A 72,089-nucleotide genomic window follows, 5' to 3' on the forward strand; every position below is an offset into this window, starting at 1 on the left:
TGAAAAAAATATATATTGCATAATATACTAATCAATGATGTATCATTACAATAATGTATGACAACCATGGAGAAAACCTCGGCTCCGCCTTTATCCCTTATGGAAAGAACCTTGCGTCCAACCTCCTCCACCATGAAGAGAACCTTGGCTCCGCCTTCCTCCCTTGGGGAGATAATCTTGCGTCCAACCTCCTCCACCTTCCTCCCTTGGGAAGATAACCTTGGGAAGATAACCTTCTCCACCATAGAGAGAACCTCGGATCTGCCCTCCTCCTGTGTGGAGAGAACATGTTCACGTCTTTTTGCTATCTTAAAATGGCTTGCTCCGACAACCAATGAAATGAAAAACCTTTTTCTAACGTCACAAAATCTTTTGATAGTTACTAATATTAAAATTCCCATTGTATTCGTAGAAGTGTCTTTGACACACCATGATGTAGCCTCTGTCTCTGTAACGCCTCAACCGCTACCTTGCTTAGTGAGCCCATGTCCACTCTCAGTCCATGGACCCACCTTCCTGAGTAGGCCTTACATCTATTCCCGGCCCGTGGACCAACCCATATTCGATGGTCGGTTTATTACGTCTGACAGGCTTTAAAAACTTGTTTATTGATCCTACAAATCAACAAATGATCTTTGCCTGCGTTTTGTCCTCACTCTCACAGTTCCGACAATCACTTCTAGGAAGATCACCCATCATGAAGTTCTCTCAGGACTCTTGACCAAAAAATAAGTGCATTTTGGTGACATATGTGGCCAAATCCATTCTTTTAAACCTTTCCGCAAACGTAGGTGTTACAGTCTTTAAGCTCCTATGGATCTACCAACAATGATTTATGTTTTTCCAATATATCTATCTATGTTTGTTGTAAACTTGTATTTGATTAGCCTATTTTATTCATCTATTAGGTTGATGAGCTTCTACTCGTTATCTCCCTTTGGGATTGAATGAATAACGGTAACAATTATGTTTCAAAAAAAAAGTAGGATTTATGACTAACCAATCAAAGTTGATAAATTAGAAGATAATTAATTTGACATAATTAAAAAAACAATAAAAAATTATAAGCACGGTAATATATGAATCTCAAATAATTCAAAGATTAAAATATAAAATAAATAAAATAATCTAAAAATACTACAATATTTTTAAAATTTTAGTATTAGGAAAAGAAGACGCATATATTAATCCTTTTTTGGGGCAACATATTATTCTTACATATTCCTAACTGAAAAAAAAAAAAAAGTAGCAGAAAAATTTGGTTTTTAAAAATAAGAAAAATTTACATTCCCATTAAAAAATATTTCTCAATTAAACAAAATTGGAAGCAATGTTTATGAATAAATTATTTAAATATGAAACAATCTATTTTTATATAGAAGTGAGTATTTACAAAATTTAGAATTAATAATTAACTCTATATTTTCCTTAATTTATTTTTCTATTTTTTTGTATAATTAATACCTTAAAATTAAAAATAAGTAAATTATATTATAATTTCGAATTTTATGAATATATATATATATATATATAATTTCCTTATAATTATTTAAAAAACTTTGTATTTTTAAAATTCTCTAATTTTTTATAATTATCCTTTTATATTATTATTATTTTATTAAACAAAATATTTTGTTTTTGTTGTAATAAAAAATTCCTCTTATTGAATATTAACTTGACACATGTCAAAATCTCATATTGATAACTTGACACATGTCAAAATCTTGTTAATGGCTAACTTTCAAAACCCAACTTTATATAATAAGATATCATGGTTGTTAGGTGTTTTTAGTCATGATATATATTTTATTTATAGTCTTTTTGGCGTTTTAGAGTCTTTTTGAGTCTTTGCAGTTTTAAGTACATCTTGGACTTATATGTAGATTTTGGAGTACTTTGGAGTATGTAGAGAAGTTAAGCCCGAGGAAACAAATTCGGAGAGCAAAATTGGTGTAGTGCATCGATCAATGCAGACCATGTGTCGAGCGTCACGTAATTCTAACGATAAATGAAAATTCCATCTTTTTGAAGTTAAGAAGATTTCCAAATTCGGCCCAAAAGTTTTCCTTATTTTCAATTAAGGTCCAAGACGTATTTTACACTATATATAGGATTTTTAGGTCATTGTTTAGATCTAGGTTTTATTTTTTCTCTGCAATTTTTGAGAGAGAGATTTTTAGAAAGCTTTTGGAGAATAGAATTATAAACTCCTTTAGAGAAGATTCAGAACTCCTTCTATTAATTTCTTAATGATATCTATTTTATTCATGATGTTTGTTTCATTCACCATGTCTGACTAGATCTCTTAGGTTTAGAGTTTTCAAAAGAATTCATGAATTGTTAGGATAATATCTATAGATTTCTTCATCTAGATTGGTTATTGTTTATTTTAGAGTAGCGAGAGCAACCTAGAATCTGATCTTAGGTTAATTGATAGACATGAGAGTGTTATTGATTTTCTGAAATAATCTTAGATGAGAAAAATACCTATTCACAAAGAGATTTGGTTTAGGGATTTTGTGAACTTATCAAACCTGAATTTAATGCTTGTTTAATCTTTAGGATTTGCAAAGAGATTTGGAATTCTAGTTTTTAGACTTAGATAATTTTCGCAGCGAGAACTGGTTAATTTGACCTTTGTGATTTGAGTTCAAGAATGGTTCTTAATAAATCCTGACAATTATTTTTTATGCAATTCTGAATTTTTTTGAGAATTTTCCTGAGCCTATCTTATGTCTTATTAAATTCACACTTGTTTTAAATGCTTTTCTTGCTTTTTATTTTAATACAATTTATTTGGTTTAGCTTAATTCGCTAAATAATCTATTGTGTAAACGAGAGTTCTTGTAGAATTCGACCCCTAAATACTACAATAATCTCTTAATTTGAGAAAGTAGCTCTAGGGTAAATTTGAGTATATCAAATATAAGACAATTTTTGTAATTACTACTATATCTACACCAAGTCATATAAGATAACTAGAGATGAAACCCGTGCGTTGCGCGGGATTCTTTGTTATTCTATTGACCATTCTATTTTATTTTTGAGAAAATATCAATAAAAGCATGAAGTTAGCAAAAATATTAATTAAATTGTCAATTACTCGGAGCTTTGAGTACTATTACCATTACAAATCAAATCTTTTTTTCTAAAGTACATCATGAGATTAAGCTTCTTTTGTACTGATTTGTAATGGTAATAGTATGGTTTTAGAGTAAAAGCATGGTTTTAGTGGTTGGAATTATTTTTTAACGTTAAATCGCAAACTTTTGTTAATTTTGCCAAATAAAACACATAGTTAAGTCAACTGACGGATATATTTTATAGGGTTAAGTCAACGTCGGTAAGATCCGTTAAACAGTAAAATGACGTCGATTTGTAATATTAAAAGAAAAAACATGATATGGTGATTCGAACCTGCCACCTGTTGGATGAGTTAATCAATACTTAACCAAACACATATATATATATATTTTTTGGTAATCTCTTATTTGGACTTTCTTGAAACAACCCGACCCCCCTTTTTTTTTTAACAATTAAATACAATGTATAATTAAGCATCCCATACTACTTAATTAACCAACCCAAACCACAACTCAACATTAAACCAGCAATAACATTAAGCACAGCGGAAACATACCAATAATACAAAACCAACAACATCATCAATACAATAACACTTCTATCCACTCTATCCAACAACCTAACATATCTCTATCCAAGGTTCCATCCTAAACAATATAACAAAGACCAACAACACACAAACGAGACCCTAGTTCATCCTCCTCCTCATCGCCATGATTCCACGTCACATACCTGCACACCACAAACAACAATTGAGATGCGTAAGTATTATCATAAATACTTAGTGAGGCAATCCTCCCATCTACTGGGCTATACACACAAGCAACTGAGATTCCAATGCTTAACAAATGACAACCAAACACAACAAACCAGGAAAAATCACGAAAACAAGTAACTTGGTGTCGACCGACACCAGAGAGGTGTCGATTGACACTGACCAAACACGGTGTCGACCGACACCTAACTGGTGTCGATCGACACTCCCTTCGCAGACGCGAACTGCACGAATCCAAACGACGAACCTCCGTTTCCAATCATCTCCAATCCATTCCAACCTCACCCAAAACCTTCAGGAACCTATAAGAACCATAACACAACCACCACAAGCAAGAACAACACCACTAACACAACCAATCAAGCAAGAACAACACCACAAAGCACCACCAATCAAGCAAGAACAACAAAGGATTCTCAGGCTTAGATAAGCCATGGTCATGCACTCACCTTATCAACTGATTATAACAACCAATACAACCAGTTGAGACCCTCCTAACGTCTGAAACAGCCCAGAAACGCCCTACAACAAGTCACACAACCAAAAACGACTTATAACAAAACTGGACAGAAACATCAGAAAAGAACAGTCTCAAAGACGAAACCCTAAAATAAAAACCAACCGTTAACTATGAAATCGCTCCGGTGAAAAGCCACCCCTAGACGTCACGAAGCGTCCCACAAAATTTCAGCACGATCAGGCACCACACGAGACCACGATCTCAGTTACAATCTCCGATGGTCCCAACTCGCGTCTGAGAAAACGTGTCTCACAAAACTGCCAATAACTCATCGAGTTTAAATCCAAATCTACTTCTGTAAAAAGGCGAAAGACGATGAAAGACTTGGGAATAAACCTACCAAATTTCATTACCTTTGAGAACGATTTGATATGCCGAAACTGTTTCCTCCCAAACCCTAACGATTCTGATCTTTCTCCTTTAATCTCCTTCACACCACAATAGGCTCTCTCCTCTCTCTCTATCTCTGAAAACGGCGACAAGACACCCTAAAACCCTTAAATTTGTCGCTTCTCTACTTATAACACGATTTAGGGATTTTTCCTTGAACCAAACCGAACCAAACAGCAATTAAAACGAACCGGACCAAACCAGAAAACACGGTGTCGATCGATAAACCAAGGGTGTCGATCGACACCCACACCAAAACCTTAAAAAATTGGTTCGCGGATGTTACAATTCTCCCCCACCAACAAGGATTCGTCCTCGAATCCCGCACAACCGTATAACTGTCAAGGACCTCCGTGCCACCGTCAACATGGCCCGTACGTCCCCGACCGGACTAAATACCGTCAGCCAAGGTTTCCCGTGCACTGTCGCAAATGCCCGCACACCTCCGACTGAACCATGAGGTCTCCCTCTAGCCAATATACTCACATCAAAAGACACTATTTGCTCACAACTCAGTGCTTCCCCCGTCCGTGGTCGCAACCAAAGAATCATGCCGGCTCGCTATCAGGCCAACCGCCTTAAGCTACGGCATCCAGGAAGTCACTCACATACACACTCCCCCCGCTCTCAGGTCGCAACCTTCGAGTCATACCGGCTCACTGCCAGGCCACAGCCTACAGCTACGGTATCCAGGGAGTCTCAATATCCCGCAAAACCGTCCAATGGTCAAGGACCTCCGTGCCACCGTCAACACGGCCCGCACGTCCCCGACCGGACTAAATACCATCAGCCAAGGTTTCCCGTGCACTGTCGCAACAGCCCGCACACCTCCGACTGAACCATGAGGTCTCCCTCTAGCCAATATACTCACATCAAAGACACTATTTGCTCACAACTCAGTGTTTCCCCCGTCCGTGGTCGCAACCAACGAATCATGCCGGCTCGCTATCAGGCCAACCGCCTTAAGCTACGGCATCCAGGAAGTCACTCACACACACACTCCCCCCGCTCTCAGGTCGCAACCTTCGAGTCATACCGGCTCACTGCCGAGCCACGGCTCACAGCTACGGTATCCAGGGAGTCTCACATGCCCACTCCCCCCGCTCTCGGGTCGCAACCCTCGAGGTATACCGGCTCACTGCCGAGCCACGGCTCACAGCTACGGTATCCAGGGAGTCTCAAAATCCCGCTCTAAGGTCGTCACCCTAAAGCGCGCTCACGGATCGTCATCCGAAGCAAACATACCACTCCCACTCTCTGGCCACAAAGTCCATTGAGCTATCGGTATCACATGATTTGGGCTCACACTATCCTGAGCAAATAAGTCCGATGTCAACGAGTATCTCCCGACTAGATCTACCTCAACACTTTCCATTTCCGGAAACTTCTATTTTTAGAAACTTTCCATTTATAGCAATCTTCTATTTATGGAAACTTTCCATTTATAGCAATCTTCTATTTATGGAAACTTTCCATTTATAGACTCCCGTGCTATTTCCTTTCCAGTGATTTTTCACAAGTCCCAAAACCAAATAACTCCAACTTTTATTAGAACCTCAAATGCAATAATCGTTTACAACTCCAAATGAAAATACATAATGAAAGAAAGAATACATAAGCTAAAACTAAGCGCCGGAATGGACACCTGGTCCTCCCTTCGGCTGCGCTGCAACCTCCATCATCTGCCTCCTCTTAGGACAGAAAGGCCTGATATGCCCTTCCTCCCCGCAATGATAACACACTCGACGGTACTCCTGCGAATCACCTCCCCTGGCCCCGCTTGCCGACACGTGATCCATGCTCCCGCTCCCATAACCTCTCTGGCCACCTTGGTTCGCCACTGTCGTCTCTTCCCGCTTCCTTTTACGCCTTTGCTCTAACTGCCTATCCTTGTTTGGAATGCTCTGCTCCAATGTCTCCTCTGAACGAACCGCTGGACTGACCACCACTAACTGTGACCTCAAGTCATCCTCTATCCCAGCTGCAACCTCAACCAGCTCCGCCCTCGTGGCATAGCTCCTCACTCTGCACCGTGTCCTCAAATCATCTCGCAAAGCCAGCAAGAACCTCCGCACCTGAGCCGACTCTGGCTCCCAAGCCCGGCCTGCATACCCCACAAGCCGACTGAACTCTGCATCCAGTTCCCGCACTGTACGGTCCCCCTGAGTCAAACCCAAGAACCGTGCCTCCATACGATCAAGAGCCTCTTGAGGAAAATACTTGGAGTTAAACTCCCCCACAAAATCTCCCCAAGACATACCCCGCTGCACCCTCCGTGCTGTCACCGACCTCCACCACACACGAGCATCTCCTGACAAGTAAAACACTGCCAGATCCACCCTGTACCGGTCAGGACACCTAAGCGAAAGGAAAATATCCTCCATCCGCTCTCTCCACTCATCCGCTACACTCGGATCGGTACTTCCTGAGAAATACCCGGCTCCCACATGCCGCAGCTGCTGCATCATCCGCACATACTGTGCATCCACTACCTCGGCCCCCGGCTGCACACCTGCCTGCAAACCCGCCATAGGTTGCACCACTGGACCCTGCCCACCACCCACTGGCGGCACTACTGGACCCTGCCCACCAACCACTGGCGGCACTACTGGATCCTGCCCACCAATCACTGGCAGCACAACTGCTGGAAGTCGCTGCAAAACCTGAGCTAGCAAGTCCATCAAGACATCCTCCCGCCCTGGAGCACCTCCCGCTGCAACCCCCACACCCGGGGCAACACCGTGACCGACACCGGGCCCATCCGCCCTGCCGTCACCCAAACCAGCCTGGTCTCCAGACACACTAGGATGAACCTGTGACTCCGCCACCTCCTCACTGGCCATGCTCTGGGCTACACTCACCCTGGCCTCAGGAACCTGACCTCGTCCCCGACCATGACCACGCCCACGACCACGACCACGACCGCGACCAACAGCACCCTCTCTAGCCATCTGCACTACCCAGAACAGAAGGCTAAGCACACAATTCAAAAACCGCACATAGAGTACACATCTTACCGTGGAATCTCATTGAAGGCTCGAAGAGGATGATACTAGGACTCCATACCGCAAACAAATTGACTAACTACTCATAATCAATTCCATCCCACAACATCATGCATCAAGCAAAAAGGAAAATAATTCACCCAATTAAATTTCTAACCGCTCTAACCATCCATTTAAGCATCCTAGAACCGTAAAGGCTCTGATACCAAAATGAAACAACCCGACCCCCTTTTTTTTTTTAACAATTAAATACAATGTATAATTAAGCATCCCATACTACTTAATTAACCAACCCAAACCACAACTCAACATTAAACCAGCAATAACATTAAGCACAGCGGAAACATACCAATAATACAAAACCAACAACATCATCAATACAATAACACTTCTATCCACTCTATCCAACAACCTAACATATCTCTATCCAAGGTTCCATCCTAAACAATATAACAAAGACCAACAACACACAAACGAGACCCTAGTTCATCCTCCTCCTCATCGCCATGATTCCACGTCACATACCTGCACACCACAAACAACAATTGAGATGCGTAAGTATTATCATAAATACTTAGTGAGGCAATCCTCCCATCTACTGGGCTATACACACAAGCAACTGAGATTCCAATGCTTAACAAATGACAACCAAACACAACAAACCAGGAAAAATCACGAAAACAAGCAACTTGGTGTCGACCGACACCAGAGAGGTGTCGATTGACACTGACCAAATACGGTGTCGACCGACACCTAACTGGTGTCGATCGACACTCCCTTCGCAGACGCGAACTGCACGAATCCAAACGACGAACCTCCGTTTCCAATCATCTCCAATCCGTTCCAACCTCACCCAAAACCTTCAGGAACCTATAAGAACCATAACACAACCACCACAAGCAAGAACAACACCACTAACACAACCAATCAAGCAAGAACAACACCACAAAGCACCACCAATCAAGCAAGAACAACAAAGGATTCTCAGGCTTAGATAAGCCATGGTCATGCACTCACCTTATCAACTGATTATAACAACCAATACAACCAGTTGAGACCCTCCTAACGTCTGAAACAGCCCAGAAACGCCCTACAACAAGCCACACAACCAAAAACGACTTATAACAAAACTGGACAGAAACATCAGAAAAGAACAGTCTCAAAGACGAATCCCTAAAATGAAAACCAACCGTTAACTATGAAATCGCTCCGGTGAAAAGCTACCCCTAGACGTCACGATGCGTCCCACAAACTTTCAGCACGATCAGGCACCACACGAGACCACGATCTCAGTTACAATCTCCGATGGTCCCAACTCGCGTCTGAGAAAATGTGTCTCACGAAACTGCCAATAACTCATCGAGTTTAAATCCAAATCTACTTCTGTAAAAAGGCGAAAGACGATGAAAGACTTGGGAATAAACCTACCAAATTTCATTACCTTTGAAAACGATTTGATATGCCGAAACTGTTTCCTCCCAAACCCTAACAATTCTGATCTTTCTCCTTTAATCTCCTTCACACCACAATAGGCTCTCTCCTCTCTCTCTATCTCTGAAAACGGCGACAAGACACCCTAAAACCCTTGAATTTGTCGCTTCTCTACTTATAACACGATTTAGGGATTTTTCCTTGAACCAAACCGAACCAAACAGCAATTAAAACGAACCGGACCAAACCAGAAAACATGGTGTCGATCGATACACCAAGGGTGTCGATCAACACCCACACCAAAACCTTAAAAAATTGGTTCGCGGATGTTACATTTCTCCTTCTCACGATCGATAGAACCGCGTACTTATCAGTAAAATTTTCTTTCTTCCTCATTTAAGCGTTTCCATTGACCAATTCCAATATGATTTTTTTTTCTATTTCTCCATTACGATTTATCAAATTTTAATTCTATCTCACTTTCTAGATTTCGTGGCGGAGATCACCATCTCCTCGCTGAGACATTCCCAGGGATGGCGGTGGAGTTCAGATGACGATTCCCACGGAATCCATTAGCGGCTTAAATCTGAATTTGAGAAAAAGCTAAGGTTCAAATTCTTCGACAATATATATATTTTTTGTTATATAAAATTGTCAATATACGCAGCGGCTCTGTTATTTTATTTTTAATTGACAAACGACGTCGTTTCACTGTTTAACAGAAGTTATCAACGTTGACTTACATTGTAAAATTCATCTGTTAATTGACTTAACTATGTGTCTAATTTGGTAAAGTCAATAAACATTTGTGATTTAACTGAAAAAATAATAAAAGTTGACAATTTAATTCACCATAAGCAAAGTTGAGCCTTTTTAAAAACGTTTTTACTATATAACTTCATGCTTTTAATGACATTTTTCTCTTTTATTTTTATACACATTTTATTTATTTTTCCTTTCCTATGTGTTTGTGTATGGTGTAAGCTGTTATTCTCTTTCATATATATCTATATTGTATTATTAAGGCCTCAATATATATGTGGCCAAAATGGGCCATTTTACTTGGCGATTATCCAAAGATTATTTATTACCTTGTTGGGCAGTTCTTGTTTTATTATAGGATTTTACCGTATTTTTGTGTTAATTTTCTGGTGGCTTTGTTCTAAAATGAGAGTGTCCGTACTTAATTATCTTCTTCATCCAGTCATTCTTCGTGACTATTTTTGTCCTTTTCCTTTGAATTCGATTGTTCATCATTCACGTATGCATTTTTCTTTCAATTTAGGAGAGTGGTTGATTGTTTGATTGGTGATGCTTCTGGTAAGTCATGGGAAGACTGTTCATTGAGTCTATTTTGGTTTCGCTTGCTGGTGGAAGCTAAGTAGGTTGTTTAGTAGATTATATTGTTGTTATTTTTATTTTGATGCTCGTTGATAGTGTATTATTCTATGTGTTGTTGTGAAGAGTTTCGTTTCTTTTTGTTTGGTTTATCTAGTTATTAAGTTGATTTCTATGAATCTAAAAGATTAAACTGTGTTGGTCCAACCTCCATTTTGTTTTAATTTTGTTTTCTATGAATCTAAAATATACATAGAAATACCATTTTGTTTTCTTTTCCTGTATATTTCGAAATTTTTTTATTGGTTTTGATGTTTTGGGCTGATGGTTTATCTTAGAATCATGTCGATTAAAAATGTCTTGATAGTGATATTTCTACGTTTTTAATATTTTGTCATCAAAATACTTATGTTCTGGAAAATTAAATAAAAAAGAGTAGGCTTATAAAACTGGATAAAGCCCACATAATTTCAAATTAGAGATAAAGTCCACAAAATTTATAAAAAATTATGCTGAGGTGGAGCTCTCTAATGAGAGAAAACTCTGCTATTATATATATGATTACTACTATATCTACATCGAGTCATACTCTTGCGTCATCATGTGATTATGGAGATATAAGGCTCATTTTTCATCCATACTGGTCCTGATTGGTGAAGACTTTTAAGACTTTAAAATCATTTAAAAGTCTTAAAAGCATTTTATTTACCAATCAAGCTTTAATGACTTTTTTTTAATTTTTTAAAGTTTCTACAGCCACTTTAATTTTTTTCTTCTTCATTTTTTTTTTTTTTAAACTTCAAAATGACGCTGTAAAACCAACAAGTTTCAAAAACTTTTTTTTCTTTCCCTATCATAATTAAAAACTCTATATAATTTTATATATATTTTTATACAAACCTTTTTTTATAGATTACTTATCAGTATTTTTTTCTCTTTCTTTTGATATCCACTTCTCTTCACAAATTTATTATTTTTATCATCACCTTTGTATTTTCTTATAATTTTGTTTTTAATAAAATTACAGTCACAGTTTTAAAAGTTTGTTTTTTAACAATCAGATTTTAACAGTTAAAGTATCTACAGTCAAAGTCTCTACAGCTAAATTTTTACAGTCAAACTATCTACAGCCACAAATAACAGTCGTTACCAATCGGGGCCACTATCAACTGAAACAAGTATGTGTACCATGTATACCAAATTTTTGAAATTGAACATGAGATACCAATATAAAACATTAAACTAAAGGAAAAAAAAAAAAGGAAACGACAGTAAAAACATTAAACACCACTAGTTTCATGAAAAAATGGATTATTCTTAGGTTCATGAGAAAATATATCCTTCTTCTTCTTGTCTAAGGTGATCCGAAGAACACGTTGAAACTGACCACTTTCTTCATCAACCTTGATAACATGGATTTTTCCGCTGATAAAGGACATAAAGTAAATATTGCCAGCAAAGTGGGGTGGATATTACTAGATACCGGGAGCACACATAATTTCATCAAAACCATTTTTCGCAAACCTCCATTGTTTCCATTCAACAACTTGAAATTATTTTCTCTGATGTTTAATTGGATGTCTCCTATTTTGTCTGTCGACTACTTTAAGTACTATCTTGTACTAGTTTATCACCACACATGATATGATATAATTGGGTTAAATATGAGCATCCAACTCAAAACTAATTGGTAGTTAGTGGATTGAACCTAACCCTTTATATATTATTTAGAGTTTTCTAACAATTCTACCACATTCTAAAACTAAACTCATCAGCTCTACCACATTTGCTAATTCCTTTTAAGAAATACCATAAGCATAACAAGAAATACTAAAATAGTCTTCATCATTTACTTCCTTTTATCAAAACAAAAATAAAGTTTTTTTTCATTTTGTTTTGCTGTTTTGTTTTTTCAACTTTCACATCTCTTTTTTCTTTCATTAATTGTCTCCACATCTCTAACGAAAACTTATCTCATTCTTCCTTATTTTTTCTTCATCTCTTTCTTCTTCCATTGATTATCTCACATCTCTCCAATTTCACAAAATCAAAACTCAAAAAACTTCTTTTTGTGTCTAATGTTTCCAACTTTTCTTTCTCAAAAATCTATCTTTGTTTCTCTTTTTTCTCTTCGTCGACTCTTTCAGAAGCTCACCTATGTTTTTTCCCTTGGCATTCACTATTGCCACACACCAGGTTGTCTACTATTAATCTTGTGATGGACAAGTTAATTTACAAAACAATAATTTATATATTCGATAGACTAGTTTTACACTTCTCCAAAACCTCCACTTGTCCACTATTAATCATGTCATATACTACATGATTTACGAAAAAACTCGTAGACAACATACTTGTTAAATGGACAAGTACTTTAAGCTAATCGGCAAGTTTGTACTCCTCAACTTGTCTTTGGGACAAACTTTGTCCACTTAATTAATTTTGTCCACAGACTTATGCTACTCCACCCACCAGATCTCTAAACCAAAAAAACGGTGCAAAAAACTCTACGTAGCCATCAGATAAATTAAATTTAATCTACAAAGTCTCTACTATGGGTCCCACTTGTCTGTCTAGTGGAAACAATTAATGCATATCCATGTTGCCAAAAAATCAAATATGTATATTAAATGAGATAATTGATTGACAAAAGAAACATCAAATCACAGCTCACAACTTCGAGGGCATTATTGTCCTCTTAAGTAGCCCTTATGGTATGGGAGAAAATGAGTTTAAACATGTGGTAGAATTGAAAATTTTGTTAGCAAATGTGGTATTTTTGGCTAAATACCCTATTATTTATGTCTCATCACATTTTTCAATGTGAGATTTTTCTTTACACGCCTCCTCGTAATAATGGCTCTTCTAGCCATTAATCTCGACAGAATCCATCACGCTCCCTCCTCGAGGTAATGCTCTTTTATTATAGGTATCTCGATGGAATTGAGCCTTTCTTTAGACCTTTAATTAATGGGGTGATCGGACCTCTTCCTTGGCCGGATTAATTAATGGGCCAGCGTGTGTAGGTTCTGATGCCATGTTAAATTTGGGTTTAATATGGGCTTCCAACTCAAAACCATTTGACAATGAGTGGATTGATCCTAACCTTTTATATATTATTTAAGTCACATCACATCTTTCAATGTGAGATTTTTCTCCACGTGATACATTTGGCTTTATCCTCTCAAAACCATGTCCCAAGTATGTGACACTTTTATCACATTCAAAGCTCTTGTTGAGAATCACCTTCAACAAAAGAATTGGAACATTATATTATGACAACGATAGAGAGTTTGTTGCGCGTAAACCATTTATGTCTAGTGTTAGCATCTTTCATCCCATTTCTCCACCACACGTCGGAGCACAATGAAATCATAATTGAAGCTCTGCCACATCGTCAAAACATGAATATCCCTCTGATCCTCACACATGTCAGAATTGTGAGAATTACAAAAGAACAAGAGAGAGAGATCGAGAGAGAGAGTGAAAGAGATTGGACAAAGAATGAGAGAGAGGTGGCGAGATTTAGAATAGAGGAGAATGAGCAATTCTCATTCCTTGAATAAAGTTAACCTAGGTACAAGGTATTTATAAGGATACAATTAGGTTAACAAAAATAAATAAAGTTAAGATAGGTACAAGGTATTTATAAGGATACAACTAGGTTAACAAAAATAAAACAAAGTTAACCTAGGTACAAGGTATTTATAAGGAAACAACTTAAGGCTTATAAAGCTTAAAAAAATAATAATATGTGTGTTCATTCTCACACTCCCCCTCAAGCTTAACCGTTTGGAAGATTGGCTAAGCTTGGAACAAATAAGAGAAACCCCTCACTAATGCAATATGAGTCTTTCACTTGCTGAAACCTTCTCTTACTCTCAAGGTCGTCACCGTTCAAAACCATACTAAGAGAAAAAGATTATGGAGTTCATAGTTTAGGGTATTGTTTCATCGCCTAGTCATGTCCATGAGTCCAAGTTTGGAGTGTATGTACTCGTAAACCTTGGGATTAGTTGCTTTGGTAAAAATGTCTGCCAATTGTTCAGAGCTCTCGGTGTAGCATGGTAAGATGACTCCTAGTTGGACTTGTTCTCTGACTTTGTGGTAATCCACTTCTAAATATTTTGTCCTCTCATGAAATACTGAGTTTGATGCAATATGAATGTTACAATGCATTGTGATCGGCTTTGGAGTTTCAATGCCAAGATCCTTTAAGAGAGCCTTGAGCCACATTAGCTCAGTTATGAGATTTCTCATTGACATGTACTCGGACTCAGCACGTGAGAGAGAGAGAGACCACCTTCTTTTTTTGACTCTTCCAAGTGACAAGGTTGCCTCCACTAAATGTACAATAGCCAGTGGTTGAGCGTCTCTCTCCATGATCTCCAGCATAATCCGCATCACAATATCCTACCAGCTCCACATTACCATTACATCCCATCCAAATGTCTTGTCATGGTGCTCTTTTGAAATATTTGGGTACTTTGCTCACCATTTCCCAATGATGTACCCTCGGATTTTGCAAATGTTGGCTTACCTAGTTCACAGCAAGCATATATCAGGTTGAATTATGGTAAGATAAATAAGCTTACCTACCAACCGTCGATATTGTTTTACATCTTCGAATGGAACATCCTTAAGCTCCCCCTTACGGCTAGTCTGGTAGTCTTCTTCCAGTTGTGTTGAAACTGGTTTTTGATCCTAGCTTACCTACTTCATTCAAAATATCAAGTGAGTACTTTCTTTGCGATAAAAAGAGTCGTTCCTTAGAACGGCAAACTTCTATCCCAAGAAAGTAATTTTGTTCTCCAAGATCTTTAATATCAAAAAAAGATTTAAGATAAGTTTTGGTATCTTGAATACCTACCTTATCATTCCCGAAGATGATAATATCATCAGCATATATGAGAATGACTACAATACCTCTTTGGCTTGGATAAGTGAATAGCGTGTGATCAGCTTCCGATATCCTAAGCCCTTTCTCCATTAACGTTGAGCTGAGTTTATGATACCAAGCTCTTTGTGATTGTTTCAACCTGTAGATTGCTTCCATAAGCTTAAACACCTTTTTGGGTCCAATAGTGTCTTCAAGTCCCGGTGGTGGCCTCATATAGACCTCATCTTCTAGTTCTCCTTGTAGAAATGAATTATTAACATCCATCTAACACAATTCCCAAGAAAGATTAGTAGCCAATGAAAGAACTATCTTTACCATGTGAAGCTTTCAACCGGTGCAAATGTGTCAAGGTAGTCTTCTCCATAGGTCTGAGTGAATCGTCTTACTACTAGCCAGGCTTTATAGCATTCTATCCCCCCATCACTCATGTACTATATAGTGATTATCCACCGAGATGTCATGATTTTCTTTCCTTTAGGGAGATCAGCTTCGTCCCATGTGAGATTATGTACAATTGCATTAGTCTCGTCCCCAACTGCAACTCGCCAAACTTTATGTTCCCTAGCTTCATCATAGTTTTTTGGAATCCAATGTTGATCAATTTGAGTAAGAAAGACTTGATGCTCCATGGGAAAATGTGCAAGAGTGCATACGACTTGTATGGGGTGAGAAACCGCCTGACTGTTGTAGTGGACCCGAGTCTTTTTCTCAGTTGGGCACCGTAATACGTGGACATCAACTATTTCTATTTTAGTCACCGGATAATTTATTTGACACTGGGGATTAAAAGTATTTGATGGATCAATTTGATATTGGCCAAAAGAGTTATTTACATATTTAAATAAAGAAGCTTCTGTGATACGTTTTTGAGGAAATACGTTTACATCTCCTAATGGAATTAGTCCTTCAATGAGAAATGGTCATTTTCCAGTTATTGACTTTCAGAATTGTTAGAGTTAATAATTTGAACTATCAAAGCGTTAATATTGAAGGTACGAAAATAAGACGTTATACCGATTTGTACCAGTGTTATAGAATATCGTATTGGGAATATGCTAAAAACACTGGAGCAGCTTTCACTTTTGGAGGACCAGGTGAAAGTTGTGGTATTTGAAGATTTATGAGTCTAATATATGTATCGATCAAAACTATATAAAAAATAAAAATAGATTAAACTATAAATTTATTGTGTTTGAAAAATATTTTAGATATTCAAAAATATATATTTAAGGACGAATGTAACAAAAAAATTTAAGTTGTAATATCAAAACACAAAAAGATTCAACCAAATTACATTATAAAAATTGATGTTACCAATCGAAAAATCATTCAACAAAGCTTAAATTAATAATCTACATGAGAATGTGGTCCTTAATCCAAAATGTAAAACAATTACATGATAAAAATATATTTATATAGAACGGAAAATGCATTTGTATTTCATGATGTAAGAGCATTTGCAGTGGTGAGAGACTCTTACAGTCCCTCAAATATAATATTAGTTATTTATTAAAAATTTAAAAGAAAAATAAAATCTTAAACCAATAATATATTGTCATGTGTATAGGTAGTCTCTCGTGAGGTTCTCAAAAGTTCTTATTTAAGAATCGATTCTGACTTCTTTCCTACCATTTTTTTTTTTAATTGGTGAGAATTCTTTTGAGAACCTACCAGCCCTAATCACCTCTTATGTGGAAAATGGACAATATCAGTTATTGCCTTCAAATGTTTTAATGCATGTGAAAGTTATGATTCAAACAATTATTAAGTTCAGTTATGCTTTCATAACAAAGAAAATATGCTGCCTAACTCATGTTTTTATGCACGTCTTGAAAGGATCTTCAAAAAGAAATAATATGCTGCTTGTTATTACCTTAAGGTTGATTGCTTTCGACAAGAAAAACATACAGTATAATCTCTATAAATAATGTTGGGACCAAGGTATTTTATTAATTTTATAGTGTAAATTAATAATTATTAATTTATAGATATATTTTTAATAATTTAAATTTTTAAAAATTTGAATTAAGACAATTTTAGCAAAATAATATTAGACTTTCGGATTTGTAATATATAGAAAACATTATTAACAATAAATTACAAATACAATAGACAAATTCACTTATACATATAATACACATAAATTCAAATTTATGAATAATAATATCAATTGTTGTATTTTAATAGTCAATCAAACAACAAAAATGTAAATGATGGATATCTAGAAATTTAAAACTTTTAAAAAAAATTAGCTGTTTTTGTGACATGTTACAGAATATTTTATATCATTATAGCTTGAAAATACAACTTAACAATTGTTTTATAGATATGAGCTTTAAGAGAAACATATATTATTATATCAGTATATATATATATATATATATATATATATATATATATATGTATATTTACATGGACTTTTGCGGTCACTGGTTCTAGCCCAGAAATTACTTCCCTCCTAGCTAGTGTTTGGAGGGTTTGTTGCCCTCCTAAAATTCAACATTTTATGTGGCAGGTTTTCTCTTTATGTATTTCGGTTTCGGCAAATTTGGGACGACGTGGTATTGCTTGTGATTTAGGATGTGTACAGTGTGGTGCTGATGAGGAAACAATAAATCATGCAATTTTTGTTTGTCCTCCAGCCCGTCAGGTTTGGGCTCTAGTACACATGCCGGTGGGGCCAATTTCCTTCCCGACAGATTCAGTGTATGCAAATGTTGATCACTTTTTAGGGCAGCAGAATCCTGGGGCTCATGTTGCGGCTTTCCCTTAGCTTATGTAGTATATTTGGAAAGCAAGGAATGCACGCGTTTTTGAAAATATTGTGGAGCGGCCGGAGGATATTGTTATGGTAGCAGAGGGTGAAGCATCAGCGTGGCAGCAGGCTCAAGCAGAGGTCGATTTGGAGACCTATCCCACTATCCCCGTAGTTTCAGGACTACCGGTTAGGGTTGCTACTGCCTCCCTCCCTACGGTTTTTTCGGGATATCGTTGCTTTATAGATGACTCTTGGAAAGCAGGTGACACGTTTGCAGGCACTGGATGGTGTTGTACCTCGTTCCAGACTGCGTTGCCAATTATGGGAGCCATGAATTTCCGGTGAAGTCTATCTCCATTATATGATGAAGCTGAAGTGTTCCTTTGGGCGATGCGCCGCATGATCAGCCATGATTTCAGAGATGTGGCTTTCTATACAGACTGTTCAGATTTGGTGAAGATGGTGTCTTCTCCTTCAGACTGGCCAGCGTTCTCGGCGTACCTTGCCGACATCAAGATTGATAGGGAGAAATTTTCATCTTTCTCTTTATCTTTAGTTTCTAGAACTGCTAATGTAAGTGCAGATTCTTTGGCACGCTAAGCGCGTGCCTCTCCGCATAATGTTTTGTTTATAAACAATTTCTCACCCAATTGGTTCATTTGAGCTGATTTTTTTGTTGACAAAAAAAAATACATGATTATTAATTTATGATATTATTGGGACCATATTTTATATGGAAATTTCAAACAATTTATTATCTTATTATCTTATCGTATTTTGTTATCTTTTATACTGGTCCGACTTGAGACTAACAAAATTTATTAATTTACAGTATTTATTAATTTATAGAGGTTTTACTGTACTTCCAATCTTATAGGTGGAGAAACTTGTATAACATGCTCGATCAAATGAAACAAGTGTAATGGATTCAGGGCATTCAATTATAGTTTTAAAATGATCATTGGATTCCATGCTTAGTCCTGAGAGTCCTATTATTAAGTAACCAAAATTTTTTATGGAAGCGCTACTATGTGTCATCTCTATCATATTGTCTCACCAAATTGAATGTCACGTATTTCAAATAGATTGTTCAGAATTAAGTTTGATGGTTCAAAAGTTAATTCATTATTAAATCTACTAAATAAATCTATTTTATTTTCAGATAAATTTGTTTTGTTCCCCTATTCCCTTCATTGCACATCAGTTTATTGTTTGGCTACATTGCTAAAGTTCAAAATTTTTCCAAACAAAATGTTCCTCCGATTATCATCTAAATTTGGGTTTGATATATTTTTGTGCTTCACAAAAAAAAGTTTAGGTTTATACGTTTTTCTTTCTTACATTCAAAATTATATAAATTACTCCAGAAAATATATGAATATATAAAGTTGTGTTTTTAAGTTTATATTCGTCACAAAATTCTTAGAAATGATTCATATTAATAATAGAGGGGGGGGGGATTCGTATATATTTTAGAGGTATATAAGTATATAATAAAATTAAAACCTAAAAACTAAAATTACCCATCTTTCTTTTTCTTCTACATATAAATGAATATATTCGCCTTTGTCTTTCTCGTTTACGATTAGCGGATTAGGAGAATATAAATTGACAAATCAACCATTTTGACTAAGCAACTCTAAATCCACATGGTCATAACCTTTTACTGGAACTAGATTCTCTCCATGACATCTTACTGAATTTTAGATGAAAGATATTTTTTAAGGAACAAATTACTAAATTATATCATCAAAATCAAAGAAAATAAAAAAATGAAGAAATTAAAATTAAATGCATAGAAATGCCACTAACCATCCACTTCTATGGCTATTTCCGCGAATCAATGCAAAGTCATTCATTTATTCCCAACTTGCCCCATATGTTTTTTCTTTTTCTTAATGACAGATTCTTCTCTTTTTTTTTTTATTTTAATCCAAAACCAAAAAACCAAAAACAAAAAAAAAATTAACCTTTAGATTTCTCTCATTTCTTCATCTTCCTCACCACAAAAACCCATTTTAATGGCGGACGTTAAAAACCCTAAAAATCATAATCATCATCATCTTCATGCTCTCCTGATCCCATATCCGTTTCAAGGACATGTAAACCCGTTTGTACAGTTAGCCATCAAGCTAGCGTCACAAGGGATCACCGTCACATTCGTCAACACTCATTACATCCACCACCAGATCACAAACGGCTCCGATGGAGATATTTTCGCCGGAGTTAGGTCCGAGTCTGGCCTTGACATAAGGTACGCGACGGTTTCCGATGGTTTACCGGTGGGGTTTGACCGGTCCTTGAACCATGACACGTACCAGTCGTCTCTGTTGCACGTATTCTACGCGCATGTGGAAGAGCTTGTGGCGAGTCTTGTCGGAGGAGACGGCGGTGTGAATGTGATGATCGCCGACACGTTCTTTGTGTGGCCGTCGGTGGTTGCGAGGAAGTTTGGTTTGGTTTGTGTCTCGTTTTGGACCGAAGCTGCTTTAGTTTTCTCGCTTTATTACCATTTGGATCTGCTTCGGATTCATGGCCATTTTGGTGCTCAAGGTAATTTACTAGTAATTATCATCTTCTTTGATATTAGATTTTTTTTTGTTTACCTCATTTAATTGTTACCTATTCTGTTTCATTGATAGTAACGGTAGATCTTTCAAATTTCACGAAAACATGTTTTTTTTGGGTCTTGGTCAACGTCTATAGTTAAATTGAAATGCAAGATAGATTTTGAAAAAAAAAAAAATTATAATTGGTGAGCATTTCTTTGCATGTTTACCGATCTAGTGACTATTCGAATATTCTATTATTATTGGTGATTACTTTATCATTTAGACAGCTTGTAACTTTTTCTTTCTTTTTTTGGTTTATGATTCTTCTTACTATAGGTTTTCTAAAACATTTTAGTGTTTTAACCCCAAAAAAATTTTTTTTATAAAAAAAGTTATTTTGTTGACTAAAAAAAAACTATGAAAGATAATTTATACACATTAATTACAACCTGACAATGACATTTTTTATCAGTTAGGTCAATGAATTTTTTTTTTTTCACGTAAATAATTTTATGCTTGATTAAAATCTAACCCTCAACTCAAATGACACCACACTATTGTACCAAATATTTCATGAAACTATATATTAATCGCTTTGATACCAAAAAAAAGTAAATTAAACCTTCTCTTTTTCAAACAATTTTACTACCATAATCATTTAAATTTTTTCCAAAAATCCAATGAAGTTATTTATTTAGAATACTCCTTTTTTTGGTGAATTATTTAAAATACTCCTGATAAAAAGCGTTACGATTTGCCGACCAAAAAGGAAAATCAAAAACAAACAAAAATCAGTAATCCTAACGATATAAATATGGTGAAAATAATAAAAGCCAGTAGGGACTTAACATAAAGCGTAGGGACTTTACTTTTGTCATGTAATGATGCATGTGAATTAATGTCAGGGGGTCCATATTATTAATTTACCACCTTTGATTTATTCCTTTTTCAAATTTACCAAACTCGTCCTATATTTTCTTAATTATCTAAATCTACCCCGTAACTATTTTTCCTGACCCAGAAACCCGCGACGATCTGATAAACTACATTCCCGGAGTCGCCGCGATAAACCCAAAAGACACGGCGTCGTATCTTCAAGAAACAGATACTTCTTCAGTAGTTCATCAAATCATCTTCAAAGCATTCGAAGACGTGAAAAAAGTCGACTTTGTACTCTGTAACACGATACAACAATTCGAAGACAAAACAATCAAAGCACTCAACTCAAAGATCCCATTTTACGCAGTCGGACCAATCATCCCGTTCAATCTTCAGTCCGGTTCTTCAGTCACAACATCACTCTGGTCTGAATCAGACTGTACACAATGGCTCAACACTAAACCAAAAAGCTCAGTCCTTTACGTCTCATTCGGTAGCTACGCCCACGTAACTAAGAAGGATCTCGTCGAGATAGCTCACGGGATATTACAGAGCAAAGTCAATTTCGTTTGGGTGGTTCGACCAGACATTGTTAGTTCAGACGAGACAAACCCATTACCGGAAGGTTTCGAGACAGAAGCTGGAGACCGTGGGATTGTGATACCATGGTGTTGTCAGATGACGGTTCTGTCACATGAGAGTGTTGGTGGGTTTTTAACACATTGTGGTTGGAACTCGATACTGGAGACGATTTGGTGTGAGGTTCCTGTGTTGTGTTTCCCGTTGTTGACTGATCAGGTTACGAATAGGAAGCTTGTGGTTGATGATTGGGAGATTGGGATCAATCTTTGTGAAGATCGGAGTGATTTTGGGAGAGATGAAGTTGGGAGGAATATTAACCGTTTGATGTGTGGAGTTTCTAAGGACAAGATCGGACGGGTGAAAATGAGTTTGGAAGGTGCGGTGAGAAACAGTGGATCATCGTCTGAGATGAACTTGGGTTTGTTTATTGATGGTCTTATGGCTAAGGTTGGTTTATCTAATGGGAAAGCTTAATTTCTTTTTTTTTTTTATGGAACTTTGTCAAATTTTGTTTCGATCTTATAATACGCTTTATAATATTCACTTGTGGTCAAAAAATCTACTCTGAAAAAAATGTTAATCCAAACAAATTATTTGGTTTTAGTATTTGTAAATGTAGTATGATATTAGAATTGTTCATTGTGAATATAAAAAAAAGAAAAAAAGCATAAATACGAAAACATAAATACAATAAAGAGTGATAAGTATTATGCCCTGTTTTAGAAATTGCTAGGTGCTAGTCAGACGGTCGGGGTGGAACTAGCACCTAGCGAGAAAATCGGAGATTAAACAGGGATTGATCGGATATTAGTTTTAAGGTTATTTTATTAAATTAATAACAAAATAAAAATATATAGTATTAAATATATGTATAATTCTGTTTATGTTAAAACAAAAATATCAAATAAAGTAAAAACTATAGTATTGTCTTTAAAATTACGATAAACACATAAAACGTAATTTTAAAAGAAAATTTATGATTTTCACTAAAAAATTGTACATTAGTTATTGTAAAATATCATAAACTCTTAATTTAACATCTAAATAACAAAAAAATACATATTTGATTTATATTTGGCTCTAAAAATAATTATTATATACAAAATTAAACAGTAAATAATCGGATTAGACGAATTATAATCAAAATAGATAGATATAATTGGATAGTCGATGCTAGGCGTGGATTAGTGTCGTGCCTAGACTTATGGAGGCTTACGGCAGATTTTTATCTATGTAAAAAAAAATTAGTACTAGTTTATTTTATTTTATTTAAGCATGTTTCTTATTTTATATTATATAATTATCATTAGAAATTTTATTACATTTCTTTTTAAAAATAGACTAAAATTTTTTTTATTATATTTCTTTGTGTCTGGAACATTAATTTCAGACAACATCCTTATAGCACACGAGATGGTGCATGCTCTTCGGACTCATGTTAAGTTCAACACTGAGTATGTTGCTATTAAGACAGATATGTCCAAGGCATATGACAGAGTAGATGAGACTTTCTCGAGCAACTCCTTCTTCGTATGAGATTCCATAGTCAGTGAGTACAATGGATAATGTTGTGTGTAAGATATGTGAGTTACTCGGTGCTAATCAATGGTAGTGCTTTTGGATTTGTTAAACCGGAGAAGGGGATCAGACAAGGGGATCCATTATCGCCCTTCTTGTTTATACTCTGCGCAGAGGCTCTGATTCATGTAATGGAACAGAGGAAGGCACAAGGGAAATTAACTGGTTTCAGATTTAATGAAGTATGCCCGAATATCCAGTATTTATTATTTGCTGATGATAGCCTGCTCATCTGTAGAGCAACAAAGGAAGAATGTGAGGAGATTCTGACTTGTTTACACCTGTATGGTAAGGCATCTGGCCAGAAGATTAATTTTGAAAAGTCTGCAATTACTTTCGGTAGCAAGACACCAGACACAGTGAAAGTATTAGTCAAACAGACCTTGGGGATCTCAGCGGAGGGTGGAGCGGGTTCTTATCTGGGCTTGCCAGAGTGTTTTAGTGGTTCAAAGCAAGCCTTCTTAGCTTTTATTGGAGATAAACTCAAGAAGAGATTACATGGATGGTATACTAAATCTTTGTCCTTAGGTGGTAAAGAGGTATTACTATGTCTATTGTCATGGTGTTGCCGGTCTATACTATGTCATGCTTTAGGTTAAGCAAACATTTATGTTGGAAGATCACAAGTGCCATGTGTGAGTTTTGGTGGAGTAAGTGTCAGGGGAAGAGAAAGATAGCTTGAGTTGCTTGGTCTAACATGTGTATGTCCAAGGCTGAGGGCGGTATGGGTTTTAAGAATTTGGGAGATTTCAACCAGGCTTTGCTTGCTAAACAGGCGTGGCGAATCCTGAATAATCCGGAGTCTTTGGTGTCTCGTTTCTATAAGAGTAGATACTTCCGGAGATCGTCAAATTTGGAGTGTGGTTTGGGGTCGAGACCGTCCTATGCATGGAGGAGCATTTTACATGGCCGAAACTTATTGAAGCAGGGATTAATGAAGACAATTGGGAATGGTCTGGACACTTATGTTTGGAAAGAGAAGTGGTTGTTTGAGAAACATCCTAGAGCTCCCTATTGGCTACAAACCTTCTTTGACATGAATTTGCGGGTTGCTGATTTGAGAGCCTCAGTTGATGGTCAGTGGGATACAGAAAAGATCCATGCTTTGTTTCCACCGGATGATGCTAAACAGATTCTAGCAATGGACATTGCGGAGACAAAGTTGGATCAGTACATATGGCCTTATACGCCATCTAGAGCTTATACGGTTAAGAGTGGCTATTGGTTGCTCAGAACATTGCCTACATTATATGAACCTCGTTCAGAGGATTGGGTAAAGACAACCGCGTTGAAAGCGAAGGTTTGGTCTGTGAAGACAGTGCCAAAAATTAAATCATTTTTTTGGAGGATTTTATATGGGGCTATTGCTGTATCTGAGAGGCTTGCCTCGAGAGGAATAATGCTGGATACAAGGTGTATGGTGTGTGGACATAATGAGGAGACTATCTGTCACATGATGTTTAGCTGTCTTGTAGCTCGTCAAGTTTATGCGGTTTCGAATGTTCCCCTGCCATCTGCTGGGTTCTCGGAGCATGATGTGGTGAAAAACTGGGAATTTTTGTTGAGTTTGATTCAGGACGAGGGACATCTGGAGGAGATTCGCAGGACAATTCCATGGCTGCTATGGGGTATATGGAAATGGCGAAATAATTTTGTCTTCCAAGGCAAGCAAATGGATATTCAAGAGCTGGTGAATATAGCTTATCAGGAATCATCACAATGAGTAGTAGCTCAAGCTATTGTTGGCTCTTGCGATAAATATTGGGAAGCAAACAAAACGATTATTGAGGTGAAGTGGAGAAGTCCAATGGTAGGGGTTGTTAAATGTAACATTGCTGCATCATGGAGAGATAACTTAACAGTGGTTGGTTGGGCGTAGATTGTCAGAGATAGTCAAAGTCAAGTATTGTATCATGCTAGGAGTGCGGTACAGGCTGCTGAAACGGGGATATTAGCGAACCTGCGGTGTTCCTTGTAGACTTTGGAGGCATTGCAGGTCTTAAATGTGACACGGGTGGAAGTGGATTGGATAATGCAGCAGCGGTTTCTGCAATTAGCAACCCGCGTGAGTGGCCGAGGTAAGCTTTCATACTGCAAGATATTCACACTGTTTTCTCGAGCTTTACCTACTGGGAATGTCACCAAGTGGCTGGATCAGCGAATCAGGTGGCAGTAGCTATTGCTAAAAGTGTCACAAGAGATGGCAGATTCCAATCATATTTTATCACTTGGAGGTCCATCTTGGTTGCATAATCAAGTGCGGTTTGATATGGGTCATTAGGATGTTTGGGTTTTGGCTCAATTCTATATGTTTCACTTGGAGAGACAGATTGACTTCAGTATCAAGTGTGGTTTGTTGTACTTTTGTTTCTTGGTTTCTCTATACTTTTATTGTTACTTAGTTTTCATCAGACGACAAAAAAATAATTAAGAAACATAATTAACAAACAAAACATTATATAATTCATCCCCACGTAGCGGGGGTAATACCTAGTTATTTATAATTGTTTGTCCACACTCCTATCCACGCCTGCACACTGCAGAGTGCAGCTGCTTTAGAAAATAAGCATTCTTGTTTTTTATTGCACTATTATTTACTTTTTATTTTATTTTTCTAGCAAGAGCAAGGAACTTAAATTTACAGAGAGTTCTTCAAAATTAATCAAATCTACCAATACGAGATATCTATTTTAAAATTTTTGAAGTATATTTTTGTATAATTTTTATGAATAGGATCAAAATTGAAATATATAAACTGATTCAATAATTCATATCCTTAATTATAATAATTTTTCTATATGATTATTCATCGATATCCTTTCTAATTTCTATCATTAACAATAAATATGATAATTAATAAAAATTTTAATATTCATCGAAATTCTGTTTATTTAATCCAAAATTATAATTTAAAACTAAAATTATTTAAAATCAAAATTACATGATATATATTAAAATTTAATAAAATTATTTATTCAATGTAATATTAGCATGTTCAAGAAAGCGCTAGACGATATCTGCGCGGTCAACCTAGACCACTTTCTTGAACACTTATATATACTTAGAATTCTTTCAAAGTCAATACTTAATTATTTAATAATTGATACTGTAAATCTTTGCAAATACAATAAAATAAAAAACAAAAAAATATCAATTATCTTACAATTGTATATAAAAATATATAAAATATTATCTCTTGGTCTACTACAGGTCAATACTCGTCTAATGTAAAAAATGAGCAAATTATCAAAAATATAATAATATTTCATTAATTTTGTTTGTGTTTTAACTTATTAATTATGACACCCAAGGGTGTTATTGTTGTGATCTGGAGGTGATATCATCAAGCCATTCTGATATAGTTGGACACACTCTTCTTCTTGAAGTAAAGCCTAAAGATGAACAACAATATCAGCAGCTGATGTCTTCTTCTGATGAAGCAATGTCATTTGATGGGTCGTCTATTCTCGATACACTCGAACGATATGATTGTTCTCGATTTTCAAGAAAGTGAAATTCGATATCTGAACTTGAAGGAGACTGTTTCTAAAGATTTGATGCACTTTCGCAAACGCCTCAGTGTTAGCTAAACGTTTCATCTATGACACTGTAATTGTCATGTAACTTCATACTATCTTTCCTTCTTCATGGAACTTGGGATTGGGGTTATTGCTTACAGTCCTCTAAGACAAGTTTTCTTCGCATCTGAACCCAAGCTTGTTGAGAACCTAGACAAGAATGACTTAGAAAGGCAAGTATATAGGCCTTGTTTGACTTGTTTGTTGTTGAGTCTTAGCTCAGCTGTGGAAACATAATCTATGTAGAGAACGAACATAGATAAGAGTAAGCTATATACCCTCGATGTTCTAAGATTTTCTATTTTCTTAAGACAATTATATTTTGCCTCTTATTAAAATTTCAGTTATCATTTTGTATATATTTTTTTACAATTAATTTAATTAAAGAAAAAAACAAAAACAATTGTACAAATGGTAATCAGACAGGTTGCGTTGTTTTGCAGACAATGTTAAAAACAAAAGAAAAAGTGACGCTATAATTTTTGATGTGAATTAAAGCGTCGATTTTCTAAATGTCGCAAAGAAATTTTACATCGTCCCATAATACGTCAATTATTAAAACGACTTCATACTATTATTAGAGTAAGTTTATTAATGATGTTAACCAAAACCTTGTTTTCAATTTGAAGTACGAGTAAAATATCGTTGGCGGACGTTACAAAAACTTTAAATGGTATTAAATTTTAACCCCAAATATTGCAAAGACAATCTTTACCAACTGTTTTCTTTGTTATAGTATTGTGTGTAGTTTTGCCAAAAACAAACGTTAGTCAAAATAACGACAAAAATCTACAAAAACATTGGTAAAGTCTACTAAAACTATTGTAAAATTTGAGCTAAGTTCTGCCCCAATAAAACAAAAAATCTCAATTTTTTTTTTTTTGTGTGAAGCAGAGGACTATTAATTAATATTTACAACCATCAGAAATTTTTGCGTATGCTGAATAGTTAAGCTAAAAGAATCAATATTAAGGTAATTTATAGAACCATCAATACTGGTCAAGTAATAATAATTAGAGAACTTTTTCAATACTGGTCAAGTAATATTTTTAAAGCATATTTAGTTAAGCCTATAATATTGGAAAACCTTAAGTCAATATGCTGAAAAATACATATTTAATTATGTATAAAATAATTAATATTACTTGACCAGTATTGAAGCATAATAAGCTAAGAAAATAATTTTTAATACATCTATAGGGAAATAAATTAAAAGATCATATTATTTTGCATCTTTGACTGGGAAAAAAACATGAAACATATTTTGCATATTATATATATAATCAGTCTAGGTGAAGAACAACTCATTAAAAAAAAGTTGAGAGAACATCACTAAAATAATAGCTATCACTATGAAAACTTTGGTGGCATTTTGTTTTACTATCATCTTCATCGTATCTTTTGTTCATTCTCTTCCTACAACTGCTGAAAGTCCAGGTAATTGGTTACTGTTATTCATACCTTCATCTGGTTACTGTTATTCATACCTTCAGTTTGTAATTATCATCATGATGCTTTCACTCTTTGTTAATGGGTATGATTATTGTTAATAATGTATATAGGTTATCGACCTAGCCGAATAGTGCGTCCATTTCTCAAATGTTTTGGGCATAACGTGTGTCCCACGGGAGGACGAGAACTCTGCAATCATATTTGTACTGCAAGACTAAGATATGTTCGTGGCTTTTGTGTTAATACACAAAAATGTTGTTGTGCTGATATTTAATACAAGAAATAACTAATACGTGTCTAAGATTAAATTATATAATCAAATGTATTGGTATCTGCTTAAAAAAATAAATCTATAATTTTCACATGTTTTTGAATATACAGGGAAGAACTAGAGCGGAGTACATAAACTTTACCAAATCAAAGTTAGATTGATTTTCAAGCCATACATTTTCTAGAAGTTAAATAAAAGCTAATATAAGTTAAGGAATAATAAAATGTAAGAAATGAAAAATAAAATCAGCCAATACATCTTCGCGTGAATAGATTTGGTAAATGTGTTACATATATTGACTCTATTATTGTGAATCTTATACTCCCTCCATTTCATAATAAATAATGTCTTCAAAATTATTTTCTTTCATATTTTTTGATGTTATCATAATAACTTTAAATGTTATGTAGAATCTATTGTTATTCAATCAAGATTTTGTTAAACTCTATTAAAGTTTGGTCTTATTAGTTTCTGATTTGTAAAAAGTCACTTAAAATTTTAATAAATTTGAGGTTATTGGATTCAGAATTTTATAAAGTGAACAAAAATTTTGTGTTATTCAATTAAAACAAAAGAATCTAGGATTGTCAATGAATTCAATTATTATGTTATTGATTTATGATTTTATACACTTTTCAGAAAACAAAGTCATAGAATGTATCATTGAAGTAGAGAAATTGTTTGGGAGACTTTACAAGATTATATAAAAACTAATCAATAAAATTATTGAAAACTCTCTAGCAGTCCTTTAAATTCTTTCACTTATTCATTTTCTATGATTTTACTGAAGTCATCAAAATTCTTTAGAAAAAAGAATCAAATAACACCCTTAAGTTAAGCTAAAAGAATTAATATTAAGGTAATATATACAACCATCAATATTGGTCAAGTAATAATATTTAGAGAACCTTTTCAATATTGGTCAAGTAATATTTACAACCATAAGATTTTAAGCATATTTAGTTAAGCATATAATATTTTGAAACCTTAACTAAATATGCTGAAAATACATATTTAATTATGTAAAATATAATTATATTACTTGATCAGTATTGAAACAGAATAAGCTAAGAAAATAATTTTCAGTTCATCTCCAGGAAAACCAATCAAAAAGATAATATTATTTTACATATTTGACCAGGAAAAAAGAACATGAATCATATTGTGTGCTATTACAATATATATATATATATATATATATATATATATATATATAATTTGTCTATGTTAAGAACAACTCATTAAAAGGAAAATTAAGAGAATAATATTTAAAAAATAATTATTACTATGAAAATTTTAGTGGCATTTTGTTTTATTATCATCTTCATAGTATCTTTTGTTCATTGTTGTAATATGAAACGATCGACCTTTTTTTTTATTTTTAATAATAAATAATAAATAATAATATATATAAATAAACTACAACTAGTGGTCCCATATCCACTAGCGACCTAACCACAATCACAATCAACATCGGAATAATAATACCAATAACAATATCCAATAATATCCAATAACATTCCAATATCATAGCATAAGTAATATCCAAATACCAAACAACAAGAAACATGAAACCGGCAACCTAGCAATGTTTCTAATGACTCGACTCTAGCAACCTAGCAATGCCAGAAAACATCCAATCGAGTCCCTAGAACATCCTCCTCTTCATTGCCTTGATTCCACGATCACACTTTGCCTTTACCTGCACACCACAAACAACAATTGAGATGCGTAAGTATTATCACAAATACTTAGTGAGGCAATCCTCCTATCTACTGGGCTATACACACAAGCAACATTGATTCCAAAGTTCCAAAACAAGCAACAAACAAACACACAAACCAGGAAATCAAACATCGTCTCGCTGGAAGGGAGGTGTCGACCGACACCAGCCTAGTGTCGATCGACACTGGCTCAATGGTGTCGACCGACACTACCCCAGAGTGTCGATCGATGCCTGACTTGTTGGTGTCGACCGACACCAAGTGGTGTCGATCGACACTCACTCTGCAACTGCGATCCGCGCGAAGTCGAGAGTCGAATCTTGCTCCCAATCTCCTCCAAATCGTCCAATACTCAAAACCCAAGCCTTAAACCTCCATAGGAACCTGTATCAACCAATCCCAGCAAGAAAAACACACAAACAAGCAACAACAAGCAAGAACAAGGGAATCAAAGGCTTAGATTAGCCATGGTCATGCACTCACCTCTTGCAAGAAGATTCTGACCAACAACCTAGCAAGCTTCCAACACGTTCCTAGCCTTGGATCTTCAATCCCACAGCAAGATCTCACCAAAAACGCCTTGAAATCTCACAAACTCTCTCAAGAACCTTAGGAACTGTTTTTCTCCTTCCTTTTTCTCTCAAACGGCGCAAGACAACCAAAAACACGACCCTAGGTCGTTTTCTTTCTTTTAAACCTCGGTCCAATGGTTTCCTTAAACCAAACCAAACCAAATTGATCAAAAATCCAATCTGGTCGAACTGGAAATAAGTGGTGTTGACGGACACCACCTTGGTGTCCATCGACACCCATCCCCAAAAACCAATTTTTAGTTCGCGGATGTTACAATTCTCCCCCACCAATCTAGATTTGTCCTCGAATCTCGAACGACCATCAGCCAAGGACTCCTGTGCAGCCGTCTCCACGGCCCGCACTCCTCCGACCGATCTACATAAGGTCACCTCTAGGCGATAGACTCACGCTCCAGGCGTCATTTGCTCTCGACTTTTGGACTTTCCTTTACCCATAGGCCTAAACCTTGAGTTTTTATTGGCTCCTCATCAGACCTAAGTCTGCATGCCATAATGTTGGCTCCTCATCGGGTCTAGACCCGCATGCCATAATATATAAGGAAAATCCAACTCGTCTCTCGGGTTGCCACCCTACAGCGCGCCCCCGGATCGTCATCCGAAGTCGATATACCAACCATATTCCCAAATCACAAAGTCTCTGAATATGGGAGTACTAGGAGAACCTAAGTCCTCCAAGAGTCGCGAGCAAACGATTCTGAACACGTCTGAGTCCTATATATCCCTATATAGGTTTCCTTCCCGTGGCTCGCGTAAAACATCTCAATGTCCTACCAACCACATATCCCCTCACTGGAATACCACATGACCACACAAGGATCATATACCTGCCACAAGGGCCGCCACTAAGGCCAAACAAATGTCCTAAAGAGGACCGCCACTAAGGCCAAACAAATGTCCTAAAGAGAACTGCCACCAAGGCCAAACAAATGCCCTAAAGAGGACCGTCACAAAGACACTCTGGCTAAAAATCCCGTCACAAAGACCATTTGTCCCGAAGGACCGTCACAAAGACCATCTGCCCCGAAGGACCGTCACAAAGACACTCTGGCTAAACAACCCGCCACAAAGGCCAAACAAATGTCCTAAAGAGGACCGCCACCAAGGCCAAACAAATGTCCTAAAGAGGACCGCCACCAAGGCCAAACAAATGTCCTAAAGAGGACCGTCACAAAGACACTCTGGCTAAAAAGCCCGTCACAGAGACCATCTGTCCCGAAGGACCGTCACAAAGACCACACAATGTCTAAAAAGACCGCCACACACTGGCACACTGACTCAAAAGTCCGCCACTAAGGCCACACACAAGCCCTTCCAAGGCTCTCCACCGCTAAAATGGGCAAATTCTAACTCCCGTAAAACTTTCCATATTTAGCACTTTCCATTTTTGGAAACTTTCCACTTTTGGAACTTCCATTTCAGGAAACTTTCCTCCAAAATCCCGCTTCACGAGAACTTTGTACCCCGAACACCACCTCATCTCGTTACTGAGTCGCACAACCAACCACCCCAAGCGACCGAGTAACAAGAAGAGATGGGCTGGAATACTCCATTCCCGCTCCAGCCACGGATTACAGATGGGACCAAGCTAAACAAGCTCAAGTCGCGGCTTGCTTCTCATACCACTTCTTGAACCTTTCCTTCATCTTTGCCTCAAGCTCCCAAGTCTGCTTCTCAACACCATCACAGTCCCACAAGACTCGCATCAAAGGAATCTTCTTCTTCCGAAGTTCCTTGATCCTCCTCTCGAGAACTCTCACTGGTCTCGCCTCTAAAGTCATGTTAGGCTGAAGATCCTCAGGAATCTAAGCCAACACCTGCTCACCCTCACGGAGACACTTCCGCAACATAGACACATGGAAAACCTTATGGAATGCACGCATAACCTCGGGTAACTCCAGTCTATATGCCACAGGTCCAACCCGCTCGATCACTCTGAATGGACCCATATACCTGGGACTCAACTTAGTCTCTGACAATGACCTGTTCGGACCCCGCAACATGGCCATCTTGAGGTACACTCTGTCTCCCACCTGAAACTCAAGATCTCTCCTCCTCCTATCAGCATAACTCCTCTGCCTATCCTGAGCCTCCTTCATGTCCAGCTTTAGAACCCGAATCTTCTCTGAGGTCTCCTGAACAAAACTAGCACCAAACATGCTCCTCTCCCCCACCTGAGTCCATCATAATGGTGTACGACATGGTCTCCCATACAGAGCCTCATAAGGAGCCATCTTAATACTCGCCTGATGGTTGTTGTTGTAAGCAAACTCTACCAGGTTCAGGTGATCTGCCCAATGGCCACCCCAATCCAACACACACATCCTCAGCAAATCCTCCAGCGTCTGGATCGTCCTCTCAGACTGTCCATCTGTCTGGGGATGATAAGCTGTACTCATATGCACCTTAGTGCCCATCTCTGCCTGAAATGCCATCCAGAACACCGAAGTGAACTTAGAATCTCTATCCGACACAATGCTCACTGGCACCCCATGCAATCTGACTATCTCTCTCACATACTTCTTAGCCAAGACCGCTGCTCCATCAGTCTTCTTAATGGCCAGAAAATGTGCTGACTTAGTCAACCGGTCCACAATGACGCAAATTGCATCAAAGGTCCGTGACACTGGCAATCCTACCACAAAGTCCATAGTGATCATATCCCACTTCCACTCAGGAATGGGTAAACTCTTCAGTAACCCGCCAGGAACCTGATGCTCAGCCTTCACTAGCTGACACACATCACACCTCGAAACCCAACCTGCTACATCCTTCTTCATCCCGACCCAATGATAATACCTCTTGAGGTCACGATACATCTTAGTCGCTCCTGGATGAATAGACAACTTGCTTGCATGAGCCTCTCTCAGAATCTCCTGCCTCATCTCCTCATCCTTGGGCACACACACACGACCGTGCACCAAGATAGTACCATTATCTGAGACCTGATACTCTGAATCCACATCCTTAGAGGCATTCACAACCCCCAAATCCTTCTCCTGAGCCAACCGCACTCTACTCAGAAGATCTGCTCTATCTACTGCTTCCAAACCCAACGGTTCCTATGAAACAGCACATAAGCTCAAAGCACCGATCTCCCCTACCAGAGACTCCATCTCATGCTCTTAAGCCGAAGCTACCCTCTTCCGACTCAGAGCATCTGCAACCGTGTTAGCCTTACCAGGATGATAGGCTATCTCCAAACCATAATCCGCCACAAGCTCCATCCACCGCCTCTGTCTCAAATTCAACTCAGGCTGAGTGAATATATACTTCAGGCTCTTATGATCTGTGATCACCTGTACCTTTGCACCATAAAGATAAGATCTCCAAATCTTCAGGGCAAAAACTACAGCACCCATCTCCAAATCATGAGTAGGATAGTTGCCTTCATGCACCCGCAACTACCGCGAAGCATAGGCAATCACCTTCCCATGCTGCATCAGAACACACCCCAAACCAACTCTAGATGCATCTGTATAAACCACATAGGGTTCTCCCTGCTCAGGCAAAGCCAACACTGGCGCAGTAGTCAACATCTCCTTCAGGCTTGCAAAGCCTTCCTCACACTCTTCTGACCAGACAAAAGGAACATCCTTCCCTGTCAACTTAGTCATAGGACGTGCTCTGCTTGCAAACCCCTACACAAATCTCCTATAGTAACCTGTCAATCCAAGAAAACTCCTGATCTCTGTGGCATTCTGCGGTCTAGGCCAATCCCTGATAGCCTGAATCTTCTCTGGATCTACAGAAACCCCCTCTGCAGAAACAATGTGACCCAGAAAGCCCATCTCACGCTGCCAAAAACTACACTTGCTCAACTTGGCAAACAACTTCTGCTCCCGCAGCTTCTCCATAACTGCCCTCAAATGCACTGCATGCTCCTCAGGACTCTTAGAATAAACTTGGATATCGTCGATGAAAATGATGACAAATACATCCAGAAACTCCTGAAACACACTGTTCATCAATCTCATAAACGCTGCTGGCGCGTTAGTCAATCCAAAAGGCATCACCACAAACTCATAGTGCCCATACCTCGTCCTGAAAGCAGTCTTCCTCACATCTGCCTCATCTATCGGTATCTGATTATAACCCGATGCCAGATCTATCTTGGAGAACCAAGTAGCACCCCTCAACTGATCCAACAACTCATCGATCCTAGGAAGGGGGTACTTGTTCTTTACAGTGACCCGGTTCAAACCCCGATAATCAATGCACAACCTGAAACTCCCATCCTTCTTCTTCACAAACAACACCGGCGCTCCCCACGGTGATACACTAGGATGGATGAATCCCTTACTCAATAAATCCTCTAGCTGCTTCTTTAGCTCTGCCATCTCTGCTGGAGCCATCCTGTAAGGAGCCTTGGATAACGGCATCGTCCCTAGTTCCAGTTCTATGGTAAAAGGATCCGACCGAGATGGTGGTAATCCCTGCAAAGACTGAAACACATCCTCAAACTCCTCCACTACCGGGATACCGCTCACCGTAGACTTCCCCACTGACTCTGGCATAGATATAGTAACCAAATAAGCCTCACGGCCCTTCTCGATCATCTTCCCAGCCTGAATGGCTGAGATCATGAGACTCCCTGAAGTCGGTCTAATACCCTGAAAAATTAACTTCCCTACTGAACGCTCAAACTCCACTCTACCCCGATAGCAATCCAAATGCACCCTATGCCGATGAAACCAATCCATCCCGAGAATAACATCATATAGCTCCACTGGACTGATAAGCAAATCCATTGGCCACAACTCTCATGTGATCTGAATATCAATTCCTCTAGCCCGTCCAATCACTCTCAGGAACTCACCTCCCGCAACCCTGACAACTCCTGCACGCTCTCCAGGATCCTCGCTGATCCCCGCACACTCTGCACACTCCGGATTAATGAAGCTATGAGAAGCTCCAGAATCAAACATAATATGGGACTTAAACCCGCCCACCAACAAGGTCCCTACACAAACCTCATGTGTTGAGAACCTAACACTCTATCACAGGAAAACATAAAATCTGACCCTACTAAAATTCACAAAGATTAAGTACCAGAAATTATACCTGTGATCGCCCCGGCACTGATTCCACCAGTCTCTACTGTCGTGTAAGCACGTGACGTCTGCTCAATCCGTGCCACCTGCTGACCTCCAGGCTGCACCTGCTGCAACGCTGCCACTGCTGCCGGCTGCAACTTGGGACAAAAAGGCCTGATGTGCCCTGTCTCCCTACAATGATAACATACCCGAGGTCCTGTCGTCAGAACACTCCTCTTGGGACAACTAGCAACCCTGTGATCCTTACTCCCACAACCGAAGCAACCCGCACCACTCGGCTTCTGCGTAGCCTCCCACTTCCTCTTGGTTCCCTGAGCATGCCTACCGCCCCTGCTAGAACCACCCTGCTGCTGAGCCTTACTAGGCTGAACTGCTGGAGCTACCGCCACTGACTGTGCCCGGATATCCTCCTCAATCTCTGCTGCAGTCTTAACCAGCTCTGCACACGTAGCATAACTCAACCCTCTACAGTGAACTCTCAACTCATCACGTAGAACCCTCAAAAACCTCCTGATCTGAGCCTCCTCAGACTCCAAAGCCTGACCCCCATAACAAAGAAGTCGAATGAACTCCAAGTCCAGCTCCCGCACTGACCGTGTCCCCTGAGACAACTGAAGGAACTGCACCTCCAACCGATCCAATGCCTCTCTACGAAAATACTTGCGGTTGAACTCCAAGACGAAGTCAGCCCAAGTCATCTCCCGCTGCACTCTCCTAGCAGCCACTGATCTCCACCACAACTCAGCATCACCACTCAAATAGTAGACCCCTATGTCCACCCAAAACTCCTCAGGACATCTCAGAATATGGAAGTTACGTTCCACACTCGTCCTCCACGCATCCGCAACAGTAGGATCCATACCACCCGAAAACCTCTCAGTGAACAGACCCTTCATCTCCTTGAGCATAGACAAATAACGTCCATGAACTCCCACATCTGCAGCCACTGGCTGCCGCTCCTCCGCCACCACTGGTGGCACTACCGCTGGTGGTAACCGCTCCAACACTTGTGCTAGCAGAGCCGCAAAGTCAGTACCAGGGACTCCTCCCGCTGGAACTCCCACACCTGGAGCCCTAGCATCACCGGCCACTGGAGCATCAACACCGCCCCCTCCTGCCACACTCACGGAATCCCCCGGAACACCCTGCGACTCGCCAACACCCTCAGCTGTCACACTCTGGTCCTCGGTCTCACTAACCACTGGGACTCTGCCCCTACCACGACCACGTCCGCGTCCACGACCTCGACCAGCCACAACATCCTCTCTAACCATCTGCACTACCATGAACAGAAAGCTAAGCAAACAATTTCTATATCACACAGAAACATAAACTCACCGTGGAATCACACACTCGGCTTGAAGAGGATGTTCTAGGACTCCATGCCACACACAATTGACTAACTCACATAATCAATCAAGACATGCAATCCCAAACATCTATAACAGAAACCTAGTGAACCCAAACCTAGAACCGTAAGGGCTCTGATACCAAAATAAAACGACCGACCCTTTTTTTTTTTTAATAATAAATAATAAATAATAATATATATAAATAAACTACAACTAGTGGTCCCATACCCACTAGCCACCTAACCACAATCACAATCAACAGCGGAATAACAATACCAATAACAATATCCAATAATATCCAATAACATTCCAATATCATAGCATAAGCAATATCTAAATACCAAACAACAAGAAACATGAAACCGACAACCTAGCAATGTTTCTAATGACTCGACTCTAGCAACCTAGCAATGCCAGAAAACATCCAATCGAGTCCCTAGAACATCCTCCTCTTCATTGCCTTAATTCCATGATCACACTTTGCCTTTACCTGCACACCACAAACAACAATTGAGATGCGTAAGTATTATCACAAATACTTAGTGAGGCAATCCTCCCATCTACTGGGCTATACACACAAGCAACATTGATTCCAAAGTTCTAAAACAAGTAACAAACAAACACACAAACCAGGAAATCAAACATCGTCTCGCTGGAAGGGAGGTGTCGACCGACACCAGCCTAGTGTCGATCAACACTGGCTCAATGGTGTCGACCGACACTACCCCAGAGTGTCGATCGATGCCTGACTTGTTGGTGTCGACCGACACCAAGTGGTGTCGATCGACACTCACTCTGCAACTGCGATCCGCGCGAAGTCGAGAGTCGAATCTTGCTCCCAATCTCCTCCAAATCGTCCAATACTCAAAACCCAAGCCTTAAACCTCCGTAGGAACCTGTATCAACCAATCCCAGCAAGAAAAACACACAAACAAGCAACAACAAGCAAGAACAAGGTAATCAAAGGCTTAGATTAGCCATGGTCATGCACTCACCTCTTGCAAGAAGATTCTGACCAACAAGAACAAATTCCCTCACTCCTAGCAAGCTTCCAACACGTTCCTAGCCTTGGATCTTCAATCCCACAGCAAGATCTCACCAAAAACGCCTTGAAATCTCACAAACTCTCTCAAGAACCTTAGGAAATGTTTTTCTCCTTCCTTTTTCTCTCAAATGGCGCAAGACAACCAAAAACACGACCCTAGTTCATTTTCTTTCTTTTAAACCTTGGCCAATGGTTTCCTTAAACCAAACCGAACCAAATCGATCAAAAATCCAATCTGGTCGAACCGGAAATAAGTGGTGTCAACGGACACCACCTTGGTGTCCATCGACACCCATCCCCAAAAACCAATTTTTGGTTCGCGGATGTTACATAATACCTAGGTTTCAGGGATTTGTGGAGAGGTTTAAAAGAATTGATTTTTGGTTTTTTTGTATTACAAAAGTGCAATTATCTTTTCGGTCAAAGGTCCTAAGAGAACTACACTGTTAAGCGTATTTATGCTGGAGTAGTTTTAGGATGGGTGACCTTCCGAGATATGATTGTATTTAGACGCTCAGAATTTTGAGAAGTTTGACGAAAGCATAACAAGATCTTAGAGACCATCTCCAACCATAGTTTCCTAACATGAATTTTTTATTATTGGTATCATGTTAAGAACAGAGATTTTAGGGAAAAGCTTATCTTATTCCATTGACATAATATAGTATATACAGGGATACATCTTGGTGTACAAGTAATAGGTTAATGTTAATGGGCTTCTAATGGGCATCCATTACATTATTCATAACACTCCCCCTTGGATGACCATTATAAAAATATAGTTCCAAATCCACATATGTGAGATGCTGCCTCATTCAAAACCTTACCAGGAAAACCCAGTGGGAAAAACCATGGTTAAGGGAAAAAGAGTGCAGCGTGCTTTTACTCCCCCTGTTGAGTACATCACTTCTTCGAGACGATCGAACCAGTATGATGAAGTAGCTTTTTGAATATAGTGGTTCGAAACGCCTTGGTAAATGGTTCGCCAAATCTTCACTTGAACAAATTTGTAGGACATGTATATCACCGTACATCACCATTCTTCTGCAGGCTGTTGGTATCTTAGATGACTCATCTTGATCATTATCTACATCTCTCACGATCTCATCAATGTATGTCAAAGAATTTGAAGATGATAGTCTTTCACCATTGGAATGATAATATTCCTCTTCAGGTGTTTATCTTTCGCGTGTTCTTTTGTTGTCTCGTTAAAAACCTTTCATGGAAAAACCCAATGGGATAAAAACCATGATAAGGGGAAAAGAGTACAACCACACACATGATCATATTTCTCCCCCTGAAAGCATCATCTTCAGGTTATGCATTATGATCATATATATCAGCTTTTCTAAATTGTAATAAACAGAGCTTTAGTTTACAAACTCATATGATCATCATCTATTCTCTCGGATCATTGAACTTCAAGTCATTTGCACCCTTTTCATATAGAAGATCTATTTGAACTTTAAGCCCAAATCTTCTTTTACATACAATCTTCCAAACAATCATCTTATACATAGGAGTTATTTATAATCTCCTTGTAAAACTTTCTCTTTCAACTCTTCTTCTTAGTATGGTACTACAAGACCATTTTTCTATGTAAGATGTAAGCATCTTATAAAATCCAACAGATGTAAATCCATAACCTCAAGAAATTTCATGAAAAATCTGATCTTATAAAATCCGATTTCTCCATCTTTCAGGAGTAATATTTCATCAGTGATTGTTTCTACCGGAGATCAGACAATATTTTCATCATCAACATATTTTGCACTTGTTCTTGTACCTTTCTTTTAACAAGAACCACTTGTAAGTGCTGAAGAGACAAGAGACATATAATTTTTCTTTTAACGAGGTTCAGCAAATGCATACGTCCTCAAAATTTGTTGAAGATACTTCTTGAACACAATTAAAATTAGTGTCCAATCTCGGATTGTAAGTGCTGAAGATACAAGAGACATATAATTTTTCTTTTAACGAGGTTCAGCAAATACATACGTCCTCAAAATTTGTTGAAGATACTTCTTGAACACAATTAAAATTAGTGTTTAATCTCGGATTTACACAACCTAAGATCTTCTCTTAGCTTGTTCCCAATTTATTTTCACCCTACAATGAGATCCCTAAGATCAACAACAATGATCTATATACATGATTCTCTCATAGAGATAATCTCTCACCATATTTCTCCCCAAAGGTGTCAAAGGGCATCAAAACGTTTTCTCACTTTTACAATGTTCTCAAGAACTATAAAATATTGTCTTTAGCAATATAATCACTATAAGGGATAGACTAAATCAAGTCTTGCTTTTATTGTCAAACTCATAAGGGATTTAAAATAGTTGCTTCCACCAAAAGAGAATACATCTCTCATAATTATTTTCTGAGAATCACTGTACTACTACACGTACTTTATTTCTCATAAATATCCACTTATGTCGCACTCATTTTACACTTTCAAGTGTAAGGACTACATGTCCAAATATTAACTCTTTAAGAGACTTGAACTATATAATAGTTACTTCTTTCAATGATTAACCAATCATTCTTTGTGTACACTTTTCAATAAAACATTTTCTATTAACCGCGGTTTATGATCCTCGATTTTATTCATAACACCATCAACTGCAACACTGCATGCAAACATATTTACAACGTCGATTTGCTTTTTGGTTCCTTTTTATTCTAGACATGACTCAACTTGTTGAGATTTCATTTTATTATCATTCTCAGGTACCTGAATCTCTTTCTTACTCATGTCTAAGTCTCTAGATCTCTTCTTGAGATTTTTCATAACTCTCTGCTTCCTCGGTGCCATATTAATTTATGCTCCTTTTCTTTTCCGAGGATGCTTATATTTGGAACCATAAGTCTATCACACTTCCATGAGATCTTTAGACTTACTATCAGTTGATCTTATCCTTCTAGGACATTAATTGGAGCACAGCTGGTATATGTGACTTTTTCATTTTCAAGGTCAGAAAATTGGCTATGGTATGCTTTTAGCATCTTTGCAAACTTTGCCAATAAATTATCTTTTTAATTTCTAGCGCACATTTCCTAGTACGAGGATCAAGATAATTTCTTACAATATAACTCTTTACCAACTATTTATTTTCTCCCCCTCATGTTGGAAAAACTGACTCACTGAAAAAACAATCTCTGTATCTCGAGATATTCAATCATCAAGAGAGATCTATATCTAACATATTTCCAACATTCTTTCAAATCCCATCTTAATCACTTGGTGGAGCAACTCTACATGTATAACACATTTAGATGGAATATATCTAGTTTCTGACCCAAACCAATTGTAATGGGGAGTACTCATGATAATTCATTGACCCGATGCGAATTTATTGACATGTAGAGTCATTTTTGTCAATCACATAGCCTGGTTTCACCACCATTGTCAATTAACTAAATACTCTTGCAAACTCGAATATATGGTGGATGATCAGTTCACAATATCTCTTTGTATACGTACCAGAAAATTGACACTATCCAAATTCATGGGATCGATGAAAGCCATATAATCGGCTTGCTTTGTAAAGCAGCACACATAATAAATCATTAGAAAAACTCTTTAGGTTCTCTATTGAATCTTTTCAGAAATTTCTGATCATTCTTTCGCATCACTATTGAACCGGAATGGCTTAACCGGTCATGCCAAACAGTGAGATTTTCACAAAGCATTTTATCTTCTAGATAATGCATATAATCTCTAAAATACTTTTATTGCCTTGGGTAATAATACTTATGATTTCAAAGTATTTTCTTCGCTTATTGTCTCAACATGATTACTTTTCAAATCCTCAAGATTTGAACTATCATATGAGTAATTAGACTCATTTTAGATGTGAACATAATCTTATATCTGTTTCATCACTTCTGTATGTGGGATTCCTTAATTCTCCCCCTTGAGATGATGACACTTCATGTCTATCAATCTCGATTTGAATCCCACTGTAATCAATAACATTCTCACATTGGGTCATGTATGATATCTTGGACCCTTTTAACTTTTGAGACTTGGGAGACTATAATACATTAATATTAATTTGTGTTCCCATAGACAATAGTATATATACTCTTCAAGAGCTTTCAATATTTTTTCTACTACTTCTTAATATTGTAGTAGAATAGTGGAAACCACTTATAGCATAAAGTCATATTCACTTCAAAGAATAGACCAGCCCAATAGGATGTGATTCACATCAACATCTCATAATTTTACTCATTCACAAATAACAAGATTATAATATTTTAAAAATATTTTTTTCACTATATTGTGTCTATATGACAACAATATTTGTGACAAGTAAATTATGTATTTTCTAATAACTTTCCATCAAAGATATCATTTTCAATTATATAATCTTGGTAATAATTGGAATTAAGTTGATTTGTATTCTTTTATAGAATTTTAATCATTTACTTTTTTTTTTTAAATTATTCTAAAGAACTATTGAATTTTATGATCATATACTTAGACTTAAACTTTCTCGCAGAAGTGATGCCAAGAAAATATAATCAATAATCATTATTTAGTAATTTGTTACTAAATTTTCAATTTATTCACTGATTTAAAATATTTCATCATGATATTATATCTAATTTAATTAGATTTAAATTTGTGATTAAACAAATAAAGTAATTCACAAACATTATAAACAATCATATAAATTAAGGTTAAATAAGTATTAAACATCATTTCTTTATTTATATATATATCGATTTCATAACTTATTCACGAAGGTATACGGTACTTATTAGTTTGCTAATTGATCGATAAAATATGAAGATAGTACTTATCTCGATGAAGATGTCATATAAATCGGAGACGAAGACACCATCGGCATATGATGATTTGCTTACTCCAAGTCTCCAATTATAAAACCGACTAAAACCTTTATCATGACTAATTCATTTCTAAAGACACTAATCTCCTTTACTAATCAGTAATGACCTACATGTACTAAACTCTCATTTGTAATCAAAGTGATTGGTAAGCAATAGATTCAAGTTTGATAAGCGTGTATAATATCTCCTAACTCCAACGCTCATCTTAGGCTGAGATGACCATTCTATTTTCCCTAAGTTGTATATCAAGTCAAATCTATATTAATCCAAGAAGACATGAATCATAAATTTGATAAAAAAAAGTCAATTCGAAAGACACAACTCACGTGTACAGAGATGAGAGTCAATGTGCTCCAGTAAACATCTCGCCAAATGCAAGCGATGGAGAGCATCAATCCTTCGTTCACCAACAGACACATGAAGAAGTTGAGCACAAAGTACATCAACAAGCTGAAATCGTCTCTTAACCCGACCATGAAGTAGAACACAAGACTTGAGGAGATGGACATGAGAAACAAGAACGGTATGCTTCCAAGAAACTGCCCTAGTAAGAAGACAAAAGCACCCGAATGCTGGTTCGATGCTTCACTTCTATATATCTATTGCAAGATGAAAGCAAACTTCAGAGCTCAAAAGAAAATGTGATCAAGAAATCAAGAAGAAGAAATAGTTACCTTGATTTCTTTTAAAAGTGAAGGTATTCCAGCAATTCCCAATAGTGAGGCAAAGGAGACAAAAACAAACACAGCAGCAACTCTTGTCTGTAAGAAATATTCACATCGAACAATAAATTGGCATGTTTTAGGTACTCAAATGTGACATGTTGAGAATGGTTTAAAAGACTTACTGCAACAGAAGACAAAGAATGACCTAAGCCAGAATATAATGTGCCAATACTAAGTGTAAGAATCATGTAAAGAATAAGTCGGAGCCAATAGTATTCCCATTCCCTCGACATAACTAGAAGCGATCTCCAAGTAAGCACTGCAACACGTGTAGCAGCACCGGCTTTTCCCTTGGATTTAAGCTGTGTACCCTCCTGCAAAAAGAAAAAAGAAGTTCAAATAGGAAACAAAAAGAAAGTTAGATATATAAGATCCATCGATAGAGAATTGTTACCCTTTCGGTAAGTTTAGATATCAGAGCCTCGACGGAATCAGCATCTGCAGATGATTTATAAGTAGCCTCGAGAGTTCGGATAGCAACAGCAGTATCCATATTCACTGCTGAAAAGTCCCCATTATCGTCCTGTTATTTTTGTTTACCTCATATCAGGAAAACAAGAAACAAGAAAGAAGCACAAATCATATAAACTCAACTTTGTATAATGGAGTATGTACCTGCCAGTTTTTGCACATTGCAATAATCCTATCGAAATCTGTGTTAATAGCCCGCAAAAAATGATCTGATGGACTTTGCATTATAGGGCATGGGAATCCAGCATTTGAAAAGTGCTTCAAGGAGAGACATAACAAGTAAAAAACATAACTTAGAGAGTGATCTTCTGGTCTTGATGATATGAGAAAATAATAAGTTCCAAAACACTGTATATTTACCTGTAAGCAAGCCAGTGTCTCCCCGAAGAAGAGTGTGTTTCCATTTGATAGAAGGCAGATTCTATCAAACAAACCAAACACTTCAGTGCTGCTTTGATAAATCGTGAATACAAGTGTACATCCCATACTTGCAAGCTTTTTTAGCGTCACCATCATAAGCAGTGCCGAAACACTATAAAGAGAGCAAAAGTGCCAATTTTAGAATGCAAGATTGTACCTCCTAGTAGAGGGCAGATGATAACATTAAGTCTAGAAATGGTTATAACCTGTCAAGATGATAAAGAGGCTCATCAATGAATAAGATATGTGGTCGCATCACAAGTTCACGAGCAATAGACACACGTCTTCTTTCACCACTTCGTAGGCCCTTCATGTAACAGTGACCACCAATCAATTTATTTGCATAATCACTCAAAGACATTGCCTGAATTGCATCTTCCACAACACTCCTTTTCTGAAAGAGGAAACCTGGAAGCTGAAGCAGCGCTGAATAGTATAGGAATTCACGTACTGTAAGCGATCCAATCAGTTGTGTTTCCCTCTCAACAAACCCCTAAAATAAAGCAAAAGAAGAATTAACAAAGCAAAACATTAACAAACCAAAAAAAAAGATCAAGAAACTATAGATAGTAGTGACTCACGTAGGATCCATAAGGCATATGTGATTTTGAACCATTCACAAACACCTCACCGTACATTTTTGCTGAAGGAGGCAATCTTCCTATAAATAATAAGACCATGTCAAGTGAAAGAGAAAACAAAAAAAAAGATACAACTAACAATGAATCAATTGCCAAAATACTTACCAGCAAGTGCTCTCAATAGAGTAGACTTCCCAGACTTAGCAGGACCCATAATAACCGTCATAGTCCCGGGGAAAGCATAACCATTCGAACTCTTAACAACTTTATCAGAATACTTCCACTAGTAAAAACAGAGCCTATAGCCATGGAATATTCCGTAAATAAGGCCACATTTTTGTGGCTATATGACCACACAGACATGACAAGACACGGAAAAAAATCGTGTCTATACGATCGTGGACTAAAATTTTTCGTGGCTTTTCGTGACGTTATAGTCACGATTTTGACACGCGTATTTCGTGACATAAATTGCCACTGAATAGTCAGGCAAATTTTTGTGGTCAGTTAGCCACGATTCAGTTTATGTCTATTTAGTGACTAAGTAGACACGAAGCACTTGTGTCTAAAACAATGGCTTTTTTTAACCACGAACCACCGTGACCTGGTTATTGTGAAGAATTTAGAAATTGAAACCTATACCCCAAAATACTAAAATTTGAAACGTGAAATGCAAATTCTAAAATCTGAATCGTGAAATATAAAATCTAAAATACAATACCATAGATTTCCAAAGTTTTACAAAAAGATCCATGAGATTTTAAAAAACTTACAAAAGCCGATTAAGTATTACGAAAGATGCAAATATTTTGCAAAGCAAGCTAAAAATACAAGATACACAATAAAGTAAGAGACACACCGCTTATCTAAGTGCTTGTGAAGTTAAAGTCACGAGTCGCACACCATTTTTCAAAGTCAGCTTGTTGAGCTCGAGTCAAAAGTGGAGTCGAGGTCGAGGCAGAGTTAGGTATTGTGGCATTCAGGACAGTGGGATTACTAGGTTTTGCAGCAGGATGAGAAGGTTGAGTATGATTAACTCGTTGGAGGGTAGCAGAATTCACCCCAAGAGCCTGTAGAATCACATTTAGTGAAGCTCGTGTTGCAGCCATCTCGTCCTTGAACTCACTCTTCAAGGCTATCATATCATCTTTGCGCGTCGTCATGTCAGTCTTGAGAGTTTCAACATCAAAATCCCGATATTGAACACTGCCTATTCCATAATGCGTCCTTTGCTTGACTTACCCCGCTGTGAATGGATATAAAACCAAATTAATATAAACCAACAATCAAAGACAAACATTCAGATCAAAAGTCAAAAACAGCTAGTCCAAACAAAAACTAAATCAAAACAATGAAGATTCTCTTATGGATTGTGAATGAAAAAGTGCAGACATCATACACCTACAAAACATCATCCACATAATACAAAAGTGAAAGTTATTTCAATAGTACCTTGATTCCCAATAGAAGTTTTGCTACAACATTAAAAGAAGACATTAGTATTTGTAAGTAAGTAAACTAAGTTATGTAGAGTAAAAGAAGTAGTATAAATTTTGAACACTTACCACAAAAGATTGCCACCAGTTAGTTTTTCTCTCCTGAGAAACAAATTTCCAGCTTGACTATGGTCCCCTGTAGTTGCCTTGCCAAGTCCCAGGGGTCTACACCGAACCTGGCAGAAGAAAAAATAAGAATTAGAGACAAAGAAGATTATACATTCATGATATACACATTTATAGAATTTTGCTTACTAATTACCATAAAGCGCCATTGATTTTCCTTGGATGGAGGTGTGGTTGGCCTTCTCTTGAGGCAGCACGTAGTAGTGCCTCTTCGATTCTACGAGCGTAATTGTTTTCAGCTGAAGATGTTGCGCTTATAGATCCAATAGCTCCTGGAGGCATGGAAGGACCTAGAGGAATGGGAGAACCCAAAGGTGAAGACCTTGTAGGCCTTCTCTGTTGCATATATGCAAACAAAGCAGAACACATACATTGAAAGGGGATCTGAAGAACATACTCAAAACCTAAACTTTTATACATTGAAATGGGATCTGAAGAAACCCATATCCAGAAGAGAAGAAGAAGATTTACCAGTAGATTTAAGTGGGAAGGCCGTGTGCGACGACGGTTAGAGGCTTGGTCGGACGGAGTCATCGATTCGAATTGGAGAAACTGTAAGCGTTTGTTTATGAAGTGTGTTTTTGATGAGAGAGAGATAATTTTTTTTTTCTAAGTGTTAAGTTAGAAATGGAGGCAGAGATAATAAAACACATAAGGGGAAGGTTTCCTTGCTTTTAACCTAATGTAAAAGTTTTTCTATTAACCCGGGAACCCAAATATTTCTCCCAAATATTTTTTGGTGATTAATTTTTTTGTGACCCGGGAAAACCAAATAATTTATTGTTTCGCTGATCCAATTCAACTTAAATAATTTAGTGTAAAACAATTAAATGAAATTATGCTGTAAGAAAACTGGTATAATTAAACTTATAAAACTGATATTAAATTAAAACATGATAACGTATAGAAAAACATATGTTCTTAAATAAGATATTAAAGTAAAACATGATAACACATTTGATCACATTTTTACTTTGTGGTTTTGTAACACATTTTATTGTGGGTAATTTGTCACCATTTTATCACATTTTTACTTTGTGGCTTTGTTATCACAAATTTAAAGTGACTATTTCGTAACTAGTTTAGTGACATCACTTATGTGACTGTGTCGTGACTATTTTAGCCACGGTTAGACTACGTTTTATTCACGTTTTTACTTTTTTTCATTTTCGTGACTTTATGTGACTATTTTGTCACTGTTTAAAAAAAAGCCATGGAGTGACCGTGACGAGGAAGTGGCTATATGATATTTTTTTACTAGTGTTCCTCTTCCCTTTCATAGTAACAGTCAAATCTTTCCAAGCAATAGAAGCACCAGCGATTTTCCTAACAACAGCCGCTCCTCCACCTTCAGGGACAGGAGGAGATGAAGCCATTGATCCACTATTCATCTTCGATAGCGAAGGAGAAATAGGCGTTGTTGTAGCATAGTTAATAGAATCACGACCACCAGCTTCATCTTCCATTCTTGAATCAACATCAGGTGTGTCTTCCCACTCAGGAGAATCCTCAAAGGATATAGGTTGTCGAAGAGAACCAGGTTTTCTTACATAGAAGAAATGACTAGATGGGACTCTACTTGTTGGACTACTTGCAGATGATGAAGATGGACGGTATAAATCTGATTGAGACTGTATCTCCTCCATTCTTTTGAAACTCAACAACACAAAAATGTTCCAAACACACTATAGACACCTTAATCAATGCAACCAAAACATAAAAGGCCAATTAGTAAATGAAGTTGTTAGTGAAGCATTGAAATGGGAAGTTGCTGTAAATTGAAAAAATCTAAGCTTTTTTTTTGTTTCCATAAGCTCACTAAATTACAGTTTAATGAACAAACGAAGTACAAAATGTTAGTGATAATTGAGTTCGGTCATATGCTACATGTTCAAGATATACTTAGATATGTGTATGCATATTAAAGGGTGCATGTTAGATAGTTGCGTTTGTTCCGTTACTAAACGAACGGTTACGACCGTAGCACTCTATATAATTGTGTGTAATGTTGTACGGCCAAATCGTTGAGAATAATTGAGAAGTGTTCCACTTTTTCATTCTCTGTTTTATTCTCTACCATGCTTGTATTTGAAGCAATGGCTTCTGGTATAATACAAGAGCAAAACTTCAACATGGTATCAGAGCTTTATTGATTCAAGGGCCAGTGGGAAGCACAAAGAGAAGCGTAACAAAGCCTGCAAAAAGTTCAATCAAAAACAAAGGTCACGGCAACATCATCCAACAAGAGATTCTTATGTTTGATGGAGAAACGATGATATCGGGTGTGGATTATGATGAAGGCCATCTTAATCACGAGATAATTGTAGCCAGTGGTGAAGACAGTGTTCCGAACAAACCGACGCAATCCTACACGGTCATCCAAAGGGGTGCGATTGAAAAAACAGAGGAAGTGTCCACGGAGGAGTTCACGACACTGTCAAGCACATGAAAATCATGTTTTGTTCATGGAACTAGGATGCGTATGATAATATGTTCAGTGCTCGGCCAAAAAGAGAAGATCTGGCTTTAAACCAGAATATGGCAAAACGTGATGTCGCCGCTGTTGAAAGCAAAAAAAAGCTTATTAGTAGAAAGTGGTGTTGAGTCCTTGAGAAAGACGTTCACAAGAAGTCCTGTTGAATGAAACAGAGCAAGGTTCATTGGCAAAAAGTGGTGGTTGAGTTTGTGAAGGAGGACTATAACACGGAGGTAGTCACCTGTTTGGAAGAATAGGGAAAAGATACTCAACAAAAATAAGAGTTCATGGTGAAGACAAGACCAATTACCAATTGGTTCAAAAGGTTGTTATCTTCTTGCCGCAAAAGATCGAGAGCATCGTTGCTGTTCTTGAACAAACAAAGTATCTATCGACCCTCTTTACTACAGAGTTGATAGATATCTTGAAGGGCATGAGAAGCGCTTAAGTCTCTGAGAAGAACGTATCAAAGAGGGTGCGTTTTATGGAGAAAAGCTTGGTACGAGAAAAGGAAACAAGCAAAACAAGAGACGCCATGGGAAGACCAAGAAGTGGTGTGGCGTGTGCAAAATTAACAGTCACAGTGAGGTAGATTGTTGAAGGAAAAAAATGGAGCACAAGAGGATGCTTACCTCGGAGAAAAATGGAGCAAACGTCGGTTGAAAAGAGTTAACCGATGATGACGTGGAGAAGATTCACGCGTAGGACGTCATGAAGACGTTATGGTGATCAAAGACTAAGAGTGACACCAAGCAATAAAGGGAGGATGCTTACCTCAAAGAAAAAAAATGGAGCACTTTATGGTGATTAAATGGAGACACCAAGACCAAGCACTAAAAGAGGAAGCTTACCTCATAAAAAAAATGGAACAGTAGCCGGTTGAGAAGATAACCGAAGAAGACGTGAAAATTTTTCACTTCACGCAGGAGAAGTCACAGAGATGTGAATGTGATGGTGATCAAAGGAAGACACCAAGCAAGAAAGGAAGCTGCTTACCTAAGAGAGAAAAGGGAGATGCAGCCAGTTGCGAAAGGAAAGAAAAAGAAAGATTTCCTTAGAGAAAGTGAGTGGAAGAAGGTTGGAAGAGAAGTTCATGGAGACTTCATGACTGTTGACAGACAATTAGAGTTAGACCGAAACTCAATTAAGGGGGAGTGTTAGTGATAATGGAGTTCGGTCATATGCTACATGTTCAAGATATACTTAGATATGTGTATGCATATTAAAGGGTGCATGTTAGATAGTTGCGTTCGTTCCGTTACTAAACGAACGGTTACGAACGTAGCACTCTATATAATTGTGTGTAATGTTGTACGGCCAAATCGTTGAGAATAATTGAGAAGTTTTCCACTTTTTCATTCTCTGTTTTATTCTCTACCATGCTTGTATTTGAAGCAATGGCTTCTGGTATAATACAAGAGCAAAACTTCAACACAAAATGAGAAGTGAGGCCTAATTAAGTAAATTTAGTAGCATAAATCATAAAAAAGCCCTAATTGTTTTTTCAATTTCTGCATTATTGAGACATTTGAAGAAGATAATTTCAAAGTTCGTAGCCTTTTTTCTTCTCGGTACCCCAAAACGAACATTAAGGTAGAAGCATGAGAAGCCCAGTTCGAGTTATTTATTCAATGTATTATTAGCATGTTCAAGAAAGCTCTAGGCGATACTGCGCGGTCAACCTAGACCACTTTCTTGAACACTTATATATACTTATAATTCTTTCAAAGTCAATACCTAATTATTTAATAATTGCCTGTAAATCTTTGCAAATACAATAAAATAAAAACAACAAATATCAATTATTTTACAATTGTATATAAAAATATATAAAATATTATCTCTTGGTTTATTACTCATATCTATAAATCTTTTGAAAATTACTAAAATGTTTAAAATCCTGGATGTAATTATAATTTACCCTTTGGGTTTTGTTTCTCGAATTTGAGTAAAAAACTAAAAAAAAATACACATCAGCAAATTAAAATACACATCAGATATGATTTAACACGTCATTAAGCAGTTTTTTTAGATCCACAGTTTTGTTTTCTCTTGTTTATATCAAAGAGAGGGAAAGTGAATAGTTTTAACTGTTCACAAACCGCGAAAAAAAAAATATCCAAACTCTCGTCGTCTCTCGTCGCCGGCGATACTCTGTCATTGTCCACTCTCTTGCCGTCAATCTCCCGCCGTCATCTCTCGCCGTCTTTACTCGTTCTCTCTATCTTTGTCGTCGCACTCTCTTTCTTCGTCGTCGCTCTCTCTCTCTCTCTCTTCGTCTATCCGGTATGTGCTGGCTGTTTAGTTTCGAGTTTTCTGGCTGAATGTGGGTTTTTTCGATGATTTACGGCTGATTGTCGCCGTTGTTAATGACGGCTGATTTGTTAGATTAATTCGATTTGATGGCTGATTTGTTAGATCAATTCGATTCGATGGCTGATTTACTTTTTGTTTTATGTTGCGGCTCAGTTATTTTAGGGTTTATGGCTGATTTGTTAGATTTATTCGATTCGATGGCTGATTTACTGTTTGTTTTATTTTGCGACTGATTTACGGCTGAGTTGTGACTGAGATATTTTGTGCTTTAGATATGAGTTATGTGTTTGTGGCTGAGGTATGTTATGCTTTGTGTATGAGTTTTTTTTTATGTTATGGCTGATTTATTTTATGATTTACTTTTGAAATATATTATTTAACAGATGTCGATGGTGATTATTTCTTCTGAAGAACAAGCAAGGGATTACCCCCCAAGACTATACGCTGAAGGAAACTCTAATATAGAGTGTAGAGATATTAACACCAATTTCAGGATGAGAGAATTCCTTCAGATTAGGGAATCAATAGAACTGGATGCATGGGAAAAAACGAAGGATGTACCTATTGGAATAATCTCTAAGCTAGTTGATAGCCAATTCGTCTGGTCTGGTAAGGTTGTTCATTTCTTACTATGTAACGAGTTAAGGGTACATAAGAAGGAGCTTTGGTTTGTGGTCGGCGGTCAACCTATCAGGTTTAGGTTGAATGAATTTCATTATGTGACTGTAACGCCCCCGAACCGCTCTATGACCACGGAGGCCATCGGACGGCGCCGAGACGCTACTTGTTGTGGGAACCGCACCCTGGTGGTCCGGTCGAGGGACGGAAGCTGCAGCTTCCCGACCAGTCCTCCTGGACGCGACTCCGCCCATGGCCGAGGTTCGCTTAGGCTTTGCAACCCTTGCGTCCCACAGCACGCGTTGTGTTGGCCCGGACAAGGCCGAGTATCGTTTGCAACTTGCCATGTTTTCCTGAAAACCGTATATATATCACTTTAATAAAATAATTCATCATAAATAAATCATTAAAGCAATATATATAAAGATAGTCGGGAAAATAAACATAACCGTTTACAAGATATAGGATGTTACAAAGAACACGTAAAACCCTATCCGGCATCCTAATGTTTGCTCCGGCTCTAAACTCACTTAGGCTTCCCTGCAAGACCAAAATATTATCATGAGTAATCTAAGATTACTCAGTGAGTCTGGGTACCCCTTTCTCCTAAACAGGATACTAACTTCCCAACCCAACTACCCCGGCAAGCAAAGAAAACATGCAAGGCAAACAAGCTAGCAAGTAATCAAAGCAACGCAACAAAAGTCATAGCGGAAGCAATTTAAACCATACACAAGCGAGAAAAGTTAGATTCAACGACTTGACTCGATGATCTAGACATCGCTATACACAGCACAAGACGACTAAAGAGCACTTAGACTCTTGAACCAAACGCAACTCTCTAAGACGACTAGAATAAACAAGGGATACTTGAACTATCCTAAAATCTTAGACAACACACGCATGTAAAGACGAATAGACTTAGACAAGGGATACTTGAATGCTCTAAACTCTTTACACCTAGGGCCCTTCGATAATCTGTTCTGTTCCGTACCATCTCCCATGCCGAGACCACAAAGGTCACCAGCAATGAGCCCGCAACTTAGCTACATCGTCATGTAGCGGTCACGCTAGTAGCTAGTTAGCCGTGACAGTGTCCCCGCGTGAGTGGTCGTCGGGAACTCACGCGTGACAACGCTTGTGGAACCAGAATTATCGACACTCTACACTAGCTAAGACTCAAGAAACAAATTCGAGAGGCTAAGCTAAAATTGAAACACACAACTACAAGTTCAAGCATTGATAAATCAAGCACATTAGCATGAAATCAAGCAAGAAAATTAACATGGAATAATCAACAAGAAGCAAGAAAATAAATCAAGCAACTTAAGATTATTCTACATGCATGCAAGCAATATAAGCAACTTAAGCAAGTTAATGCAACAAGTTTGACTATGCATGCAACCGTTTATGATTTAACCATTTAAATCTCTAGCTCCCACTTTACATGCAAGCTATTCGTTTTAATCATTTAAATCCTTAAGGTTCATTTAAGCATGTCTTAACCTCGATTAAAATTATGCAATATATTGCAAAATACTTAATCATTTAATCATGCATGAAACCGGTTTTTCAACAAGAATAAATTCAAGTAAAACTAGGTTCGATCATGCATGCGACTAAATCCAAATTTTATGCAAGTCCAAAATTGCTTAAAATGCATCCAAATTCATTCGCGATCTTGCATGGTGATTCCTAGCTCAAATTCGATGTGATCTTTAACATGAATATAGCGTGAATCCTACCAAGTTTATGCATGCAACAATTTAACTGATTCTACCAAGAATCTAGTCTACATGCAACAAACAATTACCGCAGAACTCACCTTGACGCGATCGGTGATGTTTGGACTTCACGGCACTGCGGATCAGACAATTCCCTCGCGCTTGACAGCTTCTCGTTCAGCTTCACCGAAAATCCTCGACTCCCTCGACAATTTTTGTCGACACAAGCAGCACCTCGCTTTGATCTCCTTCTCGACGATCTCCCTCAACTCTCTCGGCAATCTTTGTCGACAAACTCTCCCTCTCTCGACACACTCTCTCTATATTTAGAGAGAGAAGCAAGCTTTTTCGTTTGAGTGGAATGAGAGAAATGAGAGAAATTTCCCAAATGAAGCCACTAAGCCCATATTTTCAGACTCGACTTCTCTCCTTCTTCCCTTAGTGGAATTTGACAAATGGCAAAAGTTTGGCTGCATGTGGCGCGTGCATTACACTGCCCAATCTCCTCGCGCCATTCTTCTTAAACCACCAAAATTATCTCTGCATGCCTTGCATGTAAGCTGATTGGTCAATTCCTTGGGAAAGCATGTTTTCCGCGTTTTCTCGACCAGCTCCGACCTCCTCGTCCATCGTCTTCGACAATCCTCGAATTTCTCGATATCGCTCGGACGCGACTATCGGGACTCTCGACAGTTCTCGACCATCGTCGATAATCCTTCGACCAGTTCCGGACAATTCTCTCGATGCTTCGGATGCTATCGGCTCTTTCGACCAATATCCGGACAATGTTCTCGATGCCTCGGACATCGTTGGTTCTCTCGGCGTTCCTCGGACATTTTCGACTCCTTCGACTCTCTCGATGGATTTTCTCGACCAATTTTCTCGATCATCTCGACAGATTTTCTCGACCATTTTTCTCGATCATCTCGACAGATTGTCTCGAACACTTTTCTCGACCATCTCGACAGATTGTCTCGAACACTTTTCTCGACCATCTCGACAGATTGTCTCGACCACTGCTTGGATGTCTCGGTACTCTTCCCGGTACTTACCCGACTTTCCGCGGAATCCATTTCCGCATAGACTGATAATTTTCGACCAGCCTTAAGGTCTCGATCGCACCTCCAGTCACTTCAGTATTGGCTCGGCCATTCTCCGATTCATGAATTTTTCCTCGGACTTATTGTGGTCGTTCTTCTTTGTTTTACTCCCGTTACTTCCTTAAGTCTTTTCTGGGCCATTTCCTCGAATTTTTATTTTGGGATTTCTACCCTTAGTGAGGGTCACTACAGTGACGGGGTTAAATATAGACCCAATGCCTACTGAACGGTTTGAACTTGAAGAGGAACACAAATAGTTCTTTAGACTTTTGAAAGTGCCTGGTGGGGCAGGTCCAACGCTACTTGAACTCAGGAAAGCATTAAAAGTGTGCCGGGGATGGGTTAAGCTTGATCATCGTAAATGGTTGGGGCTGTTGCTTCTTCAACACATTGGACTTTATGGTTTGCATCATAACTCTAGAATTCCATATGAAAGTGCCAAAAGAGTTTTTGATGGAAGTGCCAAAAGAGTTTTTGATGATGAAGCAATGAAGACGTATCCGTGGGGTTGGTCAGCATTTGAAGCTCTTGTTGATTCTATAAAGATGTTGAACCCTACGGGAAAGTCATACACCCTTAGTGGGTTTACACCCGTGTTACAGGCTTGGGCGTATGAGTCCATCAAATGCTTTGGAGCACGGTTTGGGAATGCATCAGCTGAAGATGGTGGCATACTGATGCTTCAATGGGGTGGAAACCGTACACGTTCATCGCTGGTAACCGTAACTGCTGAAGAGATCAAAACGCTTGGTGAGGTAAGGTTTATATCTGGTTGAGTGATTGTTTAGTAATAGATGAGTTATGATTTAGTTATGGATGAGTTATGGTTTAGTGACGAATGAGTTATGGTTTAGTAATGGCTAATTAATGCTTTAGTGTTGGCTGAGTTAAAACTTATTGATGGGTTTCATAATCTCTTATGTTACAGCTGCGTGTGATTAAAATGGTTATGAAGGAAAATGGCTGCAAGCTATTTCATTCGTGGCCAGAACAAGAAGACGACCCAACAATTGATCGCCTGATCGAAGACATACATATGAATACGTTTGTTAAAGGTTTTTGGGATGTTAAGGGGAGTGATAAGAAGAAAAAAAAAAGAAAGCTGAAGCAGTTGTTGAGTCTGAATCTCCTCCCGCAAAGAAGCGGAAAGTCCAGAAAAAAGTTTCCAACAGTCAGGGTGGTGAAACTAGTGAAGGAGTTGCACATGAGAGGAAGAAGAAAGGAAAAAAGGTAAGTGAGGAGGAAGATGCTGGGGAAGATGGGTCGCTTAGAACTATCTACGAATTGATCTCTAAGTTAAACACAAGGTTTGACACCTTTGATAGAAACATTGAAAATGTATCAGCGAATCTGGAGAAGAAGATGGATGAAAGGATTGAAACCAGACTTGGATCTTTTGAGACGGACCTCAAAGAGATGAAAGAGCACGTGCTTTCAATGGATTTAGGGGAAACTGGTCAAAACACGACTGACCAGATTTTACATTTGGGACATGGACAGGAACTTTAGACATCAAATGTAATGCCAGATTTATCTTTGTTTTATAGCTGATTTTTCAGAATGTTTAGGCTGAATTATTATAATTTTAATTGTCTTCGCTATGATATACAGGAAAATAAATCTTTGACTTCTCCAGCTGCTAAGAAGTCTCCAGCTGCTAAGAAACCAGCTGATACAAAAACACGGCCTTCCACGAGGAGAAATGCCAAAGAGTTAGAGGCGTCAGAGAAGGCCAAAGAGTTAGAGGCAGCAGAGAATGTAATATCTGATTTATCTTTGTTTTATGGCTTATTTTTCAGAATGTTTAGGCTGAGTTATTATAATGTCTGATTTATCTTTGTTTTATGGCTGATTTTTCAGAATGTTTAGGCTGAGTTATCATAATTTTAATTGTCTTTGTTATGATATACAGGAAAAGAACTCTTTGACTTCTCCAGCTGCTAAGAAGTCTCCAGCTGATACGAAAACACGGCCTTCCACAAGGAGAAATTTAAAAGAGTTAAGAGGCGGCAGAGAAAGCCAAAGAGTTAGAGGCGGCAAAGAAGGCCAAAGAAGTAGCTGCGTCAAAGAAGCCCAAAGAAGTAGCTGCAGCAAAGAAGGCCAAAGAAGTAGATGCGGCTGGAGGTAGAGGTAGAGGTAGAGGTAGAGGTAGGCCGCCTAAAAATCCTACTGCTGCTGTTGTTAAGCCGTTGAAATTTGTACTACTTGGAGGTTTGAATAAGGGAGAAGCTGGTGCAGAATCTGGTGTAGAAGCTGGTGTAGAAGCTGGTGCAGAAGCTGGTGCAGAAGCTGGTGCAGAAGCTAGTGCAGAAGGTGCTGATGTTTATGATATTACAAACGAGTTTTTTGCTGAAGCCAACTCACTTGAACCTGAATCTGAGGATGATGGGGAGAAAAACATTAGGCTTGATAGAATTAAAGCTTTAAGGCTGGAGAGTGTTAAGCTGTCAGCGGATGGGAGTGCATTGAATACACAACAAGACCATCCAAGCTGGAATTTCCCTTATATTGGAGACAACGGACTGACATGCATGAGGAAGAACTGTTCACCTGGACCTAGAATATATGGTCCTCTGGCACCTGTTGATCCGGTCAAGTTGCAGAAACTTTTGGAGCTCCTAAAGAGCGTCGAGTATGACCCTTTAGACCCTTTTGCTTAACAAGTTAATAACAGCTTGTTAACATTATATTAACTTGTGTTTATTTGTTTGTTAGGAATATTCCGTTAGGCAAAGGAAAAATCGAAATTGAATTCTATAGGGTGCTAATCACCGAACGAAAGGACTGGCCAGTGAGGCCAGAAGAATATTGTAAATATGGGTGGCTTACTGATGAAGTAAGTTTATCTTAATGTCTTAGTTATTGTTGTCGTTGCCTGAATTATATTACATTATGGCTGTGTTGTTGTTTACTACTTAGTTTTTTGTTGTACAGCACATGGGCGCGTTTATGAGAGTCCTTAGGTGTAGGTACAAACAAGATACCTTCCCATTCCACAACAAATGCATTGCGTTTATAGACCCGTGGTTCACCAGTGATATGATTCATGATCATTATAAGATGTTCCAGATTAAACCCAAGTTTTTTACAATGACTGGCAATAGTTATGAAAGTTTAGAAGGTTTGATTCCACAAGATGAACCGACTAATTTGAAGTGGATAGAAGATGTGGATCACCTGTATATTGCTCCACAAACTGGAGGCGATCACTGGGTGGCGCTGCACGTGGATCTCATCAGAAGGCATATTGATTGCTATGATAGCATCGTGGGACAAGTAACCGAAGTCAGTGAGCTTAGAATGCTGAATGCTTGTAGGGCGTTTACGCGGATGATTCCAGCAATGATGAACGTGAACATTCCTCATGAAATTCATACACCTACTTTCAAACAGTTTACCTTCAGGAGGAGGACAATCTCCAAGGTCCCGCAAAATGTATAGGTTAGTGACTGTGGCGTGTACACTTTAAAGTTTATAGAATGTCTAGTGCTTGGTGTGTCTTTCGATGGAATCTGTGATCAAAACATGCAGGGTATATGTCTTAAAATGGCAGCAGAAATCTACGATGAGTAACCTGATTTTATGAATCAGTTCTCGTAAAATACATTTGTATTTCTTTTGGTAGGACTTGCACTTGGATATGTAAAAAAACATTTGGATTTCTTTTGGTAGGGAATTGTACTTGGATAGTGAAAAAATTTGGATTTCTTTTGGTAGGAATTGTACTTGGATAAGAAAGTCCTTTGTTTAGTATCTTTTCAATGTTACGGCTGAGTTATGTACTTCACACGGCTGAGTTATAAGTAAATATTAAATAAACATTATATGTTATGGCTGAGTTATATATTTTGAACGGCTGAGTTATCTACTTCGTACGGCTGAGTGAGTTATGGCTGAGTTATGTATTTGGCGCGGCTTTGTTTAGTCTTTCGTGCCTTGCCTCGATATTACAAAAAGTGTTGTTGGGGAAGCCCAAACAATAATTCTGTGCCTGCTCAGATCCACAAGCGTAATAAATTTATAAAGTCTATTCTACATACTAAACAAATTAACACCAATTTCACGATGTTAGAATTACCTCAGATTAGGGAATCAATAGGACTGGATGCGTGGGAAAAAACGAAGGATGTACCAATTGGAATAATCTCTAAGCTAGTTGATAGCCAATTCGTCTGGTCTGGTAAGGTTGTTCATTTCCTACTATGTAACCAGTTAAGGGTACATAAGAAGGAGCTTTGGTTTGTGGTCGGCGGTCAACCTATCAGGTTTGGATTGAATGAGTTTCATTATCTGACGGGGTTAAACATAGACCCAATGCCTACTGAATGGTTTGAACTTGAAGAGGAACACAAATATTTCTTCAGACTTTTGGAAGTGCCTGGTGGGGCAGGTCCAACGCTACTTGAACTCAGGGAAGCATTAAAAAGTGTGCCGGGGATGGGTTAACCTTGATCATCGTAAATGGTTGGGGCTGTTGCTTCTTCAACACATTGGACGTTATGGTTTGCATCATAACTCTAGAATTCCATATGAAAGTGCCAAAAGAGTTTTTGATGATGAAGCAATGAAGACGTATCCGTGGGGTCGGTCAGCATTTGAAGCTCTTGTTGATTCCATAAAGATGTTGAACCCTACGGGAAAGACGTACACCCTCAGTGGGTTTACACCCGTGTTACAGGCTTGGGCGTATGAGTCCATCAAATGCTTTGGAGAACGGTTTGGGAATGCATCAGCTAATGATGGTGGCATACCGATGCTTCAATGGGGTGGAAACCGTACACGTTCTACGATGGTATCGGTAATTGCTGAAGAGATCAAAGCGCTTGGTGAGGTAAGGTTTATATCTGGTTGAGTGATTGTTTAGTAATAGATAAGTTATGATTTAGTTATGCCTGAGTTATTGTTTAGTAACGGCTGAGTTATGTTTTATTAATGGCTGATTTATGCTTTAGTGTTGGCTGAGTTATTATTCACTGATGGGTCTCATATTCTCTTATGTTACAGCTGCGTGTGACTAAAATGGTTATGAAGAATGATGTACAGGAGCTATTTCATACGTGGCCAGATCAAAAAGACGACTACCCAGCAGTTGATCGCCTTATCCAAGACATACATGAGGATAAGTTTGTTAAAGGTTTTTGGGATGTTGATTCTGACTCTCCTCCCGCAAAGAAGCAGAAAGTTGATTCTGACTCTCTTCCCGCAAAGAAGCAGAAAGTCAAGAAGGTGGTAGTTTCCAACAGTCAGGGTGGTGGATCTGGTGAAGGAGCTGAACAGAAGGTGGTAGTTTCCAACAGTCAGGGTGGTGGACCGGTTGGAACTCTCATTGAGTTGGTGTCTAATTTAACCTCAAGGTTTGACACCTTGGAAAAAACATTGGAGATAGAATAGAAGAGAGGATGAATGAAAGGTTTGAAACCAGGTTTCGTTCTGTTGAGAGTGATCTCAAGCAGATGAAAGAGCACGTGTTTTCCTTGGGTGTTGGGCAAACTGGCCAAAACAATGTTGAAGACCTTTGGGATGAACTGTTGTCAAAAAACACTTGTAAAAATTTCAAAATAAAGAACCTTAGGGATGAACTGTTTTCACCAGAAAGTCCACCAGTACCAGTAGTTCCAGGAAAAATGCACCAAAACTACTCTGTCAACAGTCCTCCGGTAATGTCTGAATTATGTTAATGTTATGGCTGAGTTTCCAGATTGGTAAGGTTGAGTTATCATTATCTTTAATTGTCTTCGCTATGTTATATAGGTAGTTGGCCGTGGTTTGGCTGGGGTCAGTAGGAATCTGAATAAAGAGTTTGATAAAGATGAGTTTCATAAAGATGATCCTCTTAATTTCATTGAGAAGTCTCAAGCTGATACGAAACCAATTCAACGGCCTAACACGAGGAAAAATGCCACTGATGGAAAGAAGGATGAAGAATTAAATGCAAAGAAGGCCAAAGTTGAGGCCGCCGCTGCGAAGAAGAACAAAGAGTTGGCGGCAAAGAAGGCCAAAGATGAGGCGGCGGCTGCGAAGAAGGTCAAAGAGTTTGCGGAAAAGAAGGCAGAAGATGAGGCGCCGGCTGCAAAGAAGGTCAAAGAGTTGGCGGAAGAGAAGGATGGAAATAATCCGCCAAAGAAAAGAGTTAGAAAGACTATTAAGCCTAATAAATCATTCAATTGGGATCTGATTTGAATGAGGGAGTATCCAAAGCTGGTGCAAACGCTGGTGCCGACGCTGCTGACAGTAGTATATGTGATATGACAGCCAAGATTATGGCTGAAAGCAATATCCTTGAACCTGAATCTGAGGATGATGAGGAGGAAAAGATTAGGCTTGATAGAATCAAAGCTTTAAGGCTGGAGAATGTTAAGCTGTCCCCGGATGGAAGTTCATTGAATAAACTACAAGCTACACAAGAGAGGACTTTTCCTTATATTGGGGACAACGGACTGACGTGCATGAGGAAGAACTGTTCACCTGGACCTGGAATATATGATCCTCTGGCACCTGTTGATCCGGTCAAGTTGCAGAAACTTTTGGAGTACCTAAAGAAAGCCGAGTATGACCCTTTAGACCCTTGTTAATCACATCTTGTTAAAATTATATTAACCTGTTCTTATTTTTTTCTTAGGGGTACACCATTAGGCAAGTCAACATCAAATATTGAATTCTATAGGACTCTCATCACCGAAAGAAATAACTGGCTGTCTGGTACATTTGGGTGGCTGTCTGATAAAGTAAGTTTAACTTGATGTCTGAGTTATTATGTTTACGGCTGAGATATTATACATAATGGCTGAGTTATTATGTTTACGGCTGAGATATAATACATATTGACAGTAGGTGGCAGTGGTATGATTTGTTATTGTTTACGACTGACTTATATTACATTATGGCTGAGTTGTTGTTTACTAATCAGTTTTCTGTTTTACAGCACTTGGGCGCGTTTATGAGACTCCTCAGTATTAGGTACAAACGAGATCCCTTCCCATTCCACAACAAACGCATTGCGTTTATAGACCCGTGGTTCACTAGATCGATGATTGGTGATTATACGATGTTCAATATGAAACCCAAGTTTTTTATAATGACTGGCAATAGTTATGAAGAGTTAGTTAAAGGTTTGTTACCACTAGATGAACCGACTAATTTGAAGTGGATAGAAGATGTGGATCACCTGTATATTGCTCCACAAACTGGAGGCAATCACTGGGTGGCGCTGCACATGGATCTAAAGAGAAGGCATATTGATTGCTATGATAGCATCGTGGGACAAGTAACCGAAAAGAGTGAGCTTACAATGCTGAATGATTGTAGGGCGTTTACACGGATGATTCCAGCAATGATGAACGCAAACGTTCCTCACGAAATTCGTACACCTACTGCCAGTCAGTTCGGTTTCAAGAGGAAGAGTGCCTCCAAGGTCCCTCAAAACGTACAGGTTGGTGACTGTGGCGTGTACGCTTTAAAGTTTATTGAATGTCTAGCGCTTGGTGTGTCTTTCGATGGAATCAGTGATCAAAATATCCAGGCTATACGGGTTAAAATGGCTGCAGAAATCTACGATGAGGAACCTAGTTTTTTTGATCCAGATTAAATAATGCATTATGTCCTTCCTTCGTTTCGTTTCTTTTGGAATTGTACTTGGATTTGTAAAACTTTGATTTGTCTATTTTCAAAATTATGGCTGGTTTACGGTTAAGTTACGGCTGATTTACATACTTTACACGGCTGACTTATAAAATATTTGTAAATTATAATTATTATAACTCAAAATTAAAATATAGAATGAAAAAAGGAATATTACAATCACTATAAGCAATGAAAAGTAATAATTATAGACAAAGATTGATTTTTACACATTCTCACCAAGGATGTGTAAAACATACAACACATGACGTTTAGGGGTTAGGGTTAGGGTTAGAGATGTATGTTTCATATTTCCAACATTATGGGTTTTAATGTAACAGTTTGGTTTTGGTTATATTGTGTTTGGTTTAAGGTGGTAATTTGGATATACTAATATGATAACCATTTTTCAAATCTTAAAAAAAATTTTGAAATTATTTTTCGGTTATTTCCGGTTATGTGTTGGTTAGACGACTATATAACCATAAATAACCCAAACGTTTCAAAATTAGGTCGATTAACTTAATATAACCGATAGCAAGCTGAATATAACCATAATTAACCGAAAATAATGGAAAAATAGTTTCCGTTTTGGTTCGGTTGGTCGGTTATTTATTCATTCTAATTTGGGGTTGGCTGAGTTATGGTAAAGTTATTGCTGAGTTATCGTTTACGGTATATTAATTTATTATATACCTTTTCGAGAAGACAAAAAGTGTTGTTGGAGAGACACAAACAATAATTATGTTTACTGTTAAGAACCACACGCGTAATAATTAAGATTTTAGCGATTTTTTATTTAAAAAGAATTTAAAATTTGAATTTGAATTAAATTTTTTTTTTTAATAAAAGTATTTCTCAAACATTTGACTGATACGGCTGAGTTGTCGACATAAACGGCTGACTTATGAAATATTTGTAAATTATAATTATTATAACTCAAAATTAAAATATAGAATGAAAAAAGGAATATTACAATCACTATAAGCAATGAAAAGTAATAATTATAGACAAAGATTGATTTTTACATATTCTCACCAAGGATGTGTAAAACATACAACACATGACGTTTAGGGGTTAGGGTTAGGGTTAGGGTTAGGGTTAGAGATGTATGTTTCATATTTCCAACATTATGGGTTTTAATATAACAGTTTGGTTTTGGTTATATTGTGTTTAGTCTAAGGTGGTAATTTGGATATACTAATATGATAACCATTTTTCAAATTTAAAAAAAAAATTTTGAAATTACTTTTCGGTTATTTCCGGTTATGTGTCGGTTAGACGACTATATAACCATAAATAACCCAAATGTTATCCAAATTAGGTCCATTAACTTAATATAACCGATAGCAAGCCGAATATAACCGTAATTAACCGAAAATAATGGAAAAATTAGTTTCCGGTTTGGGTCGGTTTGGTCGGTTATATAGTCATTCTAATTTGGGGTTGGCTAAGTTATGGTAACGTTATGGCTGAGTTATTGTTTAGGGTCTTCTCAATAATATGAAGATATGAAAACATATTATTCTTTCTTTCTTGGGTCTTTTGTTCTGTCAGATTACTAATAAGTATTAAAACATCTCTCGATATTACAAAAAGTGTTGTTAGGGAAGCGTGAAAAATCACTAATTCCGTGCCTGCTCAAATTCACACGCATAATAAGGTCATAAAGTGAGCTTTTTATCAAAAGATATTATTGCAAATAATTAAATAATTATTTTTCGAATTTCGAATTTTATTTTTCTTAAAGTATTAAAACGTCTCTCGATATTATTAAAACGTTTCACGCATTTTTATTTTTTGTAAAAGTATTTGTCTGACAATTTAAATTAAAATTATTATAACTCAAATCAAAATTTAAAATAATTATTCAAAGTGTTACGGTAAAGTGATGTCTGAGTTATTCTATATTGTGCTTGACTTATTGAACTTTATGATTGAGTTATGATTCTGTGATGGCTGAGATATCGTAATAACGACTGATTCCCTTCCCTTATATTAATATGAAAGTACTAACAAAACGAAATAAAAAAAAAATAAAAAAACACAAAATCATAGTTCGTAGTTCATAGTTCATTAGTTCATGTAGAAGACGACACAAAAGTACAATGACAATCAGTTTTTGAAACCGACGTCATCTGGGCCAAATTCTTCAAACATATCGACCAAATCATTCCAAACTATGCTAGTCAGCATCTTGGGTTTATTGCCACCACTCGCCCATATCCTCTTGAGAGCATGTATCTGGGATCTGAATATCATTCTAGCCACCAAATTAAACTGTGTCCAGACCGTTAAAGTATGCTTTGGATCCCACGTGTATTTACGCTACAATTAAAGGAAAGAACGATAAGAGTAAAGAATAATATCAATATGGTTTGTTTTATTGATCTTACCGCGAGGAGGAGAAACCACCGTCTCTTAAAGTGGAAGGGAATCAAGCGGTACGTCGGCCACGCATGGTACCAGTTGTGTTGAAGTATTCCTCCAATCGCGATAGAGAGAACGTGAAGGAACTTGAACCACGTAACAGTGGTTTTGTCAACCAAGGAACCCACACCAGAGTTTAGAACCGGAATATTCTCCCAACCAGTGGCGCAGATGATCGCTTCGACATCTCTAAAAAACTGTCCATCGATGTGAGGAACAACTTCCATGTCGATAGGAAGATGTAACAGATAGACAGATCTGTGATTTAAGAGAAGATAAAGAGAAACAATAGAAACGAAGAAGAGATGAAAGAGATGAAAGAGAGTCGGACATATGAATGAGGAAAATATAAAGGAAAAACAATAGGAAAAACGAAAGATCGCGTTTATTATTAGGTTAACTTATGGTTTCCCGCCAAAATATCGCTTGACGGCTGAGTTATAATATATACGGGAAACGAAAGGACATATTATAACTGAGTTATAGAGAGTAATGGCTGGGTTATTACAAGAAAATTTTTAAAGGTAAATGAATGATATATATGATTTGACGGCTGAGTTATACTATTATATACGGGAAAACGAAAGGTCATGTTACGACTGAGTTATAGTGAGTTATGGCTGAGTTATCGAAAGAGTAATGGCTGATATATTCACTTTACAGCTGAGTTGTAATATTTACGGGAAAACTTTCTTGTACTCTGGTCCAACCAAATAATATAATATTATTCCATCTCTGTATATATACAAGTATTCCCGTTACTTTAGTCTATTACCTCTCAACTACAAACTAGAATAAAATTATTTTTTACAACACTCTGTCCGCTCGAGCACCCAAGATGCCGGATCTCCCCGACGATGTTTTCATAAAAATCGTTTCCCTTGTTGCAGAAAATGCTGCAGAATATGGTGGATGGTCCTCACTTGGTTCTATTTTAAGGGCTGGTCATTAGTATCTCCTCTCCTCTCATTAATGGCTGAGTTATCACAAGAAACAATATGAAAGTAAATGAGTGATATATATGACTTGACCGCTGAGTTATAATATTTACGGGAAAACAAAAGGTCATGTCATGGCTGAGTTATCACAAGAAACAATTTGAAAGTAAATGAGTGATATATATGACTTGACGTCTGAGTTATAATAGTAACGGGAAAACAAAAGGTCATGTGACGGCTGAGTTATAGTGGAGAAGTTGATTGAACCAGAGGTCAGTGATGAGGGACAAACCATTGAATATCTTGCCAACCTCTACAAATCTGATAGGAGAAGGTTTGAAGCAATGGCTAGGGAGATGACTAATCAATACGCTGGGAGAGGAAACTTAAATATGAACTTAAATAGTTCAAATCTATTTTTAAGAACTCTTGAATAATTTATCTTGTATTTGTTCTTTTTAATTAAATATTTTAGTCTCTGCTGTTGTAAACTCCATTTTTAATTAAATATTTCAGTAACGTAATGGCTTAGTTATTACAACAAACAATCTGAAAGCAAACGACTGAGTTATACTAATGTATGGCTGAGCTATGGTGAATAAGGGAAAACGAAAGGTCTCGTCGATTAATATAACGACTGAGTTATATTGATTTATAAATCCGCAATGGCTGAGATATCGTAATACCGCTAAAATGGTGTTGTCTAACTGGTGTTAGTTGCCTTGATACCGTAATACCGCCAAATCATATAACTATTTTTTCCCACCAAAATATGATTTTATGGCTGAGTTATTGTATTTTCGGGAAAACGAAAGGTCATGTGACGGCTGATTTATTATATTTACAGGCAAACGAAAGGTCTCGTCGATTCATGTGACAGCTGATTTATGGTTGAGATAGTAACATAATGGCTGAGTAAAGTGATATACATGAGTTGACAACTGAGTTATAATATTTACGGTAGAACGAATGGTCATGTGACGTCTGAGTAATGGCTGAGTTATCACAAGAAACAATTTTAAAGTAAATGAGTGATATATATGACTTGACGGGTAAATGAATGATATATTATAACGGCTGAGTTATCAAAAGAGTTATATTATTTACGGGAAAACGAAAGGTCAAGTTACGACTGAGTTATAGTGAGTTATGGCTGAGTTATCAAAAGAGTAATGGCTGATATTTTCACTTGACAGCTGAGTTGTAATACTCTGGTCAAACCAAATAATATAATAGTATTCCATCTTTGTATATATACAAGTATTCCGGTTACTTTAGTCTATTACCTCTCAACTACAAACTAGAATAAAATTATTTTTTACAACACTATGTCCGCTCTAGCACCCAAGATGCCGGAGCTCCCCGACGATGTTTTCATAAAAATCGTTTCCCTTGTTGTAGAAGATGCTGAAGAAGATCGATAGTCCTCACTTGGTTCTATTTTAAGGGCTGGTCATAGGGGGAAAAATGCAGTATACAGTGATGAAGTTCTAAAGAAAGCTTCTATATATTGGCTTTGTACTGATCCAGCAGAAATCAATACATCCAATGCCCCTGATGGTGGCCTCCAAAATGAAGGGCGGCACAGGCCTTACTTCGTCAAATGCTTTGAGGCCGGCAACCCCATTGCCATTTACTACGAAGGGCTACGGGTTGTGGCTGAGGATAGAGATATCCAGCGTGGGATTGATATTATCAGTCGTATTGTACCGGCCGATGCTTATGCCACCTTAGCATGTGAGGTACTAAGTATTTGTCAAGGGAATGAGGTTATGGCCGTCCATTACCTCCAGCTGTTTGATGCAAATCATTATCCTCTGATGTCTTCGGATGCCATTGTAACCGGTAATGATTTTATGATTGAGTTATCTCGTTATAAGATGGCCCGGAAATACTCATACACAGCCTCCCTTCGCTATCCTTACAGCCCGCTACTCCCTTCACCCGCTTGTGCTGTGAAGAAGTTGATTGAACAAAAGGTCAATGATGAGGAACAGACCATTGAATATCTTGCCAACCTCTACAAATTTGATAGGAGAAGGTTTGAAGCAATGGCTAGAGAGATGACAATTCAATATGCTGGGAGAGGAAACTGAAACATGAACTTAAATAGTTCAAATCTATTTTAAGAACTCTTGAATAATTTATCTTGTTTTTGTACTTTTTAATAAAATATTTCAGTCACTGCTCTTGTAAACTCTATTTTAAAAAATATTTTATTCAGAGTCTACTGTTTTAATATTAGAAACAACTTGTAAAGCTTTTAGAAAAGCAAATCAAAGTGATATATATCATTATAAACAATTTGTAAAACCTTTTAAAACTTTCTAAAAACCAGATATACTCTTGTAAATGAATGATATATATAACTTGACGGCTGAGTTATAATATTTACGGGAAAACGAAAGGTCATGTGACGGCTGAGTTATAGTAAGTTATGGCTGAGGTATCACAAGAAACAATTTGAAAGTAAATGAGTGATATAAATGACTTGACGGCTGAGTTATAATATTTACGGGAAAACGAAAAGTCATGTGACGGCTGAGTTATAGTGAGTTATGGATGAGTTATAGTAAATATATGGCTGAGTTAGTAAAAAAGATTGATAAAACACCACTAACAACAACATTAGTTTGCTTGGAATCCATAACCATTAACAACAACATTATGGAAACATAATCCCATCATACACTATCTCATCCTGCTATCTTAAATAGACCAAACATGATTATATAACCAAAAACTATCACAACTATCATAACCTTCATCCTTGCTTTCAATTCTGATTTTGCATCTTCAACCCTCTCAAATAGCTCCTTCCCAAGCTCCATTTGTAGTTTTTCAGTTTGAACAGAGAAAGACTCTACCTCATCCAACAGTGCCTCATCGACCCACTTGAAGACGTGGTCATCATTCATAAGCTATGAAGGTGATGGAGACAACAATTGGAACAAGAACAGATTCAATATAAACCAACAAGAACAGATTCAACATAACCAAGAACAGACTCTACCTTCTTCGCAGCTGCATACCCACAACGGAAGTATCGTCGACAAGGATTTGACTCCGATTTCGAATTTTTGGCCACGATTGCTTCTCCACACCAACATCTCTTAGGTACGCCAACAACTGTACCTCGTCCTCTCTCTCGGACATTTGATGCACAACTCGAATCTCCAGATACATTGCTCATGATTTACCAGAATTTGATTTTTTAGGGTTTAAGCATTCGACATTTGGGGATTTTCGTTTTTAAGAAGAAGAACATCACTCGACAATTGAATATTAATATTATTAGGTTAACTTATGGTTTCCCGCCAACAACTGGATTTTAAAATTATTAGGTTAACTTATGGTTTCCCGCCAAAATATCGCTTTACGGCTGAGTTAAAACCATTATTGGAAAACGAAAGGTCACGTAACGGCTGATTTATAGTGACTTATGGCTGAGTTATCACAAGAAAAAATTTGAAAGTAAATGAATGATATATATGATTTGACGGCTGAGATATCATATTTACGGGAATTCGAAATGTCGCACCGATTCATGTTACGGCTGAGTTAGAGTGAGTATGGCTGAGTTACCTCAAGAAACTTTATGAAAATAAATGGCTGATATATATGACTTTGCGGCTGAGTTACAATATTTATGGGAAAACGAAAAGTCTCAACGATTCATGTGATGGCTGATTTATAAATCTTTAGTGGCTGATTTATCATAATACCGGCTGAGTTATATTAATATGAAACATTACAAAAAGAAATAAAAATAAAACAAGTTTAGGGTTCATAAAGAAGAAGAGACGACATTACAATGGAATTCACTTCTAAAAACCGATTAAGAGGAGGAGGAACCATGAGCTTCTAAAAACCAATCAAGAGGAGGAGGAGGAACCACATACTGGTCGGCATTGGCCTCCGCAATCTCTCTCATCTCCTCTAACTTCTTGTTCTCTGTGGCTAAGTCGACAAGTTCTCCACCCAAGATTTGATTCAGTTGGTTTAGTTGAGCGTCGATTAGATCCAGTTGATGCCCGAGGACGGTCTTCTCTTCCTTCTTCTTCATATGCTCATCCATCATACGCAGAAGTTTTGTGTAGCGACGCTTTGACTCCGCCTCGACCGCGGCTCTTGTCTGAGAAAAGGCTTCGGACACGGCCAATAGTGATTCCTCTTCCCACTCGTAATCTGGGACTCTTGCTGACGATAATGCTTCGTCTGCCTTGCGTTTTTGAGGTCTACTGGAACCCTCTCCGTCCATAGCTTGGCTATCAAAATAAAAACAACCTTCACCAACTGATAGGTGTAATGATCGGAAAATATGCAATAGATTGAGAGGGGATGGAGAGGAGACTTATGTATGCAATGATCGAAGGATATATTGATATTGGTTGTAGAGGAGATTTGTAGGTGCAATATATTGTGAGCGGAGAAGAAGGAAACGATACAATGAGTAAGAAACCGAAACGATACAATGAATTAAGAGAAAATAAAGGAAAAACAATAGGTTAACTTATGGAAAAACGAAAGGTCACGTCGATTATTAGGTTAACTTATGGTTTCCCGCCAAAATATTGCTTTAAGGCTGAGTTATAGTTTTACGGATTCATGTGATGGCTGAGTTATAGTTATCAAAAGACAGGTCGCGTCTATTATTAGGTTAACTTACGGTTTCCCGCCAAAATATCGCTTAATGGCTGAGTTATAGTTTTACGGGAAAACGAAAGGTCTCGTATATTCATGTTATGGTTGAGTTATATATATATATATATATATATATATATAACTTAACGGCTGAGTTATCACTAGGATTATTAGTCTATTACATGAATAACTTATGGTTTCCCGCCAAAATACGATACAATGAATTAAGAGAATATAAAAGAAAAACAATAGGAAAATGAAAGGTCACGTCGATTATTAGGTTAACTTCTGGTTTCCCGCTAAAATATTGGTTTACGGCTGACTTATAGTTTTACGGATTCATGTGATGGCTGCGTTATAGATATCAAAAGAAAGGTCGCGTCTATTATTAGATTAACTTACGGTTTCCCGCCAAAATTTTGCTTAACGGCTGAGTTATAGTTTTACGGGAAAACGAAAGGTCTCGTATATTCATGTAATGGCTGAGTTATAGTAAGTGATTGCTGAAATATATATATGACTTGACGGCTGAGTTATCACTAGGATTATTAGTCTATTACATGAATAACTTATGGTTTCCTGCCAAAATATGCTTAACCCTAAAATCATTAGTCTATTTATTACCTCTCAACTACAAATAGAACCAAGTGTCTGAGTTATAATATTCCCGTGTTTAGTCTATT

The 72,089-nt window shown here is 37.6% G+C and overlaps 3 protein-coding genes and 1 long non-coding RNA gene across 6 annotated transcripts; 3 read left to right on the forward strand and 1 right to left on the reverse strand.

Moving 5' to 3' along the window:
• Positions 1 to 19,996: 19,996 nt before the first annotated feature.
• On the forward strand, positions 19,997 to 22,705 carry LOC147943955 (UDP-glycosyltransferase 86A2). The gene is made up of 2 exons (XM_087450239.1): positions 19,997 to 20,754; positions 21,775 to 22,705. The coding sequence occupies exons 1-2, from the start codon at positions 20,223 to 20,225 to the stop codon at positions 22,686 to 22,688; spliced, it is 1,446 nt and encodes a 481-aa protein (XP_087306365.1). The 5' UTR covers positions 19,997 to 20,222; the 3' UTR covers positions 22,689 to 22,705.
• A 2,021-nt stretch (positions 22,706 to 24,726) lies between these two features.
• On the forward strand, positions 24,727 to 25,515 carry LOC147943956 (uncharacterized). Its single transcript, XM_087512418.1, has one exon. The coding sequence runs from the start codon at positions 24,727 to 24,729 to the stop codon at positions 25,513 to 25,515; it is 789 nt and encodes a 262-aa protein (XP_087368544.1).
• Positions 25,516 to 28,676: 3,161 nt separating this feature from the next.
• On the forward strand, positions 28,677 to 29,375 carry LOC147943957 (uncharacterized). 2 transcript variants are annotated; one of them, XR_015558484.1, is made up of 3 exons: positions 28,677 to 28,807; positions 28,933 to 29,045; positions 29,204 to 29,375. It is a non-coding gene; the product is annotated as an uncharacterized LOC147943957 (long non-coding RNA). The 2 variants fall into 2 exon arrangements; XR_015558483.1 differs by lacking the exon at positions 29,204 to 29,375 and having other exon boundaries at positions 28,682 to 28,807; positions 28,933 to 29,130.
• Positions 29,376 to 43,990: 14,615 nt separating this feature from the next.
• Positions 43,991 to 49,224, reverse strand: LOC104773871 (ABC transporter G family member 3-like). 2 transcript variants are annotated; one of them, XM_087450241.1, is made up of 10 exons: positions 48,811 to 49,224; positions 46,087 to 46,203; positions 45,922 to 46,001; positions 45,547 to 45,833; positions 45,281 to 45,452; positions 45,065 to 45,178; positions 44,844 to 44,972; positions 44,572 to 44,763; positions 44,399 to 44,485; positions 43,991 to 44,323 (listed from the first exon to the last, which is right to left on the reverse strand). In XM_087450241.1, the coding sequence occupies exons 1-10, from the start codon at positions 49,187 to 49,189 to the stop codon at positions 44,006 to 44,008; spliced, it is 1,875 nt and encodes a 624-aa protein (XP_087306367.1). In that variant the 5' UTR covers positions 49,190 to 49,224; the 3' UTR covers positions 43,991 to 44,005. The 2 variants fall into 2 exon arrangements, with proteins under 2 accessions (XP_087306367.1, XP_087306366.1); XM_087450240.1 differs by lacking the exon at positions 48,811 to 49,224 and having other exon boundaries at positions 45,922 to 45,997; positions 46,087 to 46,192.
• Positions 49,225 to 72,089: the final 22,865 nt, after the last annotated feature.

The sequence above is a fragment of the Camelina sativa genome, chromosome 5 (genome assembly GCF_030686135.1).
Source record: "Camelina sativa cultivar CO46 ecotype springtype chromosome 5, ASM3068613v1".
NCBI lineage: Eukaryota > Viridiplantae > Streptophyta > Magnoliopsida > Brassicales > Brassicaceae > Camelina > Camelina sativa.

Coding starts and splice junctions, on each gene's coding strand:
- LOC147943956 (XM_087512418.1), top strand. CDS start 24,727: ATGAAGACAATTGGGAATGGTCTGGACACTTATGTTTGGAAAGAGAAG.
- LOC104773871 (XM_087450241.1), bottom strand. CDS start 49,189: ATGGAGGAGATACAGTCTCAATCAGATTTATACCGTCCATCTTCATCA. Junction 46,204..48,810: donor TGTTACTATGAAAGGGAAGA/GGAACACTAGTA, acceptor GTTTTTACTAGT/GGAAGTATTCTGATAAAGTT. Junction 44,486..44,571: donor ATTCTTTGTCTTCTGTTGCA/GTAAGTCTTTTA, acceptor TATTTCTTACAG/ACAAGAGTTGCTGCTGTGTT.
- LOC147943955 (XM_087450239.1), top strand. CDS start 20,223: ATGGCGGACGTTAAAAACCCTAAAAATCATAATCATCATCATCTTCAT. Junction 20,755..21,774: donor TGGCCATTTTGGTGCTCAAG/GTAATTTACTAG, acceptor TTCCTGACCCAG/AAACCCGCGACGATCTGATA.